The 72,089-nt window shown below is 36.5% G+C and overlaps 1 long non-coding RNA gene across 1 annotated transcript; it reads left to right on the forward strand.

The window, feature by feature from the left end:
- The first annotated feature begins 20,506 nt into the window (after positions 1–20,506).
- On the forward strand, positions 20,507–48,392 carry LOC119865137. The gene is made up of 5 exons (XR_005376028.1): positions 20,507–20,846; positions 32,817–32,973; positions 43,237–43,348; positions 45,746–45,845; positions 47,931–48,392. It is a non-coding gene; the product is annotated as an uncharacterized LOC119865137 (long non-coding RNA).
- The last annotated feature ends 23,697 nt before the right edge of the window (positions 48,393–72,089 follow it).

Consider the following 72,089-nt stretch of genomic DNA (forward strand, 5'->3'; position numbering starts at 1 on the left):
GCTTCTCCTCTGGTAAGATTTCAAACTGAATTACCTTTCTCATCCAATTCTTTTCAGTCTTAATAATCCATATGTTTAGTCTTCAAGATAAAGCAGCTTTATTGCTGCCTCCTATATTTGGAGATCTAGATCGAGCAAATCGCTTAAGATGATGGGGTTTCCAGTCATTTTCCACCTGTTCATAATTCTGAACCATCATTCTGTTCTTGAGCAAGCTGGGCCTCTCTTTTCCCATCTATAAAATGGGGTTTATAATAATACAGACTATTTTGTTTGATTGCTGTGAGGATTAAATGAGATACAGCACATGGTATGGAAAGCACTCAGGTTTTTGCATTACGCAGTGTTTTACATAGTTGGGCAGTTCAAAGGGCACACCCCAGAGTCAGGTCGTCTGGAGTTGTGTCCTGGCTTTGTCATTTGCTGATCGTGTGACCTTGGGTCAGTTTCTTAATTCTCTCTACTAAAATCTCCTTCAGGAAAATGGGCAATGTTTTATTATAAGAACTGAATGAGCTAACAATTGTAGACGGCTGAGAAGAGTGCCTGGCACATAGATTTGTTGTGAGCAGATTACATGAGCTTATGCACACAGTAAACACTCACAAAGTGTTAGCTACTTTTAGTATTACATGGAACTGGAGCCTTAATGCTTCTGGCATGCCTGGGCAAGAAATGAAGACCTAACCTTGAGGCCGGCCACAAACCTATCAGAAAAGCAGTTTTCTGGGTTTTGTGCTTTTTTTGGCTCAGGCCTGCCAGCAGAGGTCGTCAATCAAACAGATTAGTTATTACCTCCTGGCCCTGTTATTGTTGACCTGTGTTCAAGATAAGAAGGAAAAAAAAATGTATCCAAAGAAAACTACAAGCAATTTGCCACAAACCTCTGAAAACCTCATTCTAATTTTAAGAGAGTTTCATGGAGTTTGGGATATTTCAAACTTATTTGTTTTACTACTTCTGCCACAGATCTTCATTCTTTTCTTAGTAGTACTTTATATTGGTTATCATAACAGGAGGAGGCACCCCATCATTGAAGTACAGTTACGTTATAGGATCACAAATGGCTCAGACTTTCATATGTACAAAAATTGCATTTGTTTACAATTGAGATTTGAATAGACTCAGAAGAAAATGAGACGGATTTTTTTACAACATATTCACATATAATTACTAACTAAAGCAACCCCTTCCTTTTATTTCATTCCTCTGCTTTATTTGGGGCCTAGCATTCAAGATAATTATTGTCTAGGATATTGAGATGTACTGGACCATATAAAAATAATTCTTCAAAGATACACTTCTACAAACCATTGAGCAACATGAATAGGACTCTTGTCACAAATACAGACTGACAGGTCATTCCTTGGCATTTTCACTCAATATTGAAAATCAGCCTAAACTGGCAGGTGTAAAGTTCCTAGATTCTCACTTGACAGAATAATTCAGTACTGATAGTTTGTGACTGATAATAGGCAAAAGGTGTGCAACAGACAATAGCATCAAAGAAAAGAATAAAATTTTATTCAAGAGCAGCTAAAAGCATAAATATTTTTATATAAAGTTCTCAACAGCTTAATGCACATGGAATTCCAATGACCATAATACAGCAGATTATCTTGAAAATATCGCTAAGTGAACTCAGCAGTACCTCCCAACACGTGTCTCCTTCAGATTTCTCTGACTTCCTGGCTGGCAAATATTTACAAAGGCAAAAACTTGCCCTTTTGTCTTAATGTAAATGCCAGCTCCTTTATCCCCCCAATGGTGCCCATTCAACTCGTAAGCACACTCACCATTTCTGCCATCTCTTGCTTGCTTATGATGTTCTGTAATCACTCCAAATCAATAATGGACTTCATCTTTCCCACTCTCATCAGCAAAAGAGAGATCAGTGCAATAACCATTTAGAAAATCCATTGGGTGAAATGGACTTCTTTTGTAACTAAGCCCCCCGCCCCAAATTCCTTGGAGCCTTTTAGGTCAGGGTGGCTATCTGATATCATGTGATCAACAGGTGACCCAACTCCCTTCAGTCTAGTTGTGTTCCCAGGAACGTTTTGCTCCACTGATCCTCCAAATGTATGTCATAGGACAGTGCTTCTCAAACTAGAGTGAGCATGTGTATCACCTGAGTTCTAGATAGTTCTGATAGGGCTTGAGATTGTGTATTTCTGTTATGTTCCTATGAGATGCTGATGCAGCCAGGCCAAGAATCATATATTGAGTAACAAGACTCTAAGAGAGTCACAACAACTCAAGACACTAAAGAAGGCATCTGCCTGAATTCGATCAGCATATTTATTTGCATAATAACCTAAATCCCCAAAGTTTCTTAGAATAGGAGAATGGAGTGTCAGCTTCTGCTTTGGGCAGACAGGGTGAACGGAAAAATGGTTATGTTTATCCTTTTTAGAGAAAAAGGATCAGGTAAGGACAGGATCCCAAAGAAAGAATTTTTTTGGAAAACCTAGAGCCCATAAGGAATATACAGGCACTGGATTTCTACTTCCCTTTGCTGAATAAGAAACTCTCAGTTTCATGCAACTACTCCATCCCATCCCCAGATGCCACAAAGATTGACACACTAATATTTACATTTTGAGAAGTGTTTAATTCTGCAGGAATAAATTAAGGCATGAAATTAGTAATAGTTAGTATTGCTTTAATTATAAGTCAAATTACTTAGGAAATCATTCACAGAAAACAATGGACATCCCATTAGCAGGGAGAAACATTTCATTAGGAAATGTATTCAATATTAGGGAGACTTCCTAGACTGTCAAATGGTACCTGATATATACCATCTGGCTTCATTGTCCCTTAGTGGCTTCTTGGTAGATTGGCTCATCAGGAGCTCACAAAAGAAAGCTGGGGGCTCCTCGTGTCTACCAGGGTTACAACGGGGACCCCAGAGTTCCACCAGGATCATTTCTTGATGTGGCATTCTTTTGGCAATGACTTGCTCAGATTCTATTTGTTTGTACTTGTTAATGTATTCAATTCAATCCAGCAAATATTTATTGAGCATTACTGTCAGGCTCTGGGGGACATAAAGATAAATAAGGCTTGATTTTTATATTCACAGAGCTGATCACCATGTAGATTATTTTATAAATGCTATTATGTTGGAATGCGCCTTGTCTTGTTGTTTCTCCCCAAGTAGGATGTAGGCTCCTTGAAAGCAAAGGTCTTTTATGAATTATTTTGATGTTCAGTATCTGTGGAGTTTCTAGGCAAGAATTCACAGTAGGACAGTAGGACGATTAGGCAAATTTCCCCCAGCCACTTTCCATCATGACCAGAGTCTACCTACATGGCTTTCTTTCTTTTTCTTTTTTTAAGATTTATTTATTTATTTATTTATTTATTCATGAGAGACACAGAAAGAGAGAGGCAGAGCCATGGGCAGAGGGAGAAAGCAGGCTCCTTGTGGGAATCTGATGCGTGAGTTGATCCCAGGACCCCGGGATCATGACCTGAGCCAAAGGCAGGTGCTTAACCACTGAGCCACACAGGTGTCCCTCCATGTGGCTTTCTTATTCCCAGGGAGGTATGCCCTCCCCAGCCCAGGGTAGCAAGATGGAAAGAAAAGTCTTGAAAGCCCTCCCTTCTCTCAACACCGGGAAAGAACAGAATACCTTTATATAACCTTTTATTTTCACTGTTAAAATAAGGTATAGATGTTTAAAGTTTTGTTCTGTTTTGTCTTTTCAGCATTTTGTCTTATGGGACAGATTCCCAGGATTACCAGTTGACACAAATGACAACACTTACGTGTCAGGTACTGTTCTAAGAATTTTATGAATATCAACTTATTTGATCTCAATAACAAGCCTTATTTTAGAACTAGGCGAACCAAGGCACAGAGACTAAGCAGTTTGTCCCAAGTCACACATCTTCCATAGCAGAGTATAGCAATGACTTGGGACTTCATCCTCTGGTGTTAAACTTATTGACACCGAGAAAGTTGAAAAGAAATGTAAAGCTGCATTCATTTCAACGCATGCGGAACATTTCTTGCACAACATATTTCCAGGTCTTCCTCACAGGAATACTTTTTTTGAATCACTGACTCAGTTTCATTTTTATTATACATCACACCTTCTGAGAACATAGATCCCAAACGAACCATGAATCTCTCCTGTGCAACCCTCAGGACACTCAAATCACCCTGTTGGTTGTGTGATTATCAGACTAATACACATATCCACACAAGATGGGAGCTTTGTGAGGACAGGGCATATGGGTTCCAAATACCAACAAAATGCTTGGTCCAGAGGAGAGGCTCAATGGTTTTGGTTGAAGAAAACCAAATTAATCTCCATTTTACAATTGAGTAAACTGAGACCCAGAGAGATAAGAGATGACTTGCCCAAGCATATACCACTCAAATGAGGTAGACTGAGGAAAGCTCTGAAAGTTGTTCTGCCCAACTTTGAAGCCCACTTTCTGTTCTATACTGCATTTTGCATTATCTACCCATTAACAGTTGCTTCTATTTTCTGAATGGCGTCATTGCAGTATTTACAGAATGCAGTTGATGAGTATGAGATACTAAGACATGAATTGGGTTGTTATTGAAGGTTGCAGTAAACTTTCTAAGTTTATTATGTTTATTAGTATGGTTGTGTTCCTTTTAATATGTTTTTAGTTTATCATAATGTCTTTCACTCAGTAAGAATGTAGCACATATTTGAGTAACTGAATTGTTAAGAATACCTGGGAAGCAAAGACCTCCTTATGTTTAAGGTATTGTTGATGGAAAAAAATATGTAGTGCTGACTCTCAAGGTTGATTAATCAGTCTGCTTTTGATTTTATAGGAATAATTTTCATATCTGAAAATTATATTCCTAATAAGGACATACCAAAAAACAGCACCAGTCTTTCTATTATTGGCTTAGGAATAATTTAAATAGAAGTCAGCACAGTATTACATTGTTAAACTTTATTCAAGAATTATAGAAAATATGTTATTAACTTCACTTAAAGTCTAAGCTGAAGAATTTCCTCTGGAAGACATTTCCTGATTAGACCTGAATTGTTTTTCTATGTCACCACAAAGACAATGCAAATGCTGATTAAAGCAATTAAAACTTTCCTTTGTTTGCAGAAAGAGATGTACCCAGATATGGCTTTTTGTTTGTAGACATCTTAATAAGCACTAGCAGACTGAAATGAAATCTGTCATCAGTTATATTTTTCTCTTAGACAAACTGTCTACTTCACATACATATTAAGCAAGATTTGTTACCAAAGCTTCCTTATATTTCTATTTGTTGTTGTAAAATGGTAAATGTAGAAATAACACTAGATCTATCAATTTGATAATATAATGCAATACATCTGGCAGCTGAACAGGAAAAAAAATGTAATGACATATTTGGCAGAGAGAATGGTTTTTATTATGGGTTTTTCTTTCTTTTTTTTTAACACAATTGTGCCATTTGTTGTAGACTAATGTCAAAGAATATAAAGTATTATTGGAGATGGAGAATTTAGCTTTTGTAGAACATAAATTGACTGCCATGTAAATATAACCATCAGTTTTATTGCTTGTTAAATATTTATTTACTGAAATGATTTGCCTAGGAAAGCTTGCTGAAGGGAACCATGCCTGTTTTTAGTTATATATCATTGAGTACCCTTTATTCTGGACACCTCCTACTTGAATACTCAACCAATCAGAAAGCAAGTACCAGGCAATCAGGAAGTAATGTGGCATGATCCTAAATAATACCAGTATGGGGCATTGCCAAGGCTTCAGTTTGAATCCCAGGACTGCCATTCATTACCTGTGTGACCTTGAGAAACTATTTAATCTGCCTAAGTATATATTTCCTCATCTGAAATGAGGATAATAACTCTATTCTCAAAAGACTCTTAAGGAGTTAAATTAAGTAATGTATATGTCACCCGACCCTATTCTTTTGAGATAATAGTAACATACACTGCTCCTGGAGCTCACCTGCATGACCAAAGTCAATATCCTCTCAGTTATTTCTGCAAGCCTCCTTTCTGCCCCAAATCATGTTCTTGTGATGGAAACTTATCATGACCAATTTTTCCTTCTTTTAATGAAAGGACTCCTCTTCCAGACTCGGCTGCTCTCCAGCCAGGAGCTTCCCTGCTTCCCTCAAGCAGCACTCTGGTTTGTGACAGAGTCAGGAAGCAAATAGCCTTCTTCCCAGTTTGGAGATCTATTTTCTAACATGACCCTTTGAAGCAGGCTTCTGTTTCCTGCCCAGAACACAATTTCTTTCACAAATACAACTTCTGCATTTATTTTTTTCTAAATCATCTCATCTTTGGCTCACAGTACCACTTTCTCCTGTTAGCAAAGGACAGATACCATGCATCCCACAAGCATTGTTCATTTCCTTCTTCTCCCTTTTCATCTTCCTTCTCCCCACATCCATCTCTTTGCTTTTAGCCAAAATGTAAAAGTCCCCTTACTTTCCTGAAGAGATACCTAGAAGAGTCACTAGCTCATGCATTTTGCCGAAGTCTAGCCTCTGAGTACCAGTTGGGCTCAACTCAGCCTGATAAGGAAATTTTACAGCACAACATCTGTCACATGGCAACTATTCAGTAGCTGGCAATTCCTTTTCTAGTTCTGGCATTATGTTTGGACCTTCAGAGATTTAAGGCAATGTAATCTGGATGCTCTAGGGTATGACAGTTGAAGGTAGTGTCATGAATGTAGTATAAAGAAAGAAAATGATTACTTCAAATGTCTTGCTATTAAGTATAGAAACATCAGGACTTGCCAATAGGACAAATGCCTACAAAAAGACTAAAAAGTTATACATGAACATTCTACATTGATAGACAAAGAGTTTTGCCCTATTTTCTTATTTAAGGAATGTATTTATGGGAAAGTTTGGATTTCAGAGCCTGATTAATGAAGGTATTGCATCCACTCATGGAAAAGGATCTAAGGACAAGGTGAAGCCTAAAAAAAACCAATTTGAAGTGAAGTATGCTCATCCAAGAAATGAGAATAGACAGAAAAGCATGGGGAGATAGAGAAATGAGGCAAAGAAAGATCACCTCTGTTTTAAACCGATGGTGAAATGACCTAGGAGTAGAATGTTCTAGCCTGGAGTGTAAACAGAAGTAGTAGAAGAGGTACAAAGAGAGAAACTGCCATCAGGACAAGGGAAGAAAGCTTGCACCCTGAATCGAGAGCAAGGATGTTTGAGAAGCAGAGAATTGTATCACTCAATGAAAATAATATAGAAAAATAATGCATCCTTTTCAAAATGCCACCCTGGTGTCACCATTCCTCCTTAGCAGCTAATATCTCTCATTACTCCCTGAATTATTAATATGTCTTTAAGACCCTGGATGCTCAGGCACCTACCTAACCCTCCAGCCTGGAAACACAATTCTTTTCAGTTCCTGGGCTACGCTGTCTCCTTAACACAGAGCTCTGTGCATGCAGCTCCCTCCCATCGACACTTGGCTTCTGGCCTTGGCTGCACTGCTAACTTGCTGGGCAACTTCTTAGAAGCCACTTCAAGTCTCTGAGCCACGAAATCTTCCTCTTTCTTGGAGGGAATTGAGTAAGAATATCTCTAAATTCCTCTCCAGATCAAATATTGCATGAGTTTATGAATATTCAGCGGAATGTTATTAGCATAATTCCAGGCTCAGGGAAAAGGGAAGGTAATTGACATTTATTAAGAGGCCACTGTAATGCTTTGTTTTGACCTAACAAGAAAAAGGCATGCTTCACTTACAGAATTTCTCCAATTGCATGTATTGTAAGGAAGGAAAAAGTAATCATGATAGGAGATAAAAGCAGATGATAAAAATGTTGCCTTTAAAATTGTGTTTACTAAATACATGTAAGTCTATAAAGAAACCATTTCTATTGTTACTGCCAACCCTACAGTCATTATTCTTGACTGTAGTTTTGACAAATTGACCCCCTTTCGTTAAATATTTCTACAACCCTACGTGTTTACTCTGTGTGCCTTCTGAAGATCACTCTAACCTTCTCAAACTCCTTGGTCTGCCTCTTTCACTAAGATCAGGATATCATAATTACTTTCAACTGATTTTTCAAATGCCTGTCTTATATCTATTCTTCATTTTATTTTCTGGCTTAGAGATTTTCCCACTTCCTCAATAATATCAGTTCTCAGGAAGGAGTTAGCCAATTTGGCTTGTGAATGTGAGGAGGGTTGGAATCTGGGAAAGGAGTCAGGGATGACGGAGTCTGTAGTCATCCCCAGGAAAAGCTATCCCCAGAAAGGGGCCAGGCATCACAATCTGAGGCCTAGAGAGGCCATGGAAGCAGAGTGGGAGCACTCACTAATGTGATAGGGTTGGATGGGGGTCCGATTCAAAGGCGTAGGCAGATGAAGTAGAAGGCGCAGTAGAAAACCACAATCTCCCACTAGAATCAGGGAAAGAGACACTGGAAATCAACTGGATGGAGATGTAGGAACAGAGCTAAATGAGGCAAAAACAGGGACTGAGACTAGCACAAAAGATAGGGACTCTCTTCAAGACAAACTGAAATTGTCAGTTCTTCCTCTTCCATACTTCCTGTCTTCACAGAGATTTTGGACCAGTCTCTCCTTTCCAATTCTGAAATATGGGAGAAAACGCATATTGTGCCAGATGTAAACCACACACTGTACCTGTGTACAGAAAACAGTCAATTATTTCATTCCTTTACTTGACCGACAAATATTTCCTTAAAAAATGGGTAGCACACATTAATATAAATGGGATTATTTAACTCAGCTGTAGTGTAGAAATGATAATAGTTTTATTAATATTATTCATTTAAAATTCAGCCTTAATTCTGACATTTGAAGTAAGTGCAAACAGAGTGACCCTAACAACAATATGGGCTTCTTCAATTACATATGCAAACAAGAATTCATGGAGCAAGGTAGTATGGAAATAAGACTCCCAGTCCACTGATAAGAATAACATCTGCCCACCTTCTCAGAGTATTTACTTGAGGACAATCTTTTCATGATTTGATAATCCCCTTTTACTCAGTGTCGAGGAGAAGAAATAACAGTAAATCAGGACACACTATTCCTATAAAAAATTTTTTTTTTAAAGATTCTAGCTCAGTTCATGAGTTTTTACATCCTAGGTTCTTGATACCCATGGGAGGATGTTAGTTCGCTAGGGAAGATTAATTTTGGAAGTGATTCTGCTGGCAGACCAATTAGAAGGAAATCTTACTCAAAATATATTCTACACGGTGTTCTTTTTGTGATGGTGGCATCCAAAATATATCTATGCTTTAGGGCCCAGAAATCTGAAGATCTTAGTTCTTCAGGTTACCCATTTCAGAGGAGTTAAAGCTGTTCTTTGAGAAAAAGGATGGCCTTTTTCAAATATAAACCCCTGCACTACCCACAGTGATTTTCCCACTTGTGAAACTCCTCAGTTGTCTAAGCTTTATCTAATTTGCTACTTGAATGGTTGTTAAAAAAGAGATGTGTACCTCCATTTAACCAATAGCTCAGAAGATGGGCACTTGAGATCTGTATGAGCAAATTGAGCTTTGATTTTACTGTGATAAACTATTTGGCAAAAGCTCAGTGGAGATGCTGATTTTTGACAGGAAAGAGAGTTTATGAAGTAAGAAGGGGGATGGCACCAGAGTGAAGCTTTTGAGAATCGGCGTGACTGTTTTTGCCAATTCTACCCTGGTTGCTAAAAATTAGATATTCAAGAGAGATTCTATCGTTCCTAACCTTGCTCTTTCTCATTCTCTTGCCTCTCCCAGCCCACATCAGTCTTAACTGCCAAAGCTGAGAATTGCATCTTCAGCCGCAATATTACTGATACTAGAAAATCCTATTCCTCCAATTTTATTCCTCCAACCATTGGAAGCCTGGAACATTGGAAAATATTGTGATCCCCACTGACATTAATTCAAAATGAAGATAATTTTAGTAGTCTAAATAAAAATGAAACTGCTCAAAGTGAAAGAATTCACACATCTACAGAAATTACAACAGTGTTTTTCCAGGTTTTTCTTCTTTATTCTCTCCCTTTTTCTCCTGTGTTTTGCCTGTTGGGTCATCTAGCACTGGTTGGGGTGCAAATCTTTGAGGATCATTGATCTAAGGGATGTTAACTTTCTTTTCCTTCAAAGTTCTCCAAATGCTATTACTGACCTAGGTGAGGGCATCTGAAAGTAATATACCTGGACTATATTATCTTATTTTCTGGAAAAATGCCTTCACTGAATTATGATTTAATTTTATGCCCTCGGCTTTTATAAAAGGTCATTTTTGAAGAATAGTCATTCATCCATTTGGAGAGCCATTCTATATCTTTTGCAAAAGCTAGTGAAAGACTTTGAACATCACGAGACCTAAAGTGTCTTATACAAGCATTCACGTGGCATATTTTTCCTAATATTTAGAAGCGGAAAAGTATTTTTTCTTTCAAGTTTTTACTCCACTTATGCAAGGAGCGTTTAAAACCAGATATCTAATACAGTTTGCTTTTTGTTTGTTGAAAAGTGCAAAGTGAATTTGAGTTTTTTATTGTTGTAACTAGCTCACTTTCCCAAAAGGAAAAATGTTTCAGCTCAGGATAAAATATTGTTCTGTGTCTCCTCAACAATGGTTTGCTTTTCATCTAATGGACACCGAATCTTAACCCATCATTTCCCTCTTCACATTACCTTCAAGAAAAAATGAAGGCAATTTTGTGCCCCTGCCTCCAATAATTAATTGTACAAGGCTTAATAAGATGCATTTTGTTTGGCAATCTCTGCTGGGTGCCTCTCATTTCCCACCCTCCCTTTGCTGTTGCCATGTGTCCCTTACTTGGGTCGACTGTAGTGTATCTGACCACATTGTTAATGTAGTTGTAAAAACATTTTTAAACCTCCCCCACTTTGAATTGCTTAAGGGAAAATAAATGAATGAATAGGTAAATAATTTTAAACAGCCATCTCAGACTTTTGTTCCTTTCATTCTTCTTATAATTATTCCTGAAATTTCCATTTTAAAATTGTATGATTCTTTCCTGAAAGTAGACATTGCTATGATGATGTTTTAAAATATAATGATAAAATAATAATAGCAGTAATGGTGGGATGAAGAGTTATAAAGGAGGGAAAGGGGCAAAGATTTTGGTTTTGCAAGGAGGCTGGGAGAATGAAGAAACTATGTAGTTTGAGCTTGAGAGAAATTGTGAAAAAATACGGAGGACACACAAAGCATGACTAATTTTTATTGATGAGACTTTCTCCAGTTCTCCCTTCCTCCTGATTTTCTTTGTTTTAGTTTTTCTTTCTTCAGATGCAATTTCTTTGTTGAAATCTTTACGTTTGCCACTCCATTTCTTCTTTCTTTAATACCCTTCTAAGTACTAAACATACTCTCAACTATGGACACACTCAGGTCTAAATAGAAAATGTAGGTAATGCAATAAAACTCCATAGTAGCTATGTAGCTAAACTCCCCTTTGAAGTATGCACCTTGGCACAAAGTTGACTGGAGACCTCACCAAACCAAACTCATCTTACTGTTAAGAAACTATTTTCATAATCACATGTGGAGAAGTGAATGTGGGCATAAAGCTCACAGCACCTGAACATAAAGAGGACATACTTTAGCACAAGCCGGTGCAAATTAATAAGATGAATAATAAGAGTAATTAATGAGAACTTACAAAGATGATGTGGGGGAGGGAAAGATGCAGCTGTGAGGATTTGTGAGGATAATCAATGAGGTGATTTGGTAGGGCTAAATATTGCATACATTGTTATGTGTCATTAAATGATGGCTTCTTTCAGAAATACCATAGTAGCTTTTCTTTCAGCATTTTGGATGTTACCATCTCTACATCAGTGGTTCTCGACAAGGAGTGAGGGGGGAGTAGGAGCAATAATTCTTCTCCTCAGGGGACATTTGATAATGTCTGGAGACTTCTGGTTGTCACAGCTTGGGGAAGAGGTCCTAGTGGCATCTAGGGGGTAGATGCCAGGGATGCTGCTAAGCATCGTCTGATGCACAGGACAGCCTCCATGACAAAGAATTATCAGGGCCAAAATGTCCATAGTGCTGAGGTCGAGAAAACCTGCTATGCATCCACTCTGTGCTGTTCTGCTTCTGTACTTGGTCACTCAGTATTCTATCGTGCATCACCTTCTGTCCACAATACCCAAAACCTAGCTCAATGGAGAGCACAGCGTCATAGAAAACAGTCTGCCTCTTCAGAGTGTTCACAGAGTAATCCAGCATCTGATACACAAACAGAAGGGATAAGTGCAATTAGAGTGATTTTTTTTTTAAAGTGCTATATGAATAGAGAAAGGAGAGATCATCCATTTCTCACTTGGCAGAGATAAGGAAAATCTTCAGGCACAAGTGGGCATTTGAGTAAGATTTTGAAGGTTGAGGAGCTATGGCCACATCATATAAGTATATGAATACACAATAAAATATTTCCTCTCAAAAACGTAAACAAGATTTAAAATACCAAGTTGCTGCTATTTACGCTACAATGAGAACATGACACATACGAATAAATTTTCTATTCCTATTATCTATTTCTCTTCTCTAAGAGAAAATGTACATGGAGATGTCCTACAGCATCCATTATGCTGCCTTGGAATTCTCTACTATCCCAAGGGACCTTATGGATGATCTTGAACCGCATTGAAGAGTATTTGAAATCCACCTGACCAAAATGTGCAAAACACTTCTGTATTAAATCAGATCAGCCTGGGAAGACGTCCCTACTTTTCAATCAGCTGCAGCAGTTCCATCGAGAGAACAAAATCTACACACAGGTGGCCTGGTTTATGCACAAATTTCTGGTACATTTGATCGTTGTGAGAACGCCAAGAGGATATTTTAATTTTTATTTGAGGGAACTGAATTACCTACATGTTTACTTGCATTGGCATTACTTTTAGGGAAACATGATTAAGAAATTCTAGGATTCTCACTAGAGAATAATAGCCTGGGTGTACTTTGGAAACCGTAAGAGTCAAATGGAATAGTAAGCCAGAGGTCCATCACACGGAGACTCATCCAAGAGAGCGCCCTGAATTAAAGATTTGTGGGAAAGTGAATTGAAAAAATTCTTCTTTTGTTGGAGATCTTTTCATCATTCTAGAAGACAAGCCGTCTTTCTGAAAGTATCTATTTGAGTGATCTCAGAAGCTATTGAAAACATAATAAAGCAAATTCTCCCCTTGATTCCTAAGTACTAAAGATCTCCTTCCCTAATCATAGCATTTATGTGTTTTATAAATATGGACAGACATTATGAGCTATAACTCAAATATACATTTGTAAAAAAGAAAAGGTTAAACTGTACATATTTAATAACGTCTTATAAGATAGCATGCGTTTCTTGTTTTATGAACCGCATTGTTCAATATCTTATAAGCTGCACTTTAATCCCAATAAAATTTTTTTTTAAGTGGAAATGACATTAGGACTTTAAGTGGCACAGCAGACCTGGCTTCCTCGCTCTGGTGTGTCAGCTGTTTCCAACCTGCCGATACAGATCTGCATTTGAGTGTCACAACTCGGGTCACAGCCAATGCTTGGTTTGCTACCTCAGAAAAGTAATAACTCTTACCACTGGCTGGCTAGATAAATATCTGATTAAAGATGGGCCTAAATGAATCTGCAGATGGTTGGTCCGCACCGAGAGGTAAAAGCATTCTTGCTCCGGGCTTCCAGAGAGGCTTGGGGAAGCCTGGAGAGTGAATGTAGGCCACACGGAAAGGAAGCCGGCCCTGGCAAAGTGATGGAGTTTCAAACTGTCTAACTTTTCGGTTGTGTGTTTTTTATATGTTAAATATGGTTCAGAAGATTAAAGTCTTCATTTTAGGCAAAGAAAGGAAATAATGTTTCCTGTCCCATTTGCCAAGCTAAGTGAACAACTGTTCCTGCACAATTAGAATTGTTAATTGATTTGAAAACATAGGGCTTTGAAGGTGGAAAACCGCTGACATTATTTCAATGGGGAAATGCACTCCTGAGAGGGAGCACTGCAGTACAATTTCTCTCCTTGTTTTGTTGAATATACATCTATAAAAACACTGTGAATCATGCAGTAAAAACTGCTGTGCTGATATCATAAATCTCTGATAATAAAAATTTCATTGTTGAAACAATAAAATAGACTTTTATTATAACACAGAGTATCCACCTAAACATTGTCCTTTTAGCTTCTTCGAGTTAAATGTATGCACAGTTTTACAGTCTATAAACAGATCTGGAATAAAAGTTAATAAATGTCAAAATTTGCATTTCAAAAAATTCTTGCTGCATTTTAGGGAAGATCAATCTATGAACCTTTCAACATTATGTCAAATGAAATGCTAATTGTACCTTTAGGAATTTCAGAGACAGTGACAAGAAACTAAATGCTCTGTTTCCTTTGCATCAGCAAGTCGAGGATAATTGTATATCTACTCTTGTGAACTTCTAAGAAAAAAAAAGAAAAAAAAACTAAGAAAAAAGGGTTTTCTATTCTTTAACTCAGGAGGGTAAACTCTTTCAGCCACCCTCCATCAATCTACCTTCAAATAAAGTGTGTTAACATGTTGACAGTGGACAAATCACACAGTGCTGCATTTATTCATTTTATAATAGGTTTGTCAAATGAGCTTCAGTTAAAGAGATTTAGGAGTAAGAAAAATTTTCAGCTAGAAATAACCGACTTATTCCATTCAAAGTGATGTAAGGTTTAAAGGGGGTACTTCTTAAAAGCCTAATCTTTATTAAAACGCACAATTTTTGAAGGCTAAGTCACAAAAATAAATATCAGGAGCCCAAAAAGTGCTTTTATTTTCCCTACCCTTAAGATAAAGAACTAATACATCCCTTCCCTATTCTGTAATAAATCGTAGCACTGAATCTCTAAGAGATACAAATTATCCTCTATGCTGTCTTCCGAGTGTGAGTATAGATTGAGCCAATGAGCAATGTTATCTAGAAAATAGCACTTAGTGTAAGGTTTGTGCCATTTTTTTGAACATTATCCTATTTGTGGCACTGCCTTCATTTCAGAGGCAGGCTGCTGAAATATTTGGTACACCTGCAGAGCCGTGAAAAACGAAGGTCTGTGCAACTGGAAAGCTGCTCAGGTTGTTAACCTGCAGCGTCTGGTCACCTATCACCACTTTAAAAGTAAAATAGGCATTTTCACCTTCTTCAAATACCATTATAGATAGTGTCGAGTCTAAAGCAAAGATTGTTCGCCTCCACATTTCTGGATCTTTACATTGTCTATTGATATGTATTAGGAATATGAAGCAGAAGCACTTTGAACATTGAAAAGACTTCATTTACAAAGTATATTACACAGGGCCATTTCCAGGCTTGTACTGGACAGCCGATTTGTAACCCCACTGCTTGTATGAAAGAAAAACACCCGAGCATTCTCACACCACAATCACGATGTGATTTTAATAAATTCTGTGTTTTAAAAAATCCAGATGGAAATAATACATATTTCTTGCTCTACTAGATGATACCACTTTATCTTGGGCAAACTCTAAGTTGCCTAAAAACATTGTATTTTCTGTTTCAATTTACTCCACCAATTTTTCACTCAATGCATGAATATATTGCATTTCTAATCCTGTTAATCCTTAATAAAAATGAGAATTCTCTGCAAGCCAACAAAAATTAAGATATATTTATGAAAATATGTAAAGGCATTAGCAGAGACGTTAATAAACATTATCCCCAAACAGCAGCTTCAACTTACTTCAGACGGCGATAATTTCTATGTGGTGAGCAACTCTTTGTGATGACCCATTAGGAGCATCCCTTCGCACACGTGACTTGCATTACTGGGTCTGGATTCTCTCTAATTCCTGGCTGTGAAACAGCACACCTTTAGCAATAATGATACAACAGGGGATAAGAGAGTATACGTCTGTTTAAAAAGAAAAAGTTTCAGATACAAGACTGGTTCTCGAGCATATGTATCTTACCAAAAAAAAAAAAAAAAAAAAAAAGTTGGTCCGGTTATAAGAAAACAGTAACATAATATTTTATAGGTCATGATGTTTTACAGAAATTTTCCAACCCTCTCTAATATGTACAAGTCCCAAAATAAATGCAGAACTAGCAGCTATTCTGAGAACCCTTGGAGCAAATTTCTCCAGACGAGCTTTGTTATGAATCATCCTAATTTTGCTCATGTTGTGTTACATTGGGGAAAAATAGTTGTACAATGGACAAGTACACTCCTAAACAAAATGCTCATCTTTTTCTTAAGAGTCAAAACGGAAGGCTAATAAAGACCATTTAAAATAAAAGGGCCCATTACTCCTCAGTTTTATATGAGCTTACATGCTTTCATTGTGCAGAGTGTGTTATTAATTTCACATGCCAGATTCATAGGTTTCTGCAATATCAGGTTTGATGTATTCATTATCGGCACTCAGTACATTAATTCACGCTGAAGTCCGGTAAATCAAAATTATACCATCTGGCTTCCTGTTCTTAATGATGAATTTGATGTAGGGGTGATTAAGATTGTTAGGCTTTTGAATTTTAATGTAAAAATTAGAGGATTAAAAAGGCATTTAGAAATGACCAATAGTTAGAATAAACTTACTGACAGGATCTAATTTGTGTACTTGCTAGTAAAGCTCCATTTTAATTAGCAGCCACAGTCTTTCAGCACAAGCTCAAAGAGACAGAAGTTTAGTGATTAAGAAGATGAAGCTGTTAAATTGATAAATTGACCTTGAAATACTTGTAACTGTGGGGGACGGCCCAGTAACTCAAATTGTTAGTGTGTTGTATTGCCACGTAGGGAACTGAGTCCGAAAGTGACCCCAGACATAAAATTTTGCTATTTCTTTTCTTCTTCTTTTCTTTTAGGGGGGGTGATTCACCATCTCTGTCTTGGGGCTGGGGGCAGAGGAGCAGAGATCAACAGATACAAAAGCCTGAAGCCCCATGGGTTGGCCCTGTAATAGTGGGAAGGTGAAGATTCCATCACTATTTCAGAACTCCTTGACAGGTGGCATTTGAATACTATGTCTAAACTTGAAAGCATGGTATGTATAGGTCTTCTTGGTTTCCTGATACAATGATGCTGTGCCAGTACAGTGACATCCTCAAGCAGTGAATGCACTCAGGAAATCTGGAGCAAGTCACCAATACTTTCCCTTCAGCACCATATTTAAGGGAAAAAAATGGAAATGGAGTAATTCTAAATATCTGCAACCCAGAGCATGTATATAACACACAGTCATTGCACTCAAACTTGACATGAGACTTCTTTTAATTGAAAGACCAATCTGACATGGATGTTCCTTTGACAGTTAAAATTACCTCTGATTTGAACAAAAGCATTTGAAATGTTACACCGAACTCATTACATCTTTTCTGCATAAAGAAGTTTAATAGTTAATACAAGTTAAGAAAGAATAGACTCTTAATGTACAATATTATTAGAATAATATAAAGAAACATCCTCATTTTTTTTCTAAGACAGAAAGCTAAAAGTGCAAGAAGCCATACAATGGAAAAGTAAGGCTGAAAATAAAATTATTTCCTGAGAAGAAAAAAAAAATCTACCTTGTGCAGTCTCGTAAAGTGTGATGCTTTAGTTCATATGAAATTAATAAATGTAGTCACTAATGCACTAGAATAAAATACAGTCAGAATGACTTACATCAGAAAACAAGTACATCTGTATATATCAACAATTTGAAGGATTCTGATTCCTGGCAAGTCAAGGAATATTTTAAATCTTATATTTTAGAGGAAATCGAATCTTGACTAACCACTGCAATTTATGTCATTTTAAATAAGATATATTTGAATAAGTATATTTTTCATGCCCTAAAAAGACTGATGTCTTCTTTTATAAGCTCATCCTGTGACACACTTGAGTAGGTAGGTATATTGATTTTTTTTTCTTTTTCTGATGGCAATGAAGTGTAAATGGAAAATATCAGACTTGGCAATCACTTAAACCATGTGAAAATTTCAGAGTGAAGGCTATTAGAGTCACTTTGTGATCTCCCCAGATGACCAGAGTGGGGGGAGGAAAAAAAAACATTTCTACATTTCTTCAGATCCTTTGTGTGACAGCTAAGGAGAATAACATTCTTTCTAATACGCCAGTTTTCGTCTCTAGTTGAGAATAACCTCAGTGCTTTCTTATGTCACTGGCTGAGAGAAGATGAAAGACCCAGCCTTGTGTAAATGGCTTTGTCTAACCATCAGTCTTTAGCTCTGCATGGCAGCTGTACTATTGACATTAGCTTGTGCACTGGGTGAAATTGAAGTGAGTTAAATGTGACCTTGGCTTAGTTGTTGAAGTAGAAATGAACTCTACTGGGAGTGAAAAAAAATAAGACCAGTTTCTCTAACTTCATTTTTTCTTTAATGAGTTTAACAGCACTCTTAGGATTTGATACATTTTATAAAAACGCTTTTATTTCCTTTTCTATTATACACTGTGTAATCAGCATTTAGTAAGGTTAGCTTGCCCTTTTGTTATGAAATTCTGGTTTCAGGTATTTATATGCCACATTCTAAAAAAAAAATGGCACATTTATTTTCCCATTCCTCCCCCCCCACCCTGCCCTGCCCCGCTTATTGATCACAACCCTTAGAAATGGACGGAAGGTTTTCATGCATACATGTTCATCGACTTGAATAATGAATACCAGGCCACTGAAAGAGTGTAAATGCCCAGTGTTCCTGATGACATTGCATTGTCCACTGGGTTACATGTGCATCCACTAAACACCCTGCTGGTAAATCATGAGCAGTGAACACGTGAGACTGCAGGTAGACAGGATGTGCTGGAACATGTGTAAGGCTGCAGCTCCTTTGTTTTCAGATGCAATACAAGATAGTGTTTGTATCAAAAGAACATAGAATTGATGATACTTTTTTTTAGGTGGAGACTATTCAGAAAGTCCTTGAAGTTTCCTTCCTATTTCGAACATTCCTAACTCATATAACACATATACTTTAATTACATGTTTTCATGTATATATGCATTCATATATGTGTGTATCAGTGAGTGTGAATTGCGTGCATATATATTACTTTAGCTTATAATAATGATACATAAGCAACAAATCAGACACTTCAGTTTCTGTCATCAAATCCATCACAAAGAAGCTCATGATGGGAATATTTTAATTAGTCTGTCTAATTCAACTTGAATCTTGAGCAAACACAATCTGAACTCCTTATACTTTGCAGTTCATATTTCACCAAAAATGCTTTTTTGCTACTGTGCTACAGTGGTATCACCGTTGGGTGTTAATGGAGCCTGCACTCTGGTTTCTTTATTTAATCATCTTTATACCAGTTTAATGCTCTAGTTTTCTTTCCCTTGATTCTTTTGGGTGAAATGATTCCTCCTCCAACATATCCACATTCTAATCCTCAGGACATATTACTGTATATGGCAAAAGGATTTTGCAAATGTAGTCAAGATAAAGATCTTGAGGTGCAGAAATTATCCTAGATTTTCTGCTTGGGCCCAATGTAATTGTAAGGTTACTTATTGGAGAGAGACAAGAGGTCAGGGTCAGAGACTGGGATGTGACTACAGAAGAGAGGTCAGAGTGAAGCAATGCACTGAGCCAAGGAGTGCATACAGGCTCTAGAACCTGAAAAAGATCAAGAGGGACATGGATTCTCACCTCGGGTTTCCAGAAGAAAAACAGCCCTGTCAAAAAAAATTTTAGACTTCTTTTTTTTTTTTTTTAAGATTTTATTTATTTGAGAAAGAGAGAGCAATAGCAGGGGTAGGGATAAAGCAATAGAGAGAAGCGGACTCCCCACAGAGCAGGGAGCCCAATGCAGGGCTCCATCCCAGGACCCTGAGATCATGACCTGAGCCAAAGTCAGCAGCTTAATGGACTAAGCAACCCAGGCATCCCAATTTTTAGACTTCTGACCTCCAGAATTAGTTAGAGAACACATTTGTGTTGTTTAAAACCAAAAATGTGTGGTAATCTATTACAACACCATTAGGAAATGAATATATTAATTCATGCACATCTCAGTTTCTGTATACCATAACACACACTATATCGTTATCAATTATTTAAGTAATTTCTTTACCACTTCCTGTTTTCTCATCTTTTAACTTTTGTGCTCCAGTAAGTATAAAATTGGTGCTTATCACCTTCAGAAAGGGTTCAGCAATATTATGGATTTCAAAAAAGGAATCATGGCAGTCTTTAGAAATAAGTGATACATTGGGAAGCTTGCAAGCAACTCTGCATGGATTTAACCATGAAAAAATATGACCACCTGCAGAATTCAACATGGTACAAACAGGGAAGTGGGAAAGGTCTTCACTTGGATAGCGTGTTGTGGAAGATGCCATCATGGACACCCGGCCAGATGCCGGTACTTCCAGAGTGGAGGGTCAGAATTAGTTGTAGTGGGACCTTTTAGGCAAATTAGAAGGATCACGAAGCCAGGAGCCTCGTGATTGATGCTAGGCTAGAGGTTGCTGACTCATGCAGGGGCCACCGGGGGCCAAAAGAGAAGTGTAGGCATGGATTTCAAGGCTAGAACTAGAGAGCACCTCTGTGCTGATGCAGTTATTTGCTTAGAGAGTTTATTATGAACTTGGAGATAAAACTGACAGATCTGGAGTCCAAGCTCTTCCCTCTGGGCTGTGCATATCTTTGGTGTGTCTAGAAACTACTACCCAAGCTAAATTGGCTGTGTTCTTCCTCACGGTCTCTGTTGAGGAGTGCAGGCTCAGCAAGGTGCCTTGGCAGGACAGACTGAGCAAGAACTTTGGACTTTTGATGCAGATGCATCACACTGGAACGCCAACACTGCCCCTTTGTGGGTGTGCATACTTGAATACGTAAGTTACCTAACCTCTCTGGATCTCACTTTTCTCTTCTATAAATGAAGCTAATTGTGCCTAATTCCTAAGATTCTTACAGGGGTTAAAAGAGGTAAGGTAAGAAGAGTATCTAACAGTACCTGGCATGTAGGAGGTGGTCAATAAGGATGACTTTTTCTCAATTCTCCTAGGTCTCAGTTAAAGGTGAAGGCCCACGGGCATTCTGAATTATCGCTGTGGCCTCAGGTTGGCTCTTCATCCACCTGTATCTTATCTTGAATTTCTCTTCAGCTTTCCAGCTTTTTCCTCAGTCTTTAGCCAGCCTGCCTCCCCTTACCATCATCTCTATTTATCCTGCATTCTGAAGACCACTAAACATATTTTATATTGCCCAGTTCTTTTCTGGAATCATTAGAACAGAACCACATTTACAACATTCTTTTTTAGTTTTAAGATTTTACTTATTCATTCATGAGACACAGAGAGAGAGAGGCAGAGACATAGGAAGAAGGAGAAGCAGGCTTCCTGCAGGGAGCCTGATGTGGGACTTGATCCCAGGGCCTCAGGATCACAACCTGAGCCAGATGCAGATGCTCAACCACTGAGCCACACAGGGGCTCTCACATTTATAGTATTCTTAATTACTACCCTCCAGTTTCATTTTTGGAAAGGAGAAAAGAGATCATATTTATTTGATGTTTGTTTCATGCCAGGTACAGAGCTATGTATTCTTACACACACTAGACTATCATATGCATATGTTACATATGTAATCCATTTAAGTAAAAAATATATAATATTCATATTTATATGGCATTTAAAATGGTAAATAAATAAGTTATACTACTGAATAACCAGACCACATACCATTTTTGATATTTTCATAAAATCTTATTAGTTACTCTCCAGGTTGAAAAGTAAATAAATAAATAAATAAATAAATAAATAAATAAATAAATAAATAAATAAAAAATATAAAATAATGAAATCCTTTCTGAAAATTAATCAGAATAAGTTGATTGTAAAATGGTTTTAGGAAAGAATACATTACTAGAGTGCCAAGATATCAAAGACATGAATTTAAAATGAAACCACATATAATTCGTGTAGTCATTTCAACATTAGCTGACATAATTTGGATGCTCATTTATCATGCAGATGATAGGAATGAAAAATTCTCAACCGCTGTGTGAATATATATATATATATATATATATATATATATATATATATAATGTATATATATTTCTGCAAAGGATCACTATAATGATTTTTTAACCATCCAGGGTAAACCCCACTCCTAGAGAGCATATATGTATGAGTGTAGAAAAGATATCAAAATAACTCAGAGGCTTTTCAAATTGTATCCCCTCCCATCCAGATTTTGATTAATTCTTTCAGGAGAAGAAATATCTGTTCTCTCTCATTGAGCAGCACACCAGCAATGACCAGAGAGAGGCATGTTTCAAATTATATCCCACCTAAAATGCCCTTTTGGAATTGCCTGTGCTTTTGGTGTTGAGAATAATTTCTGAGAGCTGAGTCATTGCTGATAACGTATGTTGGCATCTTGCTGATGTGTTAGTAGAAAAAGCTGGCTGGGAACCACTTTGGTGGCCAAGCATTCTTCAATTCTTAAAATTGTCCACAAAATCATTATAAGTTGGAGGAAAAATGTATTCCTTTAATATGTGTGTGGTAATATGTACCATAACAGTCCCATTACAGACATGTTTATTATAAATATACAAATGCAAATTTTTAAGCATCAAGCAGAGGTTAAACACACACACACATATACACACACACTGGAATATAAACAGGGATAAAGATTCAATGACATCAGGAGCCATGGTGGCTTCTTTCATGTATACCATCTTACATTACTTTTATTAGTTTTACTCTACCTTGGCAAGCTAGTATCACCCTCACATTTTAGATAAAAAGAATGATTGACTTGCCTAGTTTATATAGTTATAAGGTTGGAGATAGAAAAAACTGATTCTAGGATTGTAGTTCATTATGCTCTGTTATAGAAGTTACGTGGAGAGGCACCCGGGTGGCTCTATCGGTTAAGCATCTGCCTTTGTCTCCGGTCATGATCCTATGCAGCCCTGCTTCTCCCTGCCCCTCTGCTCCTTCTCTATCACTCACTCATTCTCTCAAATAAATAAATAAAATATTCTAAAAAAAATTACGTGGAAAGCCTCAAAGAGAAATTGGGAATGGATAGAGTGTTGGGGAACAGACCCGGGTGGATGAGGAACCCAGCTTTGAACAAAGCAACCCAAGAGAAAGAAGAGCAACCACATGTGGACATCTGTGTAAATCTAGTAAAAAGTGAGTAAAGCAGGAACTAGACAGAGAAGGGGATACAAACTAGAAAGAATAGAATATGGAAATCAAGGCACGCTGAAGTCAGCATTAGGAAAATGCTCTAGTTCTGGAGTGGACTGCTGGGTTTCAACCTGACTTTATGACCAACCTTGGCCAATTCACACTCTCCAGGTCTTCCTTCCTTCTGTACAAAACAAGGATAATAAGGCACCCATATCAGAGAACAGAGGAGTTTAATACAGTATCTGGCACACTAAACATTTAATAAATAGGATATCTAAGGCTGTTAAGTCAGCAGGGTCAGGAGCAGACCAGTCTGTCCCTCATGCACAGACAGACCTCCAAGTCCTCGAGTAAGGCTGAGAGGGAAGACTTTTGGTACAAGGCCTCAGAAAAAGGCAAAGATTCAGTCACCTAAACTGGGTACAATGAGTTTGAACTGATGTTGAGCCACCAGAACAACTAAACTAGGGCTTCCTTCCTGTGAAGATGAATGGCCCAGGGACTTGTGGGTGAACTTTACGTGTTTAGAGGGTCCAGTGGTCCCAAAGTGGCTGCAGCATTACAGGGTAGGGAAGGGCCAGTCCGCTTGCTGAAAGTATAAAACTCTGGGCTATTTTTCTCAAAAGATTTTGGAAAAAAAACTAACTGAAAGTTTTATTAACCTGTAACTTTAACTAAATCGGAGTACTTGTTAGTGTCAGAGAAATAGTGCTGTGTTTCTTGCTCTGGGTCATAGTTTCCAAATATATAAAAACTGGTACTTCTGGAAAAAAACAACCTTTCTGTCACACCCAGGTGAGTCATCCTACTGTCTGGGTAGCAGTGGTTATCTTGTGGCAAAGGTACTGTCACACTCATGATCTGAACTGAATGGAAGCTCTCACTGGAATGTGGAAGAGGCCAAAGGGACACCCAGACATGCAGCCACCAGGTCATTAACCACAGTGTCCTCCCAGCACACTTATCACACTTATTCCAGTCTGTTTTTATTTTTCCTTAGTTATTGTCACATTCTAATGCACTAATTTTGTGGGGGTTTTTTCTGTCTTCTTCTGCTGAAATGTAAGCATCAAGTGGGCAGGGATCTTTGCTGCTCTGTTTAGTCATATGGATGTCTAACTCCACAGGAGATGTCCCAACAGAAGAGGCACTCAGCCAACCTGTGCGGCCTGGCTGACTGACCAAATGGTTTAATAATAACCTCTTCTGTGTGAGTGATTTCTGCCCAGGGATTTTGGGATTCTGTGACTCTAGAGTCCTCTCTGACTCTGACCTCATTAAAAAACAAGCAAACAACAACAAAAAAATACTTTCTTAAATTTTTGCATTAATTTCAGAATTACAAGAAAGTTGCAAAAGTGACACAAAGAATTACTGCATATATTTCACCCATATTCCCTAAATGTTAACATTTATCATGAACACCTTGTCATTGTCTCCCTCTCCCATGTTCACAGACACACGCACACCTACAGACACATAGGCACATGTACACACACATATTAGTTCTGGCAACACTTTAGAGTAAGTTGCAGACTTAATGCCTCTTCACCCCTAAGTATTTCACTGTATACTTCCTAAAGACTATAACCATAATAGAATTATCAAAATCATAAAATTAATAACGATACAATGTGATTTCTAATATACCAACTTTATTCAAATTTCATCAATTGTCCCACTAATGAACTATGTAGCATTTGCTTTTTTATTTCTCAGACCTGGGATCCAATCCAAGATCCTATATTACATATAATTGTCTGACGTCTCTTTAGTCTCCTTTTATCTGTAATTATCTATTAGCAATTCTTTATTATTCTTGAAGCATGCAATTATTTTGCAGTGTCCCTCAATTTGGGTTTGTCTGATGTATACTCCTGAATCAGGCTATGCATTTTTGGTAAGAATATCTTAAAAGCAAACTTCTGTCTCACTCAGTGCATTATGTCAGAAGGCTCATGAAGCCTTTTTGTTCCTACTTGTGATACTAATGCTGATTAATTGGTTAAGGTGGAATCTACCAGGTTTCACCACTAACATTTTCTTATTTGTCCCTTTATAATGACTAAGTTTCTTGAGAGGAGATCATATGAGACTCTCTAAATATCCTGTTTCATACAACATTCTCATGCTCATTTTTTAGAAGGTTCTATGCATGTGCCCCCTCTGTGAAAGTTTTGGCAAGAAGCTGGTGTCTGGATATCTGGACTTAGTTCTCTAAGAATAAATTGTTATTTGACTCACCACTTATATAAACTTTGTTTAACTTGCCTTCTCACCTCACCCACCTTCTTCATGTTATGGATGAAAATACTGGAGTGCATCTTAGAATAGAGTGACTTGTACAAGGGTAGAAATTCTCAAGAATATCATTCATTAAAAAAGAAATATTATTCATGATACCAGATAATTGGGTCACACAGAAGCAAATAATTTTGTTTGGAGAAAATATTGCTTTTATTCCTGAGTAAATATTAAATAAAATTTTGAATTTTAATAATTTGTTTGGAGACAAAATTGTAAAAGATGAATCAACTAAAAAAAGATTTTTTTTTCTTTTTCTCTTTGAAGATTTTATTTTTAAGTAATCTATATACCCAACATCGGGCTCGAACTCACAAGCCTGAGATCATGAGTCTCATCCTCTACTGACTAAGCCAACTGGGTACCCCTCAATCAAAAAAGTTTAAAGGTACATGCCCAAACATTCCTTTTTCTTACTGTTGCCCTGTTAGAGCAACTTAAGAAGGAAACTGTCGGGATCCCTGGGTGGCGCAGCGGTTTGGCGCCTGCCTTTGGCGCCTGCCTTTGGCCCAGGGCGCGATCCTGGAGACCCGGGATCGAATCCCACGTCGGGCTCCCGGTGCATGGAGCCTGCTTCTCCCTCTGCCTGTGTCTCTGCCTCTCTGTCTCTCTCTGTGTGACTATCATGAATAAATAAATAAAATCTTAAAAAAAAAAAAAAAGAAGGAAACTGTCATTTGCATAACTGTTTGGGCACAAGAAAAAAACAGGTGCCTAGGCTGTTTGATGGAAAACCATTTACCAGGCAAATATTGAAAGATAGGAGGGAATCACTAGTGAAAGCAAAAAATCTACAGTTCTCCTAGGAGAACTCTATATGTATGTAAATAAACACAATTTATATAAGCAAAATTTATATTCAAATTGCTCATCATTAGTCAAACACTGAACTAAATCAGGCAAAAATTAGTGTGTGGTTTACTGATTGAATTCTCGCCCTCAAGTTCTCTGCATAGTCGCCTTCTGGCATATTATCCTGGCTCTGAAACTTACCAGAGGTAGGCAAACTATTTCTCCATGATTGGTTTCCTCAAATAGAGTAGTTAGTAGTAGTTATAGTCAGAACCCTGGCTATGATTTATTAGAGTGAAAGGATACAAAGCAAAATGAGCAAAGGGAAAAGGAACTTTGAGTAAAGTCCAGGAAGAAACTAGATGCAAGCTTCCATGAATCCTCTTCTACCTGAGTGACTCAACACATACTTAAGTCCCCCGGGTATGAGTTGTGATAAAATGAGTAAAGTGTTCCCTATGAGGGAAGGTAACTAGAAACTCAGTGCCCAGGGTGTGTACTGGGGACTGATCAGATAGGCACTTTATACCTAGCATGTACCAAAATTCCATGCTCTCAGAAGGAAAGCAGGTTTCCAGGATAAATAATATTATATGCACAAACTATTTAGGCAGAATGAGCACTTTCATCAGTTAAGTTGTTGGAAACCCTCTGAATATCTAAGTACTCTGATGCCAGTCAAGGACCAACAATGCAACCAGGCTTTTCTAAGGATAGCAGGCCTGCTCTGTTAATTCTTTTCTGCACAATTAGATATTGCTATCATCCTGTTCTCCATGAGTATTCTTGCTCAACACTTAACTATTCACTTCCCACTGGAAAAGTAATGTGCCTTAGGAGCATAAATCAAATTGGGTGATATGTACCAAAATCAGAATCAATTGCATACTACCAGGAGTTACTTCTAGACAATGAATTCATGCAAATATTTCCCATGTACAATAGAACCAAGACAGTATAATGATTACTTTCTGCCACAACAACATAAGGCACCTTTTAGGAAAAGATAAGCTATACTTAGGAACAAGTTGAATTTAATTCCTCAGTCGCTTGCTCTTACATATCCAATTTTCCACTTACACTTTCCACGTCCAATTTAAAATAGGCTCCGCTTACAACTCTGAACAGCTAATTGTCAAATGTGTTCAGATTAGAGAGGTGTGTAAGGTAAGGCCTCAATTATCAATAATACTAAGGGTGGTGCTACAGCATCATCTGGAATCTGCAGAGACAAAAGACTCAAGCATAGATATCTGATAATGCATTCTACACTTACTGACAAACATACACTAATAACCTCCAAGCAAAGAACCCAACTATTGCTTATGTGATGGCATAATGAAGGGAATATGCCATTACTTAGTTCTAAAAGAGGTATGTGGTCAGATCAGCTTATCAAGCATTTATATAATGCCAAATTTCGGACCAGGCCAATGATGTCCTGATCTTAAGGAGTTTATAATCTCTAGGGGAGACAGATATTTGACAACTAAAATTCAGTAAGGTATAATAAAAATGCATGATAAAAATACTGTTGAAGAGGAGCTCCAAATTAGGGTATTTTGCTTTGTGAGCTTGAATAAGTCATTTAACCTTTCTGAGTTCAAGTTTCCCCATTTGTGAAATATTATAGAACTGTATTCAGATTGTAAGATTTCAAGTAAGAAAAGCTTTGTTTTACTTCTTAGAATTTTTGAAGGTAGTGAGGTTAGATGAGATGGCTTCGATGTCCTATATCATTTATCAAAAATAATTATCAGATATATCCTTAAGAGATGCCTGGATGGCTCGGCAGTTGAGCGCCTGCCTTCAGCCCAGGGAGTGATCCTGAAGTCCTGGGATGAAGTCCCACATCGGGCTCCTGGTAGGGAGCCTACTTCTCCCTCTGCCTGTGTCTCTGCCTCTCTCTCTCTCTGTGTCTCTCATGAATAAATAAATAAATAAAATCTTAAAAAAAAGAAAGAATCTTAAGATCTTAAGGCATTTGAAATATTAAGAATATTTTCACTCAATGAATTTTGTTGTGGGAAACAGAGGTTTTAAAAATTATTCCTTTAACCTTAGGATCATTCTAAAAGTAATATGATCAGTTATGTTATGGTATATGTCAATGGCAAGAGTGGAAAATATTGTGATTTTTTTCCATTGAAGTATAAAGTAAAAATTGTTCCAAAATCAATTTTTCCTTTCTTCCTTTATTCAAAACTACTGGAACAGCAAGTTGTTTTCTGACCTATAGCAGACCTGAGTAGTGCCACCAAGATAAAGTAGGAGTTCTTAAATCACTGACTTCAAACTTTATCTGAAAAGTCATTTAACAATTACTAAGTCATTAGTATAGAGCTTTCAAAAGAAGCTCCAAAACATCTCACACAGCATTTAAAGAGGTAACAAAGTATCCTGACTGGACAGAATTTTTGCCTTGTAGGTTAAGGAATTGTAAGATGTCTAGAAAGCACAGAGTAAGGCTCAGAGAATTGATATATGGGTATTAATTAGGTGTAAAGAAAGTGTGGAGCCCAGGGAAAGGAGTTACTACTTTTATTCTAGAACAGAAATGAAGAGCTGGTTATTATGCAACAAAAGATTATGCTTACTATAAAATAAAGTTTTATAGACTTTATCTCTTGAATTGACCAACCTACACATGAGCTGAGATTGAAAACAATTATGTTTAAAAAAAAAAACAAAACACATGGTAAGGGTGCCTGAGTGGCTCAGTTGATTAAACATCTGCCTTTGGCTCAGGTCATGATCCTGGGGTCCTAGATTGAGCCCCATATAGGGCTTCCTACTCAGTGGGGAATCTGTGTCTCCATCTGCCTTTCCCCACCGCACCACCCACCCAGTCTCATGCTCACTCTCTCATGCTTATTCTCTCTCTCAAATAAATAAATAAAATCTTTTTTTAAAGGTAAAAAAGTAAAAAAAAAAAAAAAAACCCACATAGCAGCACCTGGTAAGGGCATTCCAAGTTGGATTATCTTCTAACTATGACAGGGACTCATTTAAACAGATGAAAAATAGAACATCTGAAGTTAATTGAATCACTGCCAAGAAAAAGAGGAAGGCAAATGATGATTTTGCACTTTGGACAATATTAACTTTAAGGTCCATTTCATCACTAAATTTCTATAAAATGCTAACTTTAAGAATCTAGAATAATTAAAAATATCACATTACGATATGATGGAAATCACTGTAAGGAAGTGTCTATACAGAAACCATGGAAACCCAGAGGAGGTGTTTTAAGCTAGAGAAAAATGGAGATCAACTATTTCTATTATTCTCCATTGTTATTTTTTTTTTTTTAGTAAAGATATTGTTATTTACTTGTTCTTTCTTTCGTCCTCAAATCTCTAACTAAAGGATTATTTTGGAATTGAAGTTTTTTTTTCTGATCATTAAAAAGCACTTCTTCATGATAGTTATTGTTCAAAAATAAAATCAAAAAACATACACTTCTTTATCATCTTTTTAAAAATCTCATTTCCTAATCTATCAGCTCAGAAACACTATGGAAGCTACTCTACTATGAAGTTCCACCAACATTTTTCATGATTCCTTGCATGTTTCATGATGTTCAGTCTTCAAGGATGTTCTCAAGACCAATTTAAGTAGATGAAATTAATTGTAGCATATTCTAAACCCACTGATATTTGATGTTTTCAAGTATCTCTACTATTGAACAGAGAATTTAGGGTAAGAGATTTAGAGATTTGAAATCCAAAGTCAACAATAACAAAATAGGGAATTTAGCTAAGATAGCTCCCTGTCCATTAAATTAATAAACTTCTTACATCTGCTACCTAGGATATATCCTAGTCAGCTATACCTAGCTAAGTCTCATCAGGTATTTATGATCACATAGATAATACATTCATGGAAGACATTATCTTTGACATCGTGAGGAATTACCCAATAATACATTTAAGCTGTCTTTCCAGATTGGCTATGGAATTTTATATGTCCTACATCCTCATTCCCCCAATAGTTAGCTCAGTATCATGTATCTCCTAGATAATACTCATATGAATAATTTTTCTCAGCTAAGCTGGGAAATCTTTGTTAATGCTCTTGTTGTTATATTTCCAAGTCTTAAAGCAAGGCAGAAAATAACACAAAAAATTTTTGAACAGCACATATATCTCTGTCTTTTTTATATAACAGTGCTTCATATTGTTAGTAGGCCTCAAATTTTATCACTCAGATATTTCTTCATTGATGTCAGAATAAAGTTTGAAACTTTATAGCACCTCATTCAAACATTTAGCCTATTTTCCTGGTGAGATCTTCCTCTCTTTTTCATATATCTACCTGTAACTGTTCAAATTAGAGACCACAAACAATGTGATGTTGATTATAAGAGAAAGGAGGGGAATTGAATGGGAAAAATTACAGAGGGAGACAAACCATGAGAGACTCCTAACTCTGGGAAACAAATAAAGTGTTGCAGAAGGGGAGGTGAGTGGAGGGGATGGGGTAACTGGGTGATGGGCACTGAAGAGGGCACTTGATAGGATGAGCACTGGGTATTATACTATATGTTGGCAAGTTGAATTTAAATAAAAAAAAAACTTTATAAAAAAAGGAAAGAAATTTTAACAGAATGGAGTAAATATGATCTTTCTGCTTTGGGATGAGGTTAGAAAAGATTTGTGAAAGTACATAACTTGTCCTAAAAAGATTTGGAGAGAGGGACAAAACAGTAGCACTCTGCTTTAAAAAAAATGGTACACACACAAAGGTGAGAAAAGGAATGGGCAAATGTGAATGTTCCCTTGAAAGTCGTCCTAGGGTAGTAAACATGAAAAGGGCCCTGGGCAGAAGGGAAAACCTTTCCTTTGCTCTCTGGGGCCTGGTTAGCTATGAACTATATGCCACAAAGAAATTTAAGGATTGAGGCAGAAATTTCAGGTTGGGTTTGGACTGGCTTGGAATTGGTTCCTGAAGCTAACCATTTCAAAGAACATATGTAAATTACTTTGTATCTATATTCATATTTAGCCCCCAAGTCCTCCTTGATGTTTTGTCAAATGTCAAACACTGTTTGCTGGGGCAGTGAAAGCAGTAGCCCATGTCTATGCCTCTCTCTCTCTCTCTCTGGTCTCATGAATAAATAAATAAATAAATAAATAAATAAATAAATAAGTCTTTAAAAACAAACTAACAAACAAAGAAAATGGAACCATTATTTGGGGTGCCCAGAAATTATTTGAATCCAGGAGTCCAAAATAATAACAAATATACTCATGGGACCTTGAGCTAATTGAAATTTTTAGTCACTAAAACAAAATTTCTTCCTGTCTTACCTCAAAAACAAACAAATAAATAAAAAACTGAGAGCCGAGCCATCTACATAAGACTTTTAAAATCTAAACAAGTTGTTATTTATGACTTTCCGTTTAGGATTTATCTGTATTCGGTTGTAATCTATAGCACAGTGAATATTTTTAAAGCTAGAAATGTCAGAAAACTTTTCAACTCTATCATATATTTTGTTTTCCATGTCTTCTATCTGTACTATATTATACATTCTTTCTTACTTCCTTGGGTACTTTGTGCCATCAATTATGCCTCCACTTTTTTTTTTTTTAACTATATATTCCCACTGAATTGTAAGTCTCAGTATATAAACATATTTGCATTTTTTTTCTGTTAAAAAAATTATACCAGGACTCCTGGGTGGCTGAGGGTTGAGCATATGCCTTTGGCTCAGGGCGTGAGCCTGGAGTCCAGGGATCGAGGCCTGCATGGGGTTCTCTGCATGGAGACTGCTTCTCCTCCCTCTTCCTATGTCTCTGCCTCTCTCTGTGTGTCTGTCATGAATAAATAAATAAAATCTTTAAAAAACAAACAAACAAAAACTAAAAACTATGCCTATCAGATATCTATGGAACATACCACCCAAAAGCAGAATAGACATCCATCTCAAGGACCCTTGTAACATTTTCCCACATTGGGTGGCAAAGCAAGTCTCAATACATTTAAAGATTGAAATCATACCAACTGTCTTTTCAGACCACAGTGGAATGAAGTTAGAAACTAGTAACAGAAGGATAGCAAGTATGAGGAAATTAAACAAGATGCTCTTAATAAAAATGGGAGCCTGGGTGGCTCAATCAGTTAAGCATCTTACTCTTGATGTTGGCTCAGGTCATAATCTCAGGGCCATGAGATCAAGCCCTTGGATGGGCTTCATGGGGAGTCTGCTTGGGATTCTCTCTCTCTGACCCTCCCCCACTGTGTATGTGTTCTTTCTCTCTCTAAAGTAAATAAATAACTCATTTTTAAAAAATACTCTTAAAAATTAATCAACGAAAAATTACAAGGGAAATTAGAAAATACTTTGAGATGAAAGAAAATGAAACACCACATTCCAAGGATCAATTGTGGTCCTTTAAGCCTTTCTGAGTAGTTCTGTTTTAGCTGTCTCTTTTACGAATAGAATATAGTTAAATTGTGTCTTGTTAATACAATTATAGTCCCTACTTTTTAAAAGAGCATAGAGCATTTACTTTGGTATATATCAATTTATTCTGTGCCTCACAGGTCCATTGGATCAATGTGAGATCAACTTGGGCGAGGTTTCTATTTGCGCTTTGGCCTCCATGAGCCTCCACTCTGTATAGGTAACAAGAATAGTGTTTTGAGCCTACCAATGACCATGGCAACTGGGAATCTCTTTCTCCAGTGTTGAGCTAATCTGGTAAGTAGCCAAAAGTTGATTCCAGAAAAGATGAGAAGAGTATTTATCATATACCTCTGTGGTAGGTGTGTTCAGGTTCTTACTTGAGAAGACCCAGTCTCTCCTTTAATCAATGCTCTGAGTCAGAAAAGTAGCTCAGATTTGAAACTTCTCAAAGAGTCCTGATTTTCCATTGCAGCAGCTGACTTCACCCTTCACCTTGCCAACTCTCAATATTTTTCTGGTTACACAAGTCAAGGGACACCCTTGACTATTTATTTGTGTAATTCCTAAGAATATCATAGGCTGGGGCACCTGGGTGGCTCAGTGTTTAAGCGTCGGCCTTCACTTCAGGTTGTGATCCCAGAGTCCCGGATAGAGTGCTACATGAGGCTCTCTACAGGGAGCCTGCTCCTCCCTCTGCCTGCCTGTGTCTCTGCCTCTCTCTCTCTCTCTCTCTCTCTCTGTGTGTGTCTCTCATTAATAAATAAATAAAATCTTAAAAAAAAAAGAATACTATAGGCTATTCAGTATCACCATAGGTCCCTCTTGGTCAAGTCATCCAGTTACCACTCTGGTCTTGCTGTCATCAATAATAATTATCTCTGCCTTGCCTCTACCAATAATTATATCTGCTTCTACCATGTTGAATCATTATTCCTATTGTTACTAAGGATCTTCGTGTCATGCACTACATGCTATTTTTGGCTCTGGCTCATGGAGGATAGCCACCAAGTGTCTAAAGCAGACATCCCTTTACCAGTATGTTTCTTATTAACTTATTGAATTAGTAAAGAGAATCTTTTGGACTATCCCAGGAAATTCTGGTAGTGGGTGCTCTGATCACACATAATAAGTCCATTTTAAAATTGTCTTTCAGAGGCTTCTGACTCCTGTTCGACACTCTACCAAGATAGCTCCTATCTCTCTACTTCATTTTGTTTAGACTAGAAGCATTTCAAAGCATCAAAAACCCACCTGAGTAGCATCAAGATCACTTACCAGAACCTTAAACCCCAAGTCACAAGAGGGTACTCCGACGTTAATGAATGCACCACTACAGCTGCCCATCGGCCACCCTCAAGTTCTACTCAACCACACATTTTTGCAATCCTTGCTGGTATACATCTTGCAATTTGGGGCTATGTATTTTATTTCCTCCCAGAACATGGCCAGTATTTCCCTGTTTGGGTTATTCTGAGACTTGCCCCTAAGTATTGGTCTGGAGGCAGTGAGAAAAGGCAGGACTATATCCTGAGGAACACATGTACCACTTGTGAGGCACCTGTCCTAAGTGAGGTCTTTCCAGGTTCTCCAATTACAGGAAGCCTAGTTCAAGGTTCAAGAGAATCTGTGGCCCAAGATTTTCTGGCTTGTTCATCAAATATCCCCAAGTGGGTTCTGAAGAAACTGCTCTACATCTGTGAAGGGCCCAGATTTAATATAGGACTGTGAAGGCTGGGCATTGTCTCCCTTATCACTCTGTTAACCTGACAATTAAGTCCCAGGCCTGGTTTTCATCACTATCTGTTCTATGGCTCTATGAGATAAGAAGCTTTTTAAGCACTGACACACAGACCCTCTTACTTTCACAACACACCTTAAAATGATAGTTGGTTCACTGGAGTCTGTCATTTTCTTTTTTGAGGCTCCTAAAGCAGATAACAAAGGCCAGAAAGCTCCACCGTCCTTATAATTATCGTTGCTCTCCTATCTTTCAAGTGCCATTGGCACTGCATAGCCTTCCACTTGCATTTTTCTCTACCCTCCAATGAGAGTCCTAGCACTTTTAACACAACTGCATGCCAGGGTTATCACAGTTCCACCTTCTCTCATCAATGACAATTCCAGAATTTTATTCCGGGTGTCTGTGTTTTAGGGTTACTTATAGTCACAACTGTCTTAGCCTGGATTACCCTTTCACCACAGAAAGCAGAGTCTGGGTTCTTTCTCTTTCTTAGAAAGCAGAGCCTGAAACACAGACTTGTATATAGGGGTCTTGCCTTAGGAGATGGGGAGTTTGAAAGAGGGAGCCAATAAAATGCTATGGCATCAATGTGGTTATTGCTGTCGGCAATTGAGGTTTCATCCTACTCAGACCTTATGAACAGCCATATAGAAAGTTCTTCAGGATTGTCCCCTCTAAGAAGTAAAAGAGGGGAGTGTTTATTTAGTAGTTCCCATCTGCAAATGTTTAAAGCCTGCTCTTAAACTTCTATCTATGTGAAAACATACCAGATGGGGATGAGCGGGCGTCCCACACTGGCATTGGAGAAGCCTGGGCAAGAAAGCAAGAGATGGATCACTCAGCAAAGGTGGACATATTCAAGTTACACCAATTAAAAGCTGGGTGATACAGTGATTTCTGAGTAAAAGGTAAACCAAGCCAGTGTCAGACAGGATGAAGGACAGGCCTGATACATTTATTTAAACATACTTATTTTGTACTTTGTATCTGATAATCCTAACATTCACAGTTCTTACTGGTCAAATTCAGTATTTTTTTTTTTTTGCTAACTTTCTCAGATGATAACTTGTTATATCATGTACTTGGTATTTTAAATTGTTAGCTGCTGTTTCTTGAAAGTATCTGTAGGACAAAGTTAAATTTGAGGCCTTTGTTTAAAAGTGTCCCTCCACTGAAGCTATCAATTCCACCCTACCAATTTTCTGTGGGACTCTCAACTGAGACAAACTATAAACTAATTTTTTTTATTTTTTAGATAGATAAGTCCTATGACTTTGGATCCCAATCCTATCATGCAAGCTTGTGGCTACAGTTTCAGGGAACATTTTTCTTTCTTTTTTTCTTAACCAAGAGCCAAAGTCAAGGTAGGTAAGTATCTCTAAGACTAGAACATCTTTTCTTGAGTATCTTATAAAAACTTCAACATTGTCACATCTGAAGCTTCCCTCATTCCTTTTGTTCACAAACTTGCTCTTCTTCCTGTAGTCTGTATCTCTAGCAGTTCTATTACAATCTACTTTGTCACACAAGACTTTTAGAAACCATTATGTTGCCCTTTCTTTCATCTTATTATCACATAAACTTTTACCACTTACGTCTTGTGAGCTTGCCCATACGCTGCTTTCTGTTAACATGATACACTCCTTATTTAATTCAAGTTCTTTAATGTTTCACTCCTGGACTATCAAAATAACTAATAAGTAGTCGCCATATTTTCCTTTACTATCTAAAGTATTCTCCAGGTGGTTGCCGCAGTGGTGTTTTTTTTTTTTTTTTTTAACTGCTTTCAGCTTTATTTTTTAAATTTAAATTCAATTAACTAACATATAGTGTATTATTAGTTTCCAAGATAGAGTTCAGTGATTCATCAGTTGTATATAACACCCAGTATTCATTACATCACATGCCCTCCTTAATGCCCATCACCCTGTTACCCCCATCCCCCCACCCCTACCCCATCCAGCAACCCACTTGTTTCCTATGATTGAGTCTCTTGTGGTTTGTCTCCCTTTCTTATTTCCCTCCCCTCCCCTATGCCCCTCTGTTTGTTTCTTAAATCCACATATGAATGAAATCATATAATAATTGTCCTTCTCTGGTTGAGTTATTTCACTCAGCATAATAATACCCTATTCTAGTTTCATCCACGTCATGCAAATGGCAAAATTTCCTTTTTTTTTTGATGGCTGAGTAATATTGCCACAATGGTATTCATAACACCCACTTCAGCCATAACACTTGCTTGTAAATATTCCTCATCATCCTTTTTACTGCAGAACACTGTCCACACAACTTAGAATGATCTACAAGGTAATTTCTCACCTAGGCCCCTGGACCCACTTGCCTTTACATTTTCGTCTGTGATCTTTACCCTGCCTAGAATGCCATTCTTACACACCCTTATCTACCCTGAGTATTGAGTTATCTTAATATCCTTTGAACCTCCCCTCTATGGCTCACATAGGTACTCTATCCTCTGTGCTCACTTAACAGTTGTAGATACTCCATTTTGGGTTTTTCAACTCTGTGATGAAAAATGTAGTCATTTGTCTGTCTTGGCAAATTTTTGTACCCTCAGCAAGTGGCAGAAGCCACAGATTATGGTATATTCAATAATACACCATATTATGTTAAATGAATACATGTATAAATGAATGGACTTTACTTCCTCAGAGATGTAATGTTAAACAAGTTTGGACATTATTACTGGTGAAGAAGAGATATATAGTAAAAGTTTACCTGAAGTAAAACACAAATGAAAAACATTATAATATTTTTTTACATCCTTCGTGTTCAATTTTTATTCAAATCTGTTTTCTACATATTTTTCAGTCTTTCATTTAAGTTTATTAAATTTTCATTGAAAAAAACTATCAGATGATAGCATTTATCCTGAAAATTATCCAGTCTATTTTTCCAGAAACTACAATTTATATACTACCTAATAGAAATACTTTGAATAGAATGTTTTCACATTTATGTAAGTTTAAATTGTTTCACATAGAACAGCAGCAAGCAATAATGTTCTAGTACTTCTTAAGTATATCACATTAAGTTTTTCACTCTGATTTCACAATGCAACTTGAAAATATGTAAAAAAAAAAGGAATATTTAAAGTGATTTCTTCATTAAAATAATGTCAAAGCATTTATATTTTGTAATAAGGATAATGAAATTAAGCAATAATAAAAATATATGAGGTATTAAAACAGGTTTACTTAGGTTCAGAAGAATAAAGAAGATAAAGGGATTTGGAATTCACACACTGTACTACATGTTATTACTATGGAAATAAACAGGGGATTAAAATATATATTTATATGTTATACATATTTTGTGTGTATGTTATATATAAATAAATAATATTAAATAAGCTTACTGTGTGACCTAAAGAGACATAGTTAGGTTTCTTATAAAGGATCTTTCATAATGTATGTTATAAATATATGTAAAATATAATATAAAGACACCTATATATATCATATACAGTTAACCTTGAACAACACAGGTTTTAATTATATGGGGCCACTTATACACAGATATTTTTTCTAAAGGTATGATACTATAAAAGTATTTTTTTCCTTATAATTTTCTTAATAACCTTTTCTTTTCTCCTAGCTTACTATATTATAAGAGTATTCTATATAATACACACAAAATATGTGTTAATAGACTGTTTTTGTTACTGGTAAGTCTTGTCATCAACAGTAGACTATTAGTAGTGAAGTTTTTGGGAGGTCAGAAGTTATATGTGGCTTTTTGACTTTATGGGGCCCGTACATTTTTGCCCTTTCAACATACTATTTTCTTTTTTGTTCTCTCCTTCATCTAATTTAAGAATTTAGGCTCAAAGAACTTACAAAGTATATAGTCAATTAATATTTGCTTAATTAATGAATATTGTTATTTTTACTCAATCAGTCTTTAGTTTATGCTAGTAGACTAATGTAGTTACATTACTCCCATCACTTAGCATTAGCCACCATTCTATTAAATTGAAAAAGGTAAAGAAAATTATATACAGGCATACAATTATGTATAAATTTAATATATATAATTGTGTGAATACCTTACATATTACTACATATTTTATTAATTGCAACTATTGCCTAAAGTGTAATGAAAAAATTCAGTCCTCATACTTTTAAACAAAAAGAAGTTATCACTATAGAAAAGCTGTTGACTTAGCCTGGTATTTGTAGGGTTCTAATAAAATCACCACTTACTTCTTATGTACTTAATTGTCAATTTTAAAAGGGCAGGATGAAAGGCCTCATACAGCACCCTCCATTTAGGAAACTTATTGAAATTGATATCCATTTACTTGGAGGAACTGCATTAACTGTATTATAAAAGGGATCACAAAATTATGTTAAGAATTATTTCCAAATGCTTACTCTTAATTGATTCTATATTAGAAATGGAAAATAAAGAGGACAGAAACACCATCCAACATTTTACCAATTAGACTGTACAACCTAGGAGAAAATTAAAAACACTCTTTCTTTTATGTTTTTAATCCATTAAAAGTAATATTACCATTCAGACATTCAAAATCAGCAAACAATTTCTTATATTTTAAAAAAGAAAGTCTCTTTGATGTTCTTTTTGTAAATCAAGAACACTAAGTAAATTCTTGCTATCAAAATATCAAATTCTTAAGTCTTTAGGAAAATATTTGCCATTTCCTTTCCTAAAACACTACTAGCTCATGAAAAACTAGTGTCCCATAAAATGATAATCAATTTTTAAACAAATATAATTTAGTCAAATAGTTTAGAAGATTATGGACTAAGCATATTTAAATAAATTTATTAATTAGAGAATTTCCCACATCCTACTCCAAATTTACTTGCCCTGACTGTCCTGACTATCCTGAGATTATTCTTTTCCCCTGCTCTCACCCACCTCCCAAACCAGGATCATGTATCTTGAGATTTACCTGTGTTCCAAGAACTGCAGGGTCAGTATAAATATCACCAAAATCATTCATTATTTCATGATTATTATAATTGTATAACTCCAGCTTAAATCAAGAGTTTTTTTATAACAATAAATATTAAAGTGCAGTAGTTTGCAAATTATACTATTCTTTATTTCACCTGAGCTCAGAACAAAAAGAAAGAAATTTGAATCATAGTAAGAGAAATGTTTAATTGTGTTGAAAAATTAGTGGAAGTCATTACTTGCGATTGGTATCGACAGTATGTATATAGAAGGTTTTAAAATAGGGCTTTAAAGGTGTAGGCAATGATAATACCAATTCTCGGCTAGTTCAGAGGAAAGGAAATTTTTCATACACTCGGGGTTGGTTGGAATGTTAACAAATGCAAAGAGCTGGGAGGGGAAAAGGGCAATATCTAATACTGTGAAGGTGTGCATGCCCTTCAGTTCCACTGTGAGCATAAAACCTGTGGGACACACACACACACACATTTATATACACATACATATGAAACTGTGTATGTTTAAAAGAAAACTCCTTCCAGCATTGTTTCTAAAAGTGAAAAATTGGAAACACTCCAAAGTTTCATCATCATGAACATGGATATATATGTAGCAGATTTTTAATATGGAATACTACACAGCAGGGACTTGAACCTAAATTTTATCATTAAAGAAGTTCACATACAAAATGTTGAACAAAACCATATTACATATCAATACATAATATCTTAATGTAGTTTGGAAGCATGGAGTTTAACACTGTAATATGTGTGTAATGATGGTTATGTATAATATACGTGATAAAATGTAAAAATATACATGAAAATGATAAACACCAAATTCAGGAAAATGGATATCTCTTGGAGGGTGGGAAATGCAATTGGGGGAAAATAAACCAAGAGCTTAATCTACTTTTTGTAACTTTTTATTTCTTATGTTCTGTGATGTTACCCAGGTGTTCATTAAATAGATACAATATTTTTTTATATTGTGTCTGAAATATGTTGAGATTTAATAAAATTAAAAAAAAGATGTTTAAGGGAAGCATGTCTTGGGGAAGAGGGATACAGTAGAAAATCAATGTTATACTATAAGTTCAATATTTGAATAAAATTAAGAACAAAACATTTGGGTTAAATTACAAATTTCATTTCTTTAAAAAAAGTATGATTATGTTTCTTCTCATGAAGTTTATTATAAACATAAGCAAATAATCCATATATATATATATATATATATAAATATATAAGCAATGTCGTAGCTATACCAATACATAGATGGCTAGTTAAGGCATTGCCCAACTATACTAACATTTCAAAATCATACCTATGAAAATGGATTAAGTTAGGATATCATGTCCAGGCCAAGCAGGAAAAAATTGAACTGTCTTCCTATATCTTGCAAAGTTATCAACAAGAAGTATTGTTATAATCTGTACATCTCACAAATATTGTCCAAGTTTCATTTGAAATAAATATCTATTACAACAAGTCAAAGTTACTGATTTTTCTGTTATATAGGGTCTTATGTCCAAGAATGTTGGGACTTGAATAAATTCTGAATGGTCTCTAAATTCCCCAATGTGTTGTCTAGACTTATCCACTTCCTTCCTCACTTATGTCTCTTCAGTTCTCTCTGTTTTCATCCCCATGACTGTATTAAAACTATCCTTACCAAGGACACCAACTACCCATATCTTATATAAGTTCACGGTCAATATTCTACCTTTACATTACTCAACAGCCCAGCAGCATTTGACATACTCTTCTCTTTGAGATAATATGAACACTGTCTTTGCTGTAACTCAACCAGTATTCATCTGGTTTTCCTCCTACCACAATGGCCAATCATTCTTCTTTAGTGCTTCCTCATGTCCTACACTGCTCTTCTGACCTCCATGTGGCAAAATACAACTATTAATTCTCAGTTCTAACCTCTGATGGAATTTTATGTGTCAACTTGACTGGGTACCAGGATGCCCAGATACCTGATTAAACATTATTTCTGGATATGTCTGTGAGATGAAGAGGAACCAGAACATGAGCTGAGGAGGAGCAGGAAGTAAGGCAAGAGGAAAACCATAACCCTCTGTGAAGGTGTTTCTGGAAGAGATTAGCCTTTGAATCTGTGGACTAAGTAAAGTATATTGCACCCAAGTGTAGGTGGACATTATCCAATCTACTTAGGGCCCGAATAGAACAAAAAGGTAGAGGAATGGAAAATTCTGTCTGCTTTTTTGAGCTGGGACATTGAACTTTTTCTACACTTGGACTAAAACTACACCATTCATACTTCTACTTCTTAGGCCTTTGGACTTAGACTGGAATACACCACCAGATTTTCAGAGTCTCCAGCTTACAGATGATAGATCATGGGACTTCTTAGTTTACATAATTACTTGAGCCAATTCCTCATAATAAATCTTTTTTAATAACTGTGTATGTATACATTAATATACATGTATTTATTGTGAGAAATTTTATTTATATACAGATTTTTATATAAAATTTTATATATGTAAAATTTACCATACTGGATCACTACCTTCTTCTTCAAGTACTTTTCCACTTGGTTTTTAAGATAACATACTTTTATGGTTTTTCTCTTGCCTTATTGCCTGCTCCTCCTCAGCTCATGTTCTGGTTCCTCTTCATCTCCCTAATGCCCTTGATTATGTGGTCATTTCTTTGCCTACACTCCGTCTCTAGCGACCTAATCCAATCTCTTGGTTTTATATGTCATCTATATATTGATGACTCTATATTACTATGCAGAGGACTCTCAACTTAGACCTCCAATCCTGCTTCTCAAGGACTAATATCCTACTGCCTATACATTTCCATTTTGATATTTAGTAGGCATATTAAATTAATACAAGGTAAACTGAATATTATAGTTTAGTGATATAAATGAAATGGACTTCAGTGATATGTATATAGTTTCTCCCACTGCCATACCCATCTCCATATATGGTGGCACCTTCTGCCAGTGGCTCAAGTCATTTTTCATAATCTTTCATTCCTCACTTTCCTGAAAACCCTACTTTGAATTCACCAGCAAGTCCTTTTGGTTCCATCCCCAAAATACATCCTAATTCTGACTATTTTTTTCCAACTTCACTGCCTGGGCTCCAGTTCAAGTAATCAGAAGTTATCCCCTAAATGATTGAAAGAGAATTGTAAAAAAGTCTTTTACTTCCACTCCAATTTTACACAGCAAAGTCGATGTTAACTTTCTAAAGTGTAAATCATATTTTGTTTCTCCCCTATATGCCATTATCCCATAACTTTACAAATTTAAAAGAAAATCAGAATCCTATACTTTTTACCCTGACCCTATGTGACCTGGCTCCTAACTTACCCTCTAGCACTGTGCTCTTGCTACATGGCTCTTTTTCTGCCCCTTTAAACCTCTAAGTTTGGTCTGTTCCAGGGCCCATGGGTGGCTCAGTGGTTGAGCACCTGACTTCAGCTCAGGGTGTGATCCCAGGGTTTGGAATTGAGTCCTGCATGGGGCTCTTTGTGGGGAGCCTGCTTCTCCCTCTACCTATGTCTCTGCTTCTCTCTCTCTCATGAATAAATAAATAAAATCTTAAAAAAAAAAAAAGTTTGGTCACTTCTAAGTACTTTTGCCCTTACTTCTAAATGCCTTTTCTATTCTTCTCACTTAAATCTTTAGGTACTGTCTTCTTTTCACCATTCAGATGTCAACTTCAACATCTTCTCTTCAGAATAGTCTCCTATGAGCTCCTACTAAAGAACCCCCACCAGTTTACATCACACTCGTGCATTTTATTTTCCATCTAGAATTTATTTCCATCTGAATGATCTTTTTAAATAATACATTCATTGTTTATCTCTTTACCCTAGAATACAAACTCTTTGAAAGCAAAGATTTTGTTGTCTCACTTGCCAATGAATATCCTCCATTGCCTAGAACAATGCATGACACAAACATCTGAAAACCTCCCAAAGTTACTAGGTGAGTAGAAAAACTAATTTCATTTACTCTGAGGGTGTCTTTTCTCCTCCTCACAGTGATATAAGCGTCCTGCGAAGCTTAATAGATGTTAACAGAAAGAGGCTTTCGGTCCTTCCGTGTAGAGTGTTGTGGTAACCAGACTCCAAGATGGTCTCCAGAGAGCTTCATCTTTTGGAATTCATTTCTTTGTGTAGTCCCCTCTCACATTGTATCTGAGATAGTCTATATGACCAACAGAGTATAACGGAAGTGACATTGTATAACTTCTGAGGCAAATCACAAAAGATACTGCCACTTCCACTTTGGATCTTTCTCTCTGAAGATAGCCAACCCCATAGCATGAAAATCCTTAAGCAGCCCCTATGGAGAGGTCCCAGTGTTAAGGAACTGAAACCTCAGACCAACAGACAGCAGTAATTTATTAAGCATAGGATATAACCATCTTAGAAACAGCTCCTCCAGCTCCACTTGAGTCTTCAGATGACTGCATCTCTGGACAACATCTTGACTACAACTTCATGGAAGACCTTGAGTCAGAATCATCCAGTTAGGATGCTCCCAAATTTCCTAATCAACAGACATCATAATAAGCTCTGAAGTTAGTTATATACCACAGCAACAGGTAACTAATACAACTAGTTTCTGCTGATATGTTCATTTTCTAAGTCCCTAAATTTTTTTGAAGGTGAAGAAATGATATATGAAATAATAAATTTCTGTATTTATGGTCTCCTTTCTCCCCAGCTTGGCTTATTCTTAAAATGTTAGCATACCCTTTCTCTTGCTCTACCTCAACGAGCCTAGGACATTGCAATTAAGAGAAAAGGCAAGAGGGTCTTATGCATATCTGACAACTTGGCTTTCAGCCCTGTAACACAAATCTACTTAGAGAGACAAAGGTCCAGCTTCTTGGGAAGCAAGAAAGAAAAAAGTCACATATTAAAAAAATTCAACTTAACGTGTAAAATGGAAATTAAAGAAGAGTACCTACTTTATAGGTGTTTTGAAAGGAACAAATGAGAGAATATATATAAGACATCATGCATTTTAGCATGATGACTGGTCCATGGTCAGTGCTAAATAACTATTGGTTATTATTATTGACTTTTCTTTTGTCTGGCTCATTTTTTTATTTGAACAAGCTTTTAATGCACTAAAATAGATTAGTGAAAATAGTATATTATAAACTCTTACACTACACAATAGCTGATGATTTATATGAGAGAAATATTTTCTAAAACCTGTTATCACAAATTGAGAATAGACTTTTTAATACATACATTTTCAGAGAAAAAAAATTAGGCTAAAAATTAACCAAAGGCTATGTTATCTAAATTATAATAAGAGATTGTCATCTTAACATATTGAAAACTTAGAGAGGGATGAGCAAAAGACTTAAAATGTAGTAAGAAAGTAAAAGCAGCAAGAGATTGACTCGAATGTCATTATCTTATTGCCTTTTGGAACTAGAAATGTATTGTTTCTCATATAAAGCAAAGCACTGAAAACTATTTGGCAGCAAGGTTATTATTTCACATATAATTACATCTCATACGGAGGTACATTGGCAGACATGCGGTGGCTAAATTGTCCATTTTCAACTAGAAAAAAGAAATGCAGTTCTTTTTTCACTTACATCAGTCAAGAAGATAGCCGCCCACAGGAAGAGATAAAGACTTATTTGACACTAGATCTATAACCAATGATTTTAGTTATCACTTGAAATTAGTGAGAATTTTGAAATAGGCTTAAGATTTTTTGAAGAGCAATTTGGTACCACAATGAAATAACAGATGAAATGGAAAAAGAAAAAAAGAAAAAGAAGATGATGTTTTCATTCTTTGGCTGTGTGGATTTAGGGATTTCTACAATAGGATTTCTCATAGATAGATAACCTAGAAAAGCACAGATGTATTCATTTACCATTTTTGAAAATAAACTAAGCATTTAATTAAATTATCTTCCCTATAAACCAATTAGATAAATCCTGATTCAATGAATATACTTAAACATTATCCAGGGTGCCAACAACTAAGAGTATTATTTATAAAAGCCAGACAACTAAATTCTAACCCTCTAATCTGCCTGTTCTGAATATTTATTAAATCATCAGAAGAGTCCTGATAATTGTAATTTTAGATAAGTAGCGTCTGCCGGTATCTGTAATGTAGATGTGATACAAAATATTTACCTACTTGAAAATTTGGAGAAAATGCTATCTGAATCCCTTTTTGGGAGAGCTCATATCTACGTGAAAGAAATACTTGGGTCAAATAGGAGGTGGAGATGGAGGGTAAGATTCCCAGTGTTTGCTCAAGTTATAAAAATAGTGTCAGTAAAGTTGCTACATATAGACAGGTATGGAGAGGAATGCTTTTTCTTACTTTTGAGAATCAGAAGAAAGGAAAGAGATGGAGGTGATAGGAAGAGATCCTGGAGGTAATGAGCTAGAAGAAGACTGTGTGCCATGATGGGCCTCACAAACTCCCCAGGTTTGGTAAGTCAATCATATTCACAAAATGTTGAACAGACTCATGTGTGTGCGCACGTGTGCATGGATGCTGATAAGATTTGATTTTCAAGGTTGAGGAAACGTGTAGCAGAAAGGATTGCAAGCATATAAGTGAGCCTTAGAAGAGTCTCAGGAATCACAGGGAAGAATAGCTTTGGACATTCATAGGTCCTAAAACGGAGTTTGAGGTAAGTTCATCTCTCTCTTCCAAAGATGAGGAGGCACCCATCCACACAGTGCCCAATCCTGGGGAAATAGTTCTTCCTTTCCACCTTTCCATCCTTAACTGAGCAATTTTTGTATTAGTTAGGCTTCTTTTTTCACCTTTCATGAATTCTTTTGGAGTTTTTATTGTATAGTTAATGCCATAATTATATAGTTAACCAACAGAAGGAGCTATTAGAATATAAAAGAGACTTTGGAGAAGAAAATCAAAGCACAGACAATAAGCAAATAAATGTAATTAGGATAAAAGGATACCGAATGAGCAAGTTGAACAATTTCATACCAACTTTGTACTTGTTCTCCTGAGACCATCTTTTCCTCTGACAAGTTTCAAACTCTCTCCAAATTTCTGAAAATTCCAAACTGTTTATATTTCATGGTCAGTTTTACCCAGCAATCCCCTATGCACTGAGCTCTCACCTCCTCCAGTTTATATAGACTGTTACATACCCAGCTGAGAACACAGATGCTTTCCCTGGTTAATAATTGATGAAGGGGACAGTATATATGTGAAGACCACTTGCATATAGAAAATTTTACTGAAGGTTTGAGGTAACTGAGGATTAAATTCCAGAAGCACATAGTAAATGCCTTCCCTTAGAATCTCACATATCCTTGGGCACCAAGAAATTTCACCACTGTACTTTGTGTAGCTACCCAATATTTTGCTCAGAATGCCCTTTTCTTCTCCACTTTTTCTTCTATTTTGATCTTTCATCCCTAAATTCATCTCATTTTTTTTACATGGAGAAGCTCAAATATATTTTTGTTTTAGAATCTTCTTCTGAAGCCTATCCTAGAAACCTTAGTTTCCAATCAAAGCCATCTACACTGAGAACAAATCATGACTCAGAGGCACAATTATGTTTTAAAGTAGCATAGTAGCCTTCTCTCTCCCTTTTACATACAGCTTTTCTGAAGGCCAATGGCAAGACCTGCATTTTTATTATGCTACTTTCAGCTCTGCACGTTACAGGGTTTCAAACACAGTAACAGCTTGTGAAAGATTCACAAATTTGGGGAACAGATTCATAAAGGAAGAAACATGAATTCTAGTTATCTTGGCTTCTAGTACAGTTTGATTTGCAACTTATTAAAGACTGATTATTTCATTTTTTTACACCATGTTATCTTATCTACAAAATGGAATTAAAATGGTCATATACTATGCATATCTTAGAGGGTGACTTTATTATCTATCTATCTATCTATCTATGAAGTTATTTTGAGAATTGAGAAATCTTTTATAAACATTTGGCAACGTTACTAATCTCTATCTCCCAAACTTCAAATAAGGCTGGTATATAGAGTACACAGCATGTTGTGAGAATAGAAGATCTACTTTTGTAAATACCTATGCATAGAGACAGAGAGAAAAATTAGTAGAACATTTATATAAAATACATGGTAAGTTTTAACAAACATGAAAAAATAAAAGATTTGTAATGTGCATTGGAAGTAATCAGTGGACTTATAAAATAGAAACAAATAAGCATGACCATCTATGAATGTGAACTTAGAAACAGTTACCAGTAAGCAACTGCCTCTGCGAATTCCATTAAAGATCATCTGCAAAATCTGCACCCACAAAAATTCAAATTTATTTCCCATTTACTGAAAAAACAAAGGACTAGGCCTTTTTTAAGATATAAAACTAACTGCTAAAATCTGTAAATTATGGTAACAAGCATATTAAGATAACTCTTATGCTAGTCAAATAGTTCTTCTTTATTTCTTACCCTGCAAAAGCATCTCTTTAATATCAGTGGCATTTTACTTCTGAGATAAAATTTTATCAGCTTAGCATTCCCTTCTCTTTAATTTTCCCTTGCTGTGTCTTGCTAGGTACCTAAGAAGGACAAAGCAGGAACACGAAAGTCCCCATCATGGCATTTATCTAGGACTCCAGGATAAAAGGAAAGTTGGGGGTGGAACCCATCCACAATTCATCACGGATGGTGATGTCTTTATTGGCTACTGACCTTGCAATGAGTTGAATGAGTTATAAGAAGGTTCTCTGTTACCCCAATCCCTGTTTTCTTGAAGGAGGACATAAATCACTTGAATCTCATGAATTTCTCATATTTACAAAGTATGCTTCCAAATTTCCCACAGAGGATGCAGTATAACCACTTATTTTTCCAATTTAAAAAAAATAATTTTTCAGCTTGTTCGATGTCACATAAGGAGGCTGATGATTGAGAAGATCTGAGAGTGACCCGAGGATCCAAGGGTGGGTGTCAGCAAGAAGCCCAGAGAGAAGCAGATAGCTTCCATCATTCCTGTTGTGAGGGTGTTTGCATTACTTCTCCTCTAACCTTATGCTTGAAGCAACAATCATGGTAGATTGCCTTATTCTGTTCCATTAAGAACTGAAGCATGTAATAAATCAAATTCCATAGTGACATATCTTGTTTCAGTGGCATGATAAGTTGCTTCTTGGCTGAAATTCAGATGAAGAATATCTGGGTTTTGTAACTCTACTTCTCCATATTCTCTTGAAACTTAAAATTTAAGCATTATACGGTGCTGGGAAAAATGACTGAAAAAAAAATGAAGAGAGAGGGAACGCAGCCTTCAGAAATATCAAGAGATCTTAGTGGGCAAATACCACAGTGTGAATTTTGAATAACTTTTCCCACATATATAGATATGAGCATGAGGAGGAAAATAGTATTAATACATTACATCTTGCTCTCAGAGACTCTGTGTAATAAATGCAAATGTCTCATACTATTACATAGTAACTTATCACTGAAAATGTATACTCTACCCTGTAGAAAAATATAATTTTACCAAGAGAGGATCTCTCAGATGAAATTAGCCTCGTTTTGTTTCATTAAGCAGAGGACCAAACCTATGTAAATGAACCCAGACAATCTATCAGAGAACTTTTAACCAAATGTTAAGATTTCAAGCCACCTAAAGGAATCTCGTCACAGATTAACATAAGATCCCCATTTTGAAAGACAGTATATGAAAATATCAAGGAGATTTTTTTCAATATTTGCTATGAATGACTGCTACTTTGACACACTGAAAGGAACAACAGTGGATAGAATTTTACTCTGCTCCTAATGTTTCAATATCCTGTGAGCAGGATAAAGACACCTGTGCAAGCATCTGAACTACAATGCAGGCTAAGAGAAGTGCATTGTGATAGGAATAAGCCATTCTTTAGTAATGTAGACAATAACATTGGCTTTAGTAATCATACAGATTTCATAATAGGCAAAGCATCCTTCCTACCTTAGACTTGAAGAATAGTAATTTGATATGCAGAACCTGGGAGACACATCAGGTAGTCAGGTAGTAACAGCAAGAACAAAGCCACAGGGACAGCTGTAGTAAGTGTCATCTCTGACATTTAATGAGCACTTATGGTACAATAGGTACCACTCTAAGCATTTGCATTTTATAACTCATTATTTCATTTTCACAAAAGCTCTGGAAGGTGGGTACCATTCTCGTCATCCCCATTCAACAGATGACATAGAGTGTGCAAGTAAGCTGTTAAAGTGAGTGAGTGTTGACTTTGTATTCAAACTCAGTCTGGTTCATACCCATGCTATTTTCAGGAAGGGTCAGTGGACCAATTGGATTCTGAGAGAACAATGAGATAAACTAAACCCATAGTGTGGAGGAGCTCAGACAATTTGGAACCACCGATTGTTCTTAAGCAGAGAAATATCTAAAAACAGACTTTAGAAAGATATGTGATATCAACATTGCATACTCGATTTGGAAGGTAAGTCTTTTAATCAAAGGACCTGGCTAGGAAACTCTAACAATAATCGAAGATATTGTGGGAATGGGAACATAACAATTGTGAAGAAAAGTGGGTAACTGTTAGTATGCAGTCCAATTGTCTTCCCTCAGTAAAAAGGATATTTACCCCCTACCCCCACCACTGGGCTATCTAGACTTCACAGAATGACAGGATAAATCATCAAACAGTCTTATTTTCTTAGTGAGTTAAGTTGCTTCCTTAGCAATTACAAACCTATGAAGATTATCACTTAATGGCACAAAGGTAATAATACTACAGCTGTGCATGCCTAGAGACCTGCAAGAATTAATATACATTAACCAATATGTATGCAAAAAAGTCAAAATATTACCACACAAACATGTTGGGGGAATGTTTTTTTCAATATCTTGAGAAATGTCCACGTTTTAAAAACTTTAGAGCGACAATTCACTATTGATATCCAGTAAAGGTGAAATTTTAATGTAATGGCAATGGCTATTTTGTGTGTCTTGTTCATTTTTTAAAACTAAGGTCCTAATGAACTTTGTGAAGTTGTTATTCTAACATTATATTTAAAAATGTTTTTTTCTCTAACTTGAGAGTTTTTATTTAACTTTTCATTTAATTTCTGTTTTCTGCACTTTAAAAAAGCAGGATTTCACTGGTTTGTTTTCAGTACCATCTGTGTTATTAGCAAAGAAAAACTAGCATAAGCTTAAAACAATGCAAGGGAAAACTATGTAAAATTAAGCTAAAACTGTCACAATGAAACTGCTAAATTTCACAGAGATCAAATTCCAGTACACTGAAAATGTTTCTTGGGCCTGCCTAGAATTTCTCACCTCATTAGGTGTGAAAAACATAAATTGAGCACTAGGTTTTTTTTTCAAAATTTTGTCCATGATGAGAACAGTTGGGGAAACAAAGCTCTCCATAGCCCTTAGATCTGGTATTTGGAAGAGGAGAAAGTGATTGAAGGCTGTACTTTTTACGGATTCTGGGCACTTGCTCAGTGATTGTTTTTGAATCTTCAAGTGGCTTATAAAATAATTAATTCATTCTCACATTTCCATTTCTTTCAAGAACACAAAATTAGCACTCTCTTTATTAAAAAAAAAAAAGGCAGATTGAGAGTCAAAATATCTGGTCAAATAGAGTATTCCAAGACCAGTTCTAAGGTCCAAAACTCATGTTTTCTGAGTCAAACTATTCAACTCTAGATACTACATTTCTTTAACAGTCCCCATCTTTAAATTCCAGTAATACCTCTCTCCTTGCCAGACATCTATGTGGGATTTAGCTCTACGTGCATTTTAATACATTCAATTTGTAAAGGTTGAAATCTCTGACTCATTGCCTATCAAGTTAAAGTACAAATTCAAGATTTTTAAGTACTTAATCTCTACCATGTAATGAGATTTATATTACAAGTTGAAAAAAGACATGCACTTAGGATAGAGTCCAAAATAAAACTACCTACCATAGTGTGAATGTGCAATTCCATACTGTTTATTTCCCATAATCCCCCCCAGTATCTATAAACAACACATCTTTTATTATCCTCTAACCCTATTCCACAAAATCTTACTGTCTTGCATAGAGTATCAAATTCTACATATATTACCTAAAATTGTGCATCTTCTTATAATAATGTTTAAGACCATTTTGCATTTCCTGTAATTTAACTCAAATATTTCTCCTTACCTAAAAGAATGACAGAGACCACTGAATGTGCTGAATGTAGGTACATTTGAGACATATAACCATCAAACATTTCCATGGCAACTTGTACTTTTTCTGCTGCAAAAAGTGAAATATGGTTCAAAAGTGGATAATAAGGAAGGTCATCTCAGCTTCCGGGACCCCAAATATTCTTACACTGTACCTCCTGCTCATTCCCACCCTCAAAAGCAAAGGACTTTGAAGGCTGAAATAATAAAGAGTAATTATAATGAATTATTAACGAAGTTGAAAACTAAGACATTTTATATTAGTGAGTGTGTTGTAATTAACTCTGGTAAATGATACCAAAATGAGTATTTTAGCTTTCACTGTTCTAGGCAAAAACCTGAAGGGAGAAATCAATGTAATCATGCTTTCTTCCATAAAATAAAAGGAGGAATAAATCTCTGTTATTTCTCTCAAGTACAGTTTCTAATATATTTTGTTTCAAAAAGAAAAACTGCCAAGGAGGAACTATCTCAATGATAGTATTTGTAGAGAAATGTAACTTCCAGCCAATGATGTTAATGCTGATAGATAATGTCCTATGGATATTTCAGAAGACACAGTATTGATCCATAGTCTGCTCATTTAACTAGAAGATAATAGTTTGGCTTCCCTGGGAGGATGAAACACTTAGAATTTGTAAGTTTTCTCTAAATAAAAGCAATCTACTTTTATCAACTGGAGAACAGTATGAGATGGAAAGGGGCGGGGAAGACACAGACTTTTTGCCAACAGGTCAACAAACAATGAGAACTAAAAATTTATTACATAATCAATAACATACTAGAATTTGTGAGAGAGCACAAGGAATTATTGTCCTCACTGCACTAATAATACAGCAGTCCTCTGCATCTGCAGGGATGTGTTCCAAGAAGAGCCTCAGGGGATGCCTGAAACCAGAGGTGGTACCAAACCTTGCATACACTATATTTTTCCCTGTATGTACATATCTGCCTATGATAAACTTGAATTTATAAATTAGGCATAGTAAGAGATCTACAACAATAACTAATAATAAAATAGAAGAGTTATTACAATATACATCCCATAATAAAAGCGAATGTGGTCTCTCTAAAATATCTCATTGTATTGTACTCACTCTTCTTATTTTGATGTAAGATGATAAAGTGCCTATGTGATGAGATGAAAGGAGGGGAATGCCATGGGCATTGTGAGCTAGCATTAGACTACTATTGACCTTCCGACCACACTTCAGAAGGAGGATCATCTGCTCCTGGACTTCGGCTGATGGGGCAGGAAAAGAGAGTGTAACTGAAACCAGAGAAAGCAAAAGCAAAAATGTAGGTGGTAGGTGGGGACTGCTGTGTAGGGAAGGAAGTGCAAAAGCAAGACTATAGAATACTGAAAATACATCCTGTCAGTGTGAGTTGGGGCCTTTTCCCAGTGACAGTTAAGCAAGTGTTCCTGTCTCAGTTAGGAATCTTAGAGGAAAGGGTATTACTAAACCTGAAATCCTGATGAGGAAGGCAAGTTGCTGAAATATTTTTATCATCCTTTCAAATATCTCTTAGTAAAATGTAATGTTGAGACCAGAAATATAAACAGAAACACATCATGTCATATTTTCACTTGTATTATGTATATAATGCAGTGTATACCTTTCATCAGAAATACACACCTTCTGAGGCATTTGGCTGGCTCAGTCAGTAGAGCACATGACTCTCAATATCAGGGTCATGAGTTCAAGCCTCATGTTGGGTGTGGAGCCTAAAAATATAGGAAGAGAAAAAAAAAAGAAAGAAGAAAGAAAGAAAGAAAGAAAAAGAGCAAGAATGTTGACTGACAAAGTACCATCCAAAATGAAGAGAAATTGCCTCAATTTTTTTGGTTTTACTTATATATGCAGTCTGTTAATATGTGTTTGATTCTCATACTTACATTCCAATTTCTAGCTTGGTAGGCCTTTCTACTTGACTCTATCTGCAGATTTAAGATGAGTGACTCACTGTCTTTGGAGAAGACAGGGTGAATAAGCCACAGTTAGTTCCGTAGCAATAGACATAAGACTCCTCTCTTGAATATATATGTGTTTGAGTTTGAATGATTAGCCACTTAGGCAGGTCCCTAAGTGGTCCCTAAGGCAGGATTATATTGATATAATCCAGTTACCATTTTTCCATTTTACCCACAATGATTTCATGACAAATATTCAAATATACCTTGCAATACTTTCTTCATCTCCCAATCTAGCAACACCACCTGGGAGGAAATGGGAATAGTATAGTTTTGAATCCACATTTCTATTCTATTTCTATTTCTAGCAACTATTCTAAAATACCAGTAGAATCAAACAGTAAGATTATCAATTATGGATTTAAAAAGATATCCTTCTCTCTTTTTTTCTAAAATTAGGACAACTGGGATCCCTGGGTGGCGCAGCGGTTTGGCGCCTGCCTTTGGCCCGGGGCGCGATCCTGGAGACCCGGGATCGAATCCCACGTCGGGCTCCCGGTGCATGGAGCCTGCTTCTCCCTCTGCCTGTGTCTCTGCCTCTCTCTCTCTCTCTCTGTGACTATCATAAATAAAAATAAAAAAATAAATAAATAAATAAATAAATAAAATAAAATAAAATTAGGACAACTTTAACTGTCCTAATAAATAAGAAAATAATTTCTTAGTTTCTTAAAGATTATTGATGGTAACATTGAGAACACTCCTACGAATTCTTTAGACCTCAGGAAATAATGGTGCAACTCAGAGATGAGGCATGATGTGGGAATACAGAAGTACTTCATCCTTAAAGAGGTGCCATTGAGACCTCTGTAAAGCATATTGTATAGCAAAACATTCCTTTGAGCACATATAACAAGTTTTGAACTTAAAACCTATTCCAGGGAAGATAGGTCTTCACTGCCCTCTCTGAGTTCACCTGTCTGCCAGCTTCTCTCTGCAATGTCAATGAAGAGGTGGTCACAATGGGGTATGTTGGGACATCCTTTAGGAGGCATGCTTTGTAACTAGGATTAATTTGCAAAGAAGCAGAATTGCCCAGATATATAAGCCTAGACAATACCTGGTTGAATATGTTCATATGTCTTTTTTTTTAATTTTTAATTTATTTATTTATTATAGTCACACACAGAGAGAGAGAGAGAGAGGCAGAGACATAGGCAGAGGGAGAAGCAGGCTCCATGCACTGGGAGCCCAACGTGGGATTCGATCCCGGGTCTCCAGGATCGCGCCCTGGGCCAAAGGCAGGCGCCAAACCGCTGCGCCACCCAGGGATCCCCTGTTCATATGTCTTAAGAAAAAAATAATACACAAATACTGGAGTCAGCCTCAGATGTCGAGAGACAGAGATGAGCATTGGTATCATCCATGTTGGAATGCACAGGGCATAGAAAGATTTCACCTTTTGGACTTAATTACCATGGTTCCTTTGGTATTATCACACAGATGTCTTACCTTAGAAAATTTACAACCAGGGATCCCTGGGTGGCGCAGCGGTTTGGCACCTGCCTTTGGCCCAGGGCGCGATCCTGGAGACCCGGGATTGAGTCCCACGTCGGGCTCCCGGTGCATGGAGCCTGCTTCTCCCTCTGCCTGTGTCTCTGCCTGTGTGTGTGTGTGTGTGTGTGTGTGTGTGTGTGTGTGTGTGTGACTATCATAAATAAATAAAAATTTTTTAAAAAAAAGAAAATTTACAACCAATTTGACCTTGTTTTTATTTCATACTATCAAGAAAACTTCTGATGATTTTGTATCCGGAGTAGTTCTCTGCTAAGAGAAGATACAGATATATGTGTATGTATATATACACACACACACACACATATATATATATATATATATATATATATATACACACACACATACACTATGTGTGGTTCTAAGTGCTAAGTATGAATTTGCTTAATCCTCACAAGAATCCCATGAAGTAGGAATAGCCATGATACTTCCTCTCTTCCTGTTAATCTTTTGAAAAAGCACACTTTTTTTTTAAAGAGTTTATTTATCTATTAATGAGAGACACACACAGAGAGAGAGGTAGAGACACAGGCAGAGGGAGAAGCAGAGCTCCCTGCAGGGAGCCTGATGTGGGACTCGATTCCAAGTCTCCAGGATCAGGCCTGGGCTGAAGGTCGGCACTGAACCGCTGAGCCACCTGGGCTGCCCACATCATTCTTTTAAACAGGACGTTTGGTCTCTTTTTTGTGGTTTCCTTGACTTATGATTGTCCAATCATCTTTTTTTTTTTTTTTTTTGTCCAATCATCTTGATCAAGAATTGGGCCTAATGCAGGTCAATCCCCTTTCTATACCCCCTTAAAATAAAAGCAAAAAACACCAGAGAATCTGTTCAGTTCACTGTTGCTGCAGTTGGCACATCATTGTTGAGAGTTGATCATGTAATCTAACAGCTACTTTCCATTACTGCTCAGGGTCTCAAGCTATACCACTACATATTTGTAGTGGTCTTCCTGTGAGAACAATGTAATGCCAGGAATGTTTAGTCTTCAGAATCCCTGGCCTCAGCCACACATGGTGCCTTGCCCTCTCAACACTTATATCCTTAAATTATGCTCAGGTTATTGCATTAAACTTCTCTTTAGGGGTCTTTAATATATTCTCCCCACAACTTGAATATTAGCCATCTTAGCTTACCCTACTAGGTTTCCTTAACTTTGAACCCCCAGAGATCAGGAGTTTAAGGTCTCAGTCTTTTACTTTCAAAAAGCTTCCTGGACCCCAGTTGCAGAGTGTTTTTTCTTCTCCATTATTAGCATATCAAGTGGTATTGTGTTAAGATGTACCTCTATTAGGAACAGAAGATTCAAGGACATTTTTTTCCTAGTATAATGGGTAAAATAGAACCTATACATAACTATATGGCCAGATGGTATGACTTTTATGAAAAAGATAGATGATTTGCTAAATTCATCTTGACCGAGAATGTCTGGAGTTACTTACTCATTTTTTTTTTAAGATTTCATTTATTTATTCATGAGAGACACAGAAAGAGAGGCAGAGACATAGGCAGAGGGAGGAAAAGCAGGCTCCATCGGGAGTCCGGATGCAGGACTCCATCCCAGGAATCAGGATCAGGCCCTGAGCCAAAGGCAGACGCTCAACCACTGAGCCACCCAGGCATCCCTACCTACTCATTTTTATGTAAATTTGTGTATAGTCACCTTTATATATACTCGTTATATTTAATTAATTAATGTGCTTGTTCCAGCTTCCCTCTAAGAAATGGATTTACTTTTTGTGCACTAGTATGACCATATAGGTCAAGGTGAAAGATTAAAACTAAAATAATGCTGAATTGAATAGAACTTGCCATTGCAGTCATACTGAGCCTCTCCTTTGAATGTTCTAGGCTCTCTTCCCTCAAGCTTTATAAAGAGCATACCTACCTTATTTCAATCAATCTTCGGTTTGGCTTACTTTCACTCATTCTGAAGATCCAAGCTGGACATCATCTCCTCTCCTGGAGTCAGGGAACATGATTTCTTTTTCACAGTTGAAGTTCTAATACCTAGCCTGTTATCTGTCACATGGTAAATGATAAATAAATAGTATTGAATGAATGAATGATCTGCAAGATGGCGACCAGATTCCCCAAAGTGACCCGAGCTTTGTCTACCCCAAATCAAACTCTCTCATTTTCCTCAAAACCCATTTTCCATCCACATTTCTCTGTCCAGAGATAAAATATTGTCCTGAGATAAAATATTGTCCTTATCACTCTGAACCGAAACCTTCCAATCCCCTTTGGTATATCCTTCCCTTTCGTCACCGACTCCATTTACTTAAAAATATCTGATTCTTGGGATGCCTGGGTGGCTCAGCGGTTGAGTGCCCGCTTTCACCCCAGGTCATGATCCTGGAGACCCGGGATCGAGTCCCACATAGAGTCCCACTTCGGGCTCCCTGCATAGAGCCTACTTCTCCCTCTACCTGTGTCTCTTGTGAATAAATAAAATCTTTAAAAACAAAATCTGATTCTTCCTTTATGATGTCTTTTGGATTTTGCCTTCCTTCATTCTGACTATGCCATTATGACCTTATGATCTAATATATGAATTACTGCAGTCATCGTTTAAATGGTCACCCCAGTTTCAAATTCCACCAAAATTCCAAATGATCTTAAATATCACTGCTAGACTAATTACCCTAAAATACCATCTTCATTATGTCACTCATTTGTCTACTAAATCAGGAAAAAATGTCCCTATCTTTTTTAAGAACATTCATAATTGGACCCATGCTAGATCTTCAAATTACTCTCCATTTACACTCTCTGCTCTAATCAAAGAAAATTCCTTACTGCCCCAATAGAGCACCAAGCCTCACTTCTCCTCCATATTGTAATATAGGTTACATATTACATCTTTACCTTATGTTTTATTCTTTTTTAAAGATTTTATTTATTTATTCATGAGAGAGACACAGAGAGAGAGAGAGAGAGAGGCAGAGACACAGGCAGAGGGAGAAGCAGGCTCTGTGCAGGGAACCTGATGTGGGACTCGACCCCGGAACTCCAGGATCACACCCTGGGCCAAAGGCAGGCGCCAAACCGCTGAGCCACCCAGGGATCCCTACCTTATGTTTTAATATGTATAATGATTACCCCCAATTATAATATGTATAATACATATGACGCATTATCCAAGCCTAAGCTCAAGTGCCAGTACCTACATGAAGTCCTCTGCTTCTAACCCATGTGAATCTCTTGGTTATCTCAGCATCCTTATTGAGAAAAATCATCATTTTCTACCTCAATTTTTTGCCTTTAATTATAGATGGTCCTTAACACTTTTCTCTTTACTACATATTATCTCTGCATTGCTTCCTGGTATTGGTGAGCATCTTTAATCACTAGCACAATATTGCAGACAGTAGGTGCTCCTTGGATTCTTGGAACTGTGTTTGTTAATTCAGGAAATACTCATTAGAGTAACCACTATATACCAGGCACTGAGAATATAGCAGAAAAGTAAACAAAGCTTATATTCTAATGGTTGGGACTGAAAATAGAAAAAGAAACAAAAAATCTTTCAGGTAGTGGTAAGTATGTGGATTGCATATTAATACCATCATATTTACATTAAATCACACTGCTTATAAGTACAAATGGAAGCCTCTCAGATTCATACGTTGTACTTGAGAATTTCTACCTCCTCTTACTGCCTACCCCAAAACCAGCCTCTACTTTCAATGCTTTTTAGGCATGAATTGGTTCCTTATTTGTCCAAATAAACTTTAGTGAGACTTAACTATCTTCAAACCCAGAATTGAACTGAAATATTATTTTTAAGAATTAATTATAGTTGAACATATGCCAAAGGTACATAAAGAAAAAAGTGCTGGCATGCTACTCTGCCAGAATAGAAATAGATTTTGGACTCAATTCAGTTTCTAGTAAATTAATGTCCAAAAGCACACTGGAGCAAATGTGCACACATTTGTAATCTCAGCAAAGAGGCCAGGATGCACACGGACCCTAGATTTCATCTTTCCCTCCTCTCCAGAAAATTTTCTCCTTTGTGGTCTCTATATGTTTACCAATCATGATGTCTGTGATGCTTCCTAAAGTCCATTCCTTTAAATAACTTTGTGTACATGAATTTGGAGTGTACAGTTTTATTGTTTTTCTCTGATAAGGGACATATTTTACCCCTTCCTATATAATGAAAGTGAGGCACAATGTGTGCAGTTAATTTGTCTCCATAAGGACCTGCAGTGTGATAGTCACTGAATTACTGGCATTTATCAGAAGAGTCATTGTTGTGTATATAAATACATTCACTGCATCTTATTAGGTCATGACTCTGTGCCAGGTATTGTGCTCAGCTCTGAGTACGTTGACCTCAAATGTTACAATTCTTGTTCAGGAGGAGTTCACAATCTTGTGAGGATGGCAAAATCACAAATGATCGACTGTGGGGTTGGCAGATACGAACAGTACTAGAAATATGAATAGCTTCACTTTCAAGGAATTTTAAAACTGAAAGAAACCTCAGCATCACTGACTCCAACCCAAGTCAGAGAAAGGAGGTCCACATATCTGGTTTGCTTCTAAAGGGCAGCTGGAAACCAGGTCTCCTGAGACCAGGAAGATGCTCACTATGTTCCTGCTTTCTCATTCAGCCATTTGTTGACAAATCCATTTGTTTTCTAAATCAGGTGGTTTGCACAACCAAGAAATTAGTGTAAATGCATAAAACAAGCTTTAAAACATATTAAAGTAGTAACACAAATTATTTTTAGGTAGTATCTCACAAAGCATGATGATAATATTGTTGCTTGATATGTGAGATGCACTACACTATCTGTTATTCTTGTCTAATTTCCTGACTCCTTCCACTGTTGTAAATTATGCAATTTATGAAATCAGCTTCAAAGTTTAGTTTATACTGAACCATCGCCAAATTCTGTGACTGAAGGAAAGATAGAGGAGTGGCTGTATGTAAACTACTGTTGGTAAAACAAACGATTGTTCCTTGGTCACGAAAAAAATGCACTCTTCTGGTGTTACTCACATATACAAGATTCTTTTCCTAAGAGTTTTATGTTCTCAGCCTATTTCTATTTCTGCATACATATTGAATGTGCTAAGTTTTTTTTCTTTTATAATTGCCTATATTATCTAAAACCTTGTATGTGACTCTAATATAAGTGCATATGCATATTATGTGAGTTTTCAAGATCTAAATTTACAACTGCATCAGGAATTTGTGTTATGCTTTATGGGAAAGTTGGGAACAAATTGGACTTTCTTAAAGATGACTATTGCAATATTGCATTGGATTTATTAAAGCAATTTTGCTAATGCTTCTTTTCAGAAAACATGCATGCTTTCTGATACCTTCTACACTTACCTTTTAATGAAGACTATTTTCAGACTATTGTTTTAGATTTTAGCCACTTAGCCTCTTATCTTAAGGTATTACAACACTTCAAAAAGCCACAAAAGTAAATGTATGTTTAGTAGCAACCACGTCAGAAAGAATAGAAAAACCTTTTAAGGAGAAAAAATAATGTCACTTTTTCAGGAAATAGAAATATCTCTCAACAAATAGCAGTAATTTTTATATTTACAAAGAAAAGACACTTTAAAAAATAATTATGTGTTCCAAGGAGTGTTTTGAAGAACATAAACTAAAACTACAGAAATTAGTTTAATATCTTATTAATTCAAATCAAGTGTCTTCTTTTTGTGAAATATCCAGATAACTGGAGTAATTTAAAGGAACTTTTTTAATCACTTGGGAAATTGTCTCAATCTTCCACCTCAATATTCTATTCCACTTTGCAGATCAGTCTTTCAAAAAAAAAAAAAAACAGAACTATTTCCTCCTATCACTTCTTTGGGTCATTATCAGTTCCCTGTAGAGCTGTAAGATTAAAGCTATGTAGAATATGCAAGGAGATCTCAACTTTTAAATAAATCTGATTTCCAGATGATTTCCTGTTTTAATCAAGTAATTACCATATCAAACCTTGAATTCTGTTTCCCCACACCCTGGAAAATGGAGTCCTGAACAATTTCTAGGTAACTTGTACATGTCATCTCTATATTGTTTCAATAAGCTAAAGTTTCCTCAAATATGATCAGCAAATGTATTGGTAAAACATTTTTTTACTCTTATTAATTCTCAGTTTAAAATCCTCAATTTATAAAAACCTTAAAACACTGGCTCTATGGGACAAGAACAACAGTCATTTTGTTCAGTGGGACAGAACAACAGTCATTTTGAAGCCACAGGCTCATCTGTAACTATATAAGCCATACGATTATAAGAGTATTCTTCAGAAAGTAATATTTGAAGAGTAAAAAAAAAAAATCATAGTTTATCTGACCTGCATATAAAACCATTCAAGTATACTACATTTATCATATTAAAAATGCATCATTAAAATTTAAAAGCAGGTGCAGTTGCTCAATAAGCTAATGGTATAGTCTGAAGACTCCAGTCAAGATTGTATTGTTGAATTCCCAGTTGGATAAAGGAGAAAGAAAAAGAGGGAGGGAGTTTCAATGACCTTGCACCAAGGTGGTAGGGCCCTAAGACACTATGCTGTAGGCTGTGGTTGAGCTCCACTCGGAGGATCTTTACTGCACTGCATTCTGACAGCGGGGAATGAAAGTGTCCCTCTAAACAGATGAGCTTGAAATCGCTTCACCCCAGAGCCGAAACCTCTGTGAGTCTCCACAGGCGTGTGAATGTGAGCACATATTTGTATTTATGGGGTGAATTTATGGGCTGTTTGCCTGCGTGCACCAATGACTCAATGCTTTTCAGAGAACATGTTGTAGAAAATGGCATAAAGAAATTCAACGAGAAAAAAACTAGTGGAAGAAAATTTAACCTTCGTAAGAGTCATGTCAATCTAGAAACTATTAAATGATCACCTTTATTACTGGTTGGCTATTCACCTCACATCATCTTGGGAAGACCTAGACAAGATTCCTGAAATCTATTAATTAGTTTCCTCTAGCAAATATTAACTCGGCAAAATCCTATTCTTTCGTTAAATATGTTTAGAATTTTAAATTGAAATATCTAAATCTGTATACCTATTCCCTGATCAGATAAATCTAACTTGTAAAATCTTTTTTAAAAAATATAATTTAAAGGCAAACTTACTTGATTTTTTTCTATAATTATTTTGAAATGAATCGTGCACATCTACATTTACTACAGTTAACATTTCTACTCATTGGTAACAAGAACAACACAAATAATGATGAATACAATTTTCACCTAAAATATTCTGCAGAGGGGATGGTCACAGGGTAGAGATTAAAAAGAGAGAGATAAAAGAAAAATAGTCAGAAATTGCCTTCTCACTCCTCAGGACATTCTTTTTAAAGTAGTAGCCATGACATTAAAAATAGTTGGTGTATTTGTATGGGGTCTTTGGGGATGGTGCTTTCTTTGGCAGATATTTTAAATATTTTGTGGAAAAATGCATCGTTCCTCCCATCTCTAATATAAATACAATGGTATATAAGTCCAATCTGTAAACTAGAAAGAAAAAAATCTGCTTAAATGTCATTTTTGCAGTAATAGAACCTCTTTGGCTCTCGATGACCATCCTTGATAATTAAAAATAAGGAAACAAAAAAAGACAAATAAGGAAATCGTATCAAAATATTTATTTACTATGTTAGCCAAGCTGTCAGAAATCTTTCTCACTTTAAATCAGTCTATCTTTAGAATCCAGAGTACTACAATAGTTTTTCAGAAGCAAAAGCCTTAAAAATCTAAAATCCTTATGAATTATTCAAAGTAAGTCTTCTATTTTTCCAGGTAACCTAATACTATTTTCTTAATTTGTTGCTTTAGTTTTTAGTGGTTTAGGAACTGCTTCCCTTCCTTCTCATCTATCATATTTTCTTGATCTTTTCACATTCCTGTTCTTCTGGTTATACTCTGTAAGTAATTATTCACTTGCCTTTATAAGCTGATCAATAACCCACTGTGAGATAATTTACAGGTCTCATGAAATATCTATCCATGTGTATACTTTTTTAATGTAATAGATTTAAGAGATATGCAGCTTGAAAGATAATCTTCAGCAGATGCATTTTATATTAAACATTAGCATTGCTTGCTTTCTCACACTGAACACCCCAACATTGACCTTAACACCATTTTATCTCCCGCCAACTTTGTATCCACCTCTACATGCATCCCCAGTTGTGCTCTCAAAAAATTGTGTAGGTTTCATAAACTTTGCAGTTTTTTTTTCAAAGATTTTGTTTATTGGGGATCCCTGGGTGGCTCAGCGGTTTGGCGCCTGCCTTCGGCCCAGGGCATGATCCTGGAGTCCAGAGATCGAGTGAATAATGAATAAATGAATAAATGAATAAAATCTTTAAAAAAATATTTTATTTATTCATGAGAGAGGCAAAAACATAGGCAGAGGGAGAAGCAAGCTTCCCTATGCAGAACCCGATGCAGAACTCGATCCCAGGACCCCAGGATCATGCCCTGAACCAAAGACAGACACTCCCTGAATCAAAGACAGACGCTCAACCACTGAGCCACTCAGGCACCCTGAATTTGCAGTTTTTTAAAAAGGCAAATGTATTGCCAAATGTGGAAAACTAGAAAGAAATTGATCATTTTGTTCCAATGAGATACTTTTGTTGATTATTGTACTTTGTCAGTAGGGATTAAGTTCTGAAAGGTTCATAATAATTGGTGACTATTAATCTTATCCACTTGGACAGATTATTTCATCAAGAAAGGGCAATATTTTCACAAAAGGAAAACGGATAGAATAAACTAAATATCCATTCATTGACTTAACTTTGCTCATTTGTTTAATAAATTCCCATTTTGCATTTTCTATGTGTCTGGCACTGAAAAGTGCTTATTGTCACACATAATCCCAGCAGGTAAGGGACACCTGGAAATATTCAATTGTGATTTTGAAGTAAATTTTTAAAAGGCACTATTTACAGAAGTCTGGGCAAGGTTAAGAAGAAACTACAATGGATTTTTCAGGGCTCCAAGATTAGAAACAGTTGGAATTCAGAAAGCCATTAATCTCACCATTATTCTTGGAGGATCAACAGAAAAAAACAAAATGGTATAACTAGAGTCTGGTTAGAACTGTGGCTGTGAGGGCATGAGGAGGGAATGCCTCCACACCGAATGTGACCTGCAACCCCAGGAGCAAGGAAGGTAGTGCTGCCAAACTTCCTCTTCTGCCCCCCACATCCCACCTATGCTCCCCACAGGCTGGACTCAAGGGAAACTGGAAAGAAGGGAGCCCCAGTGATACAGTCCACACAGGTCAGCCTTCAAAGGCACAGACCACCAAGAAAGGCAGAAAAGAGAGGGAAGTTGCTGGTAACTGAGAAAAGGCAAACACGGTGCTGAAGGTAGGACTTGAATAATACTAGGGTCTCACAGATTGGCCAGATAGTTGGATATGTAAATAAATACAAGCACACAATTTCCATAGTGTGTGAAAGTGATATACTGGAAGAAATATCTTAGTAATGATGCAAAGCAGGCAAAAATTCATTTCCACTGATTGGGCCTGTGTGAACTTTACAAGCGACCAGACTGAATTGGATTCTTTTAACAGGCACAGCAGATAAATGAGCTGTGATGTCCTAATATGAAGGTGAAATTACAAACGGCCAAATTAACAATAAAAAAATAAGGTGGAGGGGCGCCTGGGTGACTCAGTCAGTCAAGTGTCTGACTCTGATTTCAGCTCAGGTTTTGATCTCAGGGTTGTGACATCCAGCCCCACATCGGGCTCCATCCTGGGTGTAGAACCTCCGTATTCTCTCTCGCCCTCTTCCTCTGCCCCTCCTCTCAGCTTGCATGCTCTCTCTCTGTGTCTAAAAAAAATAAATAATAAAAAAATAACGACCTCAATATAAGAGCCTACACTCTATACTCTTTAAAAGCACATCTTTATTTCTTCTCTCAAAAATATAGAAAGATTTCTATATGCCAGGTACTATTCTAGGTTCTCACAATAACTAAAATCTTGTTAAAGTTATCAGTAGGTTGAAGGTGTAAAGGATGCTCCAGGAGCATGCAATAATGACATGGATCTATTACCCAGGTATCAGAGATGTCATCTGTCAGGAAATGACGACAAATTGAGATCTAAGTGATGACTAGAAATTATCTACTTAAAGAAGGTGGGGAAGATTTCCAGGGAGAAATTTGTCAAGGTATGGAGGTGAGTGAGAGCACTGTATCCTCATAAAACTGAAGAGTTCAGTTTGAAGGGACATGGGATGTCCATAATAAGTGAGAACAGTTTTGGAGCATTTACTTTATACCAGGTGCTTCTGATTTGTCTCACCTAATTTTTAAAACAGAACCATGAAGTGGTGCTGCTGCTGACTGGTGGAGGGTAGTGAACAACCAAGAGGTTGAATCACAGTGGTAGTAAGACTCCAGAAGCTACAGGATCAATTCTGATTGTTGGAAAAATTCCTCTAACATCAAGACAGTGGGTGCATCAGAGGAGTGTCAAACTGGATACTGGGAGACAAATTAGGAGGCCATTGCATTAGAGCAAGCAAAATTTGATGAGAACTTAAATGAAGGCAAGGTGGCTTATGTAATGTAGAGTAGAAAAGAGATGTGGCCAATATCACAGAGCTAGAATCATGGGATATGGTTGTGTGAGAAGAACAGGAGGCAGAAAATGAGAACTCTAGGGAGAACCCAAGTTTTGGGCTCATTTAACTGAGAGCAAAGCAATATTATCAACCAATATGTCAAGTAGAGAAGGAACAAGTTATAAAAAAAAAAAAAGAAAACTGGGAGTCTTTAGATTATGACAAAGGACACTTGTGGGACTTGAAGTTTGAGATGTCCAGGAACAGTAGGAGCAGTGTAGCAATACGCCATTGGAAAGCCAGCCTGAAGATACAGATGGGAGAGCTACCAGCATAGGTGAAGCTCTCGTTTGATGAGAAGGGATGAAATTCCTAAAAGAGAGAGTATCACATCACAAGTCAAGAGGATCAAAAATAGAAGCCTGGAGAAAATCAGTGTTGAAGCAGTTAGGTGGAGGAAGCAAAACAGAAAAGTGCCAGAGACAGGAGGAGAGGCTAGTGGAATTATTCCTACTGATGCTAAGTAAGAACACAAATTCAAAAAGAACAGAGAAACATCATCAAGCATCATAGATGGGATCAGGAAAGAGTCTCTGAGCTTTCGGGATTTGGAAGTCATTGATAAACTTTTGTGTCCCTCACAGGGCCACATAGCTCAAATATACTGCCAATGTAGTGGTGCATCCTTGCTCCTTATCTGTGAAAGCAAGTTCCAAGCCATAGACAAGCTTTCCGGGTCTCCTGAATCTGGTTCTACACCTCAGAGCAGCAGGGAGCCCCTAGACTGGAGAACATTTTTGATAACATAAGCAAGTAGGGGCTCAAGGTAAAGCGATGAAGAGGGGATGCGGCAGTGATCTGCACAGCTGCTAATCACACTCTACTGAAGACACACGATTAGCTCTCCAATATCTTAAATTGTGAAGGGTTGTGCACACCCAGCTTAAAGTTCGAAGCAGATCTGCAGAAAAAGCATTCAGAGACACCGGTCCTAAATTGAAAATGCCCGCCCAGTTGCTCGACTCCTCAAGTTCTGCTCTTGTATTCAAAACTCTACAAACTATCAGCTCTGAAAGAGTTTCCCTCAGTCAAAGATGAGTCATCGCTATAAAAGGACCAGCATGGAAGTAGGCAAAAATAATTCACTTAAAAAAATCCATGTAATTTTTATTACAAATAAAAGTCACGGGCAGATTACATATGGCCAATGAAATAAGCCAGGGAGCAAAAGGACATTTCAAACCACCCTTCTGCTTCATGATTTCAGCAAAATTAAATAGGCAACAAAGAGTAGTGGTTTGATACATGGACGTTTATCCAGACTGTGTAGGTTCTACTCTAGTGTTGCAGTTTATTGGCTGGGTGACCTGGCAAATTGCTTATCATTTCTGTTTCAGTTCCTCTATGGGCAAAATGAGGAAGACAAAAATACTACCTATTTCATAGGTTCTTTATTTTTAAGATGTTATTTATTTATGAGAGAGAGAGAGAGAGAGAACATGAGCAGCAGGAGAGGGAGAAGCAGGCCTTCCACTAAGCAGGGAGCCCTATGTGGGGCTCGATCGCAGGACCCTCATGACTGCACCAAAGACAAACGCTTAGCCAACTGAGCCACTCAGGCACCTCTCCTTCATAGGTTCTTGAAGAGAAAGAAATTATTTAAAGTGCATGATTAAAATGATAATTAAGGTACTTAGGGGAATATTTGATAAATGCTAAGAACAGTTTAAATACAAGCACTTACGTGTATCTGTATTCACTTTGAAATGAAAACTCAAAATAAAAATAAAGACAGAAAAGAGATTTTCTGACAACAAAAAGTAATAATGAGGAAACAGGATTTAGGAAAGAAGTATTTTTTAAAAAGTAAATAAACCATTGCAGAAATTATAAGCTGGCATGGAAAATGCATAACTGTTGAAAAGAGGTAAGGTTGACCCTTGTGGGCATTAGCGATTACTTTTAAAAATCAAGTAAATGTTTTGAATTTGTAAAATGTAAAAGGCATTTAAGGCTTCCTTCATGTTACGTATATGCAGTTATGGGAAAATCATAAGCTTCAGATCTTTTCACATTTCTTTAGAGCATTATTTTAAATGCATACTTGGAGGCCTTTCTTTTCAATGTTAATAAGCTCTTTTCCTGAACCTCCATCAGTAAAATGAAGGAAGAGGAGAGCCAAGTCATAATCAATCAGTGGAGACACTAAATCATCACATTTTTAGGTCAAAGCTTTCCCTTTTTCATCAATGGCAGCTTATTAATATGTTTAATTTTAACTTTACCTTTTAAATAGATTTAAGAAATAAATGAAATTAGTAGTTTTCTTCACAACACAATGTTTCTGATTAGTAAAAGGCATTTTTAAGCCAAAGAAAATACTTTCTGTCTGGAGGAACATGACTGCCACGAATGCAATTTATTTATTATTTTTACAACATCTCGTAATGTGATGTCATGTAATCTATCGATAACATCTTATTTTGAGTTTTGCTTGAAAGGATTACCTATGAATTATTAAAGTGGGGTAATAAAATTTTTAAAAAGCTTATTTTTGCCTATACTTTATCCCATTTTTACACCTATATTTTTTTCACATGCACATTTTAGTATTCAGAACGTTGCTTTATTTGTACTTTCCTGTGACGTTAGTTAGTCTCAGACTTCTGTCTGAGTCGAAGAATTTTAAAAGACCGTTCAGCTAGTTTCAATTCATTATTAAAATGTGATGCTCCAGCTTTTAAGCGTTCTTATTTAAAATGTGAACAATGGAAAACCATCTCTAACAAATACATCCTCATCTAGAAAATAGACGAGGACTGTCATTTTGCAGTAGTGTGACATACTCTACGTGGTGTGTGTTTGCGTGTATACACACACCTACATGCTTGAAATTTAAGAACTGGGACACCAACATAACTTTTGTCAAAAATATCTCTTTGAAACAGTTTGGATGGTTTTTTAGCCACCCAAAGAGAATTCATTGCTTTTCTGTAAATCATGCTAGGTACCCCTATAAATTAAGTTAAACATGTTATCTGATTTTCAATATAATTAAGAAAAAATAAGGATACAAAACACATAAAACTCTTGCACATCAAGGGAATGAGTAATGGCATTGAGGGTAAATAACGTTGATGGAGTTAGCATACTTGGGCTGCAAATAAAGAGAAGTTACATACTTAAATAGAATCAGCCATCGATGAGGACTTTCTGGAAGAGGTAAGTTTGTTGGAGTTACATGAATGAAAGACAGGGAAGACACCCTGGATCCTTTCTTCCTTCTGGCTGGTATTTGAATTGATGTGAATAGGTAAAGTCACCCAGGCAGGGTGTGCACGCCAGTGCACATTGGGGGCAAGTTGAGAAGTGTGAATTGGAAGCAAAAGGAGTCAATAAAACAACCCAAGGGAGAGAGAGATTTTTTTTTTTAATGGCTGACACAGACACTAGAGAAATTAAGGAGGAATAACCAATGAAATGGGGCAAAAACTGGGAAAAAGCAGGACCTGGAAGGGATAATGCTGGGGCAAACAAACACTTGGAGTAAAGGGAAACATATTTAAAAAGGAAGCAGTGTTCAACCCGTCAATGTGCCAGAAAGTTCAAGGAAAGAAATCTGCCCGCTATTGGATGATTTGGAGGACACTGGTGATCTTTACAGAAGAGCATTTGGTGGTATTAGAAGCCATAGTGCAGGGTGATCAGCACCGGTGATTACTGGTGAGTCAAATGGTGAAATAGAGGCAGCTATTACAAACTTTAGGCATCTGACCACAAAGGGAAGGAAATTTCCTGGTATGAGAATAGGTCACATGATCTTGGAGTAAACATAGGGTTGCAAGAATGGTAATAACACATTATTTTTTTTAACATCCTCACGGTCTCTTCAACATTTTAGGAAGTCTCTGAAAATGTATCTTTCCAATCAAAACCCAAGTCCTAGAGTCCACTCTTGCTCCCAACACGAGTATGTTAGAGTGGTTCTCTCAGCTTTCATGGCACATATTTTCTCTCCTACTTTGGCTTCTTTTGCTTTTGCTGCTGTGTGGTGTCACCAGAGGTATAAATGTATAACATAATGTAGGTCTTTGGGTCTACCTCTTCCTCCCTTCTGATGTGTGCTCTCTTCCTCCGTGTGTTTAGTTTCTGCTTTAATAGCACCTTTCTGAAGTTGGAGGAACAATTTTTAGCCTGTTATTCTATCACTATCACATAGAGTAGCTGGGATTTCTTTCCTGATACTAGTGGTACATTATTTTTTATCTTTTAATTTTATTTAATTCCTATACAGTTAACATACAGTGTTTTATTTTCAGGTGTACAATATAATGATTCAGTGATTCCATACATTACTCAGTGCTCATCGTGATAAGCATACTCTTAATCCCCATCACCTATTTCCTCCATCCCCCTACCCACCTCCCTTCTGGTAACCATCAGTTTGTTCTCTATAGTTAGAGTCTGTTTTTTTGGTTTGTCTCTCTTTTTCCTTCATCGTGTGTTCTGTTTCTTAAATTCCACGTATGAGTGAGATCATATGGTATTTGTCTTTCTCTGACTTACTTCATTTAACATTATACTCTATAGATGCATTTATGTTTTTGCAAATGGCAAGATTTCATTCTTTTTTATGGCTGAGTAATATTCCATTTTTTGTGTGGAAGTAGTATTCCATTTTATATTATGGAGGCAGCCCAAGTGTCCATTAATATGGATAATTCATTATCCATTCATCTATCAATGGACATTTGGGCTACTTCCATAATTTGTCTATCGTAAATATTGCTGCAATAAACCTAGGGGTTCTATATCTTTCCAAGCTACTGTTTTTGTATTCTTTGGGTAAATACCCTGTAGTGGAATTATTGGATCATATGGTAATTTCATGGTAGTTTCATTTTTAATTTTTTGAGGAAACTCCATACTGTTCTTTCTGCTGTGACTGCACCTGTTTGCCTTCCCACCAACAGTGCACCTGTGTTCTTTTCTCCACATCCTTGCCAACACTTACTGTTTCTTGTGTTTGATTGTAGCCTTTCTGACAGGTATGATGTGATATCTCACTGTGGTTTTGATTTGTATGTCCCTGAGGATGGGTGATGTTGAGCATCTTTTCACATGTCTATTGGCCCTCTGTATGTCTTCTTTAAAGACATGTCTGTTCATGTCTTCTGCCCATTTTTTAATTGGATTATTTGGGGATTTTTGTTGTTGAGTTGTGTAAGTTATTTATATATTATGGATTTTATAATATCCCTTTATTGGACATACCATTTGCAAAGATCTTCTCCCATTCAGTAGGTTGTCTTTTGGTTTTGTTGATTGTTTCCTATGAAGTGCAGAAACTCTATTTTAATGAAGTCTTAATAGTTTATTTTTTATTTTGTTTCCTTTGCCTTGGGATATGTATCTAAGAAAATGTTTCTGTAGCCCATGTTAGAAAAATTACTGCCTGTGCTCCCTAGGATTTTTGTTTTCATGTCTCACATTGAGGTACTTAATCCATTTTGAGTACCACACTATTTTGATTACTATGGCTTTGTAGTATATTTTGAGATCTGTGATCGTGATACCTCTAGTTTTGTTTTTTTTTTTCAAGATAAGGTCTTTCCGTTTTCATACAAATTTTAGGATTATTTGTTCTACTTCTATGGAAAACGCTGTTGGTATTTTGATAGAGATTGCATTGAATCTGTAGATTGCTTTAAGTAGTTTGGATATTTTAACACTATTTGTTCTCCTAATCCATGAGCACGGAATATCTTTCCATTTGTTTGTATCATTTTCAATTTTTTTTCATCAATGTTTTCAGAGTACAGGCCTTGGTTACATTTATTCTTAGGTATTTTAATTTTTGGTGCAATGATAAGTGGGATTGTTTTCTTAATTTCTCTTTCTGCTATTTTATTATTAGTGCATAGAAATGCAACAGATTTCTGTATATTGTATTATTTAGTAGATTTTTAGTGGAGTCTTTAGAGTTTTCTCTAGATAGTATAATGTCATCTGCAAATAGTAAGATTTTCTTCTTCCTTACCAATTTTTATGCTTTTTATTTCATTTTTTATCTGATTGTTGTGGCTAGGATTTCCAGGACTACATTGAATCAAAGTGGTGAGAGAGTGGACATCCTTGTCTTGTTCCTGATCTTAGGAGAAAAACTGTTAAATTTTCACCACTAAATATGATATTAGCTGTGGGTTTTTCATGTATGGCCTTTAATATGTGGAGGTATGTTCCCTCTAAACCTACTTGGTTGACAGTTTTTATCATAAATTGATGTTGTACTTTGTCAAACAAATGCTTTTTCAGCGTCTATTGAAATGGTCATATGGCTTTTATTCTTTCTTTTGTTGATGTTATGAATCACATTGATTTGTAAACATTAAACCACCCTTGCATCCCAGAAATAAATCCCACTTTACCATGGTAAATTTTTTTAATGTATT

This window comes from Canis lupus, chromosome 22 (genome assembly GCF_011100685.1).
Source record: "Canis lupus familiaris isolate Mischka breed German Shepherd chromosome 22, alternate assembly UU_Cfam_GSD_1.0, whole genome shotgun sequence".
NCBI classification, from domain to species: domain Eukaryota; kingdom Metazoa; phylum Chordata; class Mammalia; order Carnivora; family Canidae; genus Canis; species Canis lupus.